Source organism: Arachis hypogaea, chromosome 7 (assembly GCF_003086295.3).
Source record: "Arachis hypogaea cultivar Tifrunner chromosome 7, arahy.Tifrunner.gnm2.J5K5, whole genome shotgun sequence".
Classification (NCBI taxonomy): Eukaryota; Viridiplantae; Streptophyta; class Magnoliopsida; order Fabales; family Fabaceae; genus Arachis; species Arachis hypogaea.
Window position 1 is genome coordinate 19,483,477 of NC_092042.1, and position 72,089 is coordinate 19,555,565.

A 72,089-nucleotide genomic window follows, 5' to 3' on the forward strand; every position below is an offset into this window, starting at 1 on the left:
CCATTCCCACCATCATACTCAAACGCTTACATTCTGGTGGCAGTGGATTATGTATCTAAGTGGGTAGAAGCAATTGCTACACCCACTAATGATACCAAGACCGTACTGAAATTCCTCCAGAAAAATATTTTCAGCAGGTTTGGAGTGCCCAGAGTGCTAATCAGTGATGGGGGCACTCATTTCTGCAATAAACAGCTACACCTTGCTATGGTTAGGTATGGAATTAGCCACAAGGTGGCAACTCCGTATCATCCACAGACAAATGGGCAAGCTGAGGTCTCTAACAGAGAGCTAAAGAGAATCCTGGAACGGACTGTGATGGCCCGAAGAAAGGATTGGGCAAAGAGCTTGGATGATGCTCTGTGGGCATACAGAACAGCATTCAAGACTCCTATAGGAACCTCTCCATACCAATTGGTGTATGGGAAGGCCTGTCACTTGCCTGTGGAACTGGAACATAAAGCCTACTGGGCAACCAGATTCCTAAACATGGATGCACAGTTAGCTGGTGAAAAAAGACTGCTTCAGCTAAATGAGCTAGAGGAGTTCAGACTCAATGCCTTTGAAAATGCAAAAATCTATAAGGAAAAGGCAAAGAAATGGCATGACAAGAAGTTGTCAACCAGAGTCTTTGAGCCAGGACAAAAAGTTCTGCTCTTCAACTCTAGGCTCAGACTGTTTCCAGGAAAACTCAAATCCCGTTGGAGGGGTCCGTATGTGATTACAGAAGTGTCACCATATGGATATGTTGAGCTTCAGGATATTGATTCTGACAAGAAGTTCATTGTTAATGGACAGAGAATCAAGCATTATCTTGAAGGAAACTTTGAGCAGGAATGCTCAAAACTGAGACTTGAGTGATTCTCAGTGAAAGTCCAGCTAAAGACAGTAAAGAAGCGCTTGCTGGGAGGCAACCCAGTCATTAGTAGGTTGTATGATTGGTTCTTACAGAGGCAAATATCAAAAATGAAGGAATTCACAGAGTTACAGAAGGATTCAGCTCAAAAAGCAGAGAAAATGAGCTTACTGGCGAAAAAAACGCCAGTAAGGTGCATTTTGGGCGTTAAACGCCAGAATGGATACCATTCTGGGCGTTTAACGCCAGGAATGGTGCCATTTTGGGCGTTAAACGCCAGAATGGGCACCATTCTTGGCGTTTAACGCCAGGTGTGCAGCATCCTGGGCGTTTTGAAAAACGCCCAGTGATAAAGGCTTTCTGGCGTTTAACGCCAGCCAGGGCACCTGGCTGGGCGTTAAACGCCCAAAAGGGGTAGCCATTGGGCGTTAAACGCCAGAATGGGTGCCATTCTGGGCGTTTAACGCCAGAAAGGTGGGGGGACCACACTTTTGTTTTCAACTCAATTTTTTTCAAACTTTCCTCTTTTTACCCATACTCTTCTACATAAATGCACTTCAACCTTTCATCATTCACTTTCAAATCTTCACAAATCAAAACCATTCTTCAAATCTATTTCAAATTAATCCCAAATCTTCTTCAAAAACTCACCCTTTTCTCAATTTCTTTCCATATCCTTTCAAATTTCCTTTCAAATCTCTTTTTTGTTTTCGAAATTCTCCTCCCCCCACTCTATAAATGAACGTTTGGAACCCCCTTTACCCACACCATTCAAATTTTCTCTTCCTCTCTCTCTCTTCTTTCTTTTCTTTTGCTTGAGGACAAGCAAACCTCTAAGTTTGGTGTGCTTTTCCGTGATCACTAAGCCAAGATTCATCAATATCATGGCTCCTAAGGGAAAACAAACCAATTTAAGAGGCAAGAAAGAGAATAATCCAAAGAATCTTTGGAATCAAGAGAAGTTCTTAACCAAAGAACATGAAGACCATTATCACAAAATAATGGGTCTGAGGTCAGTGATCCCGGAAGTTAAATTTGATCTGAAAGAAGATGAATATCCGGAGATCCAAGAGCAAATTCGAAACAGAGGATGGGAAGTTCTGACCAATCCTGAAATAAAGGTTGGAAGGAACATGGTTCAGGAGTTCTACTCTAATCTGTGGCTAACAGATAAGCAGAGAATGACTGGAACTGCTTACCATACCTACAGAACCATGGTCAGAGGGAAAGTTATGTACTTCCATCTGGACAAAATAAGAGAAATCTTCAAACTACCTCAACTGCAAGATGATCCTGACTCCTTCAATAGGAGGATGGTGAGAGTAGATAAAGGGTTGGATCAAGTTCTAGAGGACATATGCCTCCCTGGGACTAAGTGGATAACCAATTCAAAGGGTGTCCCAAACCAACTCAAGAGGGGAGACCTCAAACCAATTGCAAGAGGTTGGCTAGACTTTATTGGGCGTTCCATATTGCCCACTAGCAACCGTTCTGAGGTCACCATCAAGAGGGCAGTGATGATTCATTGCATTATGCTTGGAAAAGAAGTGGAGGTTCATCATGTGATTGCTTGTGAGATCTACACAATTGCAAATAAGAATTTCACTGAAGCCAAACTGGCTTACCCAAGCCTAATCTCCTTGCTCTGTAAAGAGGCTGGGGTGAAGATGGAAGCAGATGAATTCATACCCATTGAACGGCCAATCACCAAGAAGTCAATGGAAGGAGCAAGAGAAGCAGGGGCGTGAACTCCAAGAGTTGAAACGCCAAAAGTTCTCCTCTCAAGCTGAGGGAGCATCCACTTCTCAAAATCAAGGTTGTTGAGTCCCAACTCTGTGAAAACCTCTATCATTAGGAGCCTCTGTTTTTCGTTTTTTTTATTTTCTTGAGTTTTGTTTTATTTTTCGTTTTTCTAGTCTCATTTTATATCTATTTTTGAGTCTTGTTTTAATTCATAATTAATAAAATTGAAATTTTATGCCTTAAAGATATGAATGTCCTATGAATCCATCACCTCTCTTAAATGAAAAATGCTTTAATCACAAAAGAACAAGAAGTACAGGATTTCAAAATTTATCATTGAAACTAGTTGAATTAGTTTGAATGTGGTGACAATACTTTTTGTTTTCTGAATGAATGCTTGAACAGTGCATATGTCTCTTGAATTTGTTGTTTTGAGAATGTTAAAAATTGTTGGCTCTTGAAAGAGTGAGGAAAAGGAGAACTGTTATTGAGGATCTAAAAATCATTAGACTGATTCTTGAAGCAAGAAAAAGCAGTGGATACAAAAAAAAAATTTCGAAAAAAGAAAAAAAAAAGAAAAGAGAAGAAGAAAAGAAAAAGAAAAAGAAAGAAATAAAGTTGTGATCCAAGGCAACAAGAGTGTGCTTAAGAACCTTGGACACCTCTAATTGGGGACTTTAGCAAAGCTGAGTCACAATCTGAAAAGGTTCACCCAATTATGTGTCTGTGGCATGTATGTATCCGGTGGTAATACTGGAAGACAGAGTGCTTTAGGCCACAGCCAAGACTCATACACTAGCTATGTTCAAGAATCATTATGCTTAACTAAGAGAATCAATAACACTATCTGAGTTCTGAGTTCTTATAGATGCCAATCATTCTGAACTTCAAGGGATAGAGTGAGATGCCAAAACTGTTCGGAGGCAAAACGCTACTAGTCCCGCTCATCTAATTGGAGCTATGTTTCCTTGATATTTTAGAGTCTATAGTATATTCTCTTCTTTTTATCCTATTTTGATTTTCAGTTGCTTGGGGACAAGCAACAATTTAAGTTTGGTGTTGTGATGAGCGGATAATTTGTATGCTTTTTGGCATTGTTTCTAGTATATTTTTAGTATGATCTAGTTAGTTTTTAGTATATTTTTATTAGTTTTTAGCTAAAATTCACTTTTCTGGACTTTACTATGAGTTTGTGTGTTTTTCTGTGATTTCAGGTATTTTCTGGCTGAAATTGAGGGTCCTGAGCAAAAATCTGATTCCGAGACCAAAAAGGACTGCAGATGCTGTTGGATTCTGACCTCCCTGCACTCGAAGCGAATTTTCTGGAGCTACAGAAGCCCAATTGGCGCGCTCGCAACGGCATTGGAAAGTAGACATCCTGGGCTTTCCAGCAATATATGATAGTCCATACTTTGCCCAAGATTTGATGGCCCAAACCGGCGTGGCAAAACAGCCTCAGAAATTCCAGCGTTAAACGCCGGAACTGGCATAAAACTTGGAGTTAAACGCCCAAACTGGCATGAGAACTGGCGTTTAACTCCAGAAAACGTTTCTACACATAAAAGCTTCATTGCTCAGCCTAAGCACACACCAAGTGGACCCAGAAGTGGATTTTTACGTCATTTACTCATTACTGTACACCCTAGGCAACTAGTTTACTATTAATAGGATCTTTTGACATTGTATCAGTACCTTATGACCTCATGACATTTTTACACCTTTCTTTGTATACTTTCCACGGCATGAGTCTCTAAACCCCATGGTTGGGGGTGAGGAGCTCTGCTGTGTCTTGATGGATTAATGCAATTACTACTGTTTCTCATTCAATCATGCTTGCTTCCATTCTAAGATAATTCTTGTTCTTAATCCGGATGAATGTGATGATCCGTGACAATCATCATCATTCTCAACTATGAACGTGTGACTGACAACCACCTCCGTTCTATCTTAGATTAAGTAGTTATCTCTTGGGTTCTTTAACCGGAATCTTCGTGGTATAAGCTAGAACTGATGGCGGCATTCAAGAGAATCCGGAAGGTCTAAACCTTGTCTGTGGTATTCTGAGTAGGATTCAGTGATTGAATGACTGTGACGTGCTTCAATCTCCTGAAGGCGGGGCGTTAGTGACAGACGCAAAAGAATCACTGGATTCTATTCCGGCCTGATTGAGAACCGACAGATGAATTCCGCTATGCTGTGACAGAGCATATGCAATCGCTTTCACTGAGAGGATGGGAGGTAGCCATTGACAACGGTGAAACCCTACATACAGCTTGCCATGGAAGGAGACTTGCGTGACTGAAGAAGAAGACAGTAGGAAAGCAGAGATTCAGAAGATGGAGCATCTCCAAACCTCAACCTATTCTCCATTACTGCAAAACAAGTAACTATTTCATGTTCTTTTGCTTTTCACAATCAATCCTGATAATTTCTGATATCCTGACTAAGATTTACAAGATAACCATAGCTTGCTTCAAGCCGACAATCTCTGTGGGATCGACCCTTGCTCACGCAAGGTATTACTTGGACGACCCAGTACACTTGCTGGTTAGTTGTGCGGGATTGCAAAAGTGTGATTGCAATTTCGTGCACCATCTCTTCAGTGATCAGAATCTGCTTTCCCCTTAGGTGTACTGCATCCAAGAAAGTCAAGAAGTAGTTGCAGTAGAACTCCCTTACCCAAGATGCGTTCACCTCAGCCAAATTTCTCTCCAGAAAGAACCAGCCTCTTTGTTTGATTTGCTCAGTGGTGTATTGCTGGAGTTCTCCTGGGATCTTCAGAGTCCTCTCCAGGTATAGGTTCCTGGAGGTTGCAAACACCGGATACTTTAGCTCACAGTACCGGTTTGCAAATTTCACTGGATCATTGGCAGGGAGCAGCTGGTCAGCTTTCTCTTGTTGGGTAAAGTTCTTCTCCCTCCAGGAGGAGTCATGCATCAGATCGATGATGGACATGGAGGATTCTCCTCTTTTACGCTTGCCAGTAGTAGCCTTGCCTTTTTCTTTCCTCTAGGAGGCAGACATCCTGAAAAATGGAAAACCAGGATATATAAAAATAGGAAAGCAAATAGGCATATAGTCAAAGAAAACACAAAGTGGCAAGGGAGAAATAAAATAAGGAAAATGAGTTTATTAAATGTGCATTAAGGATTGTATAGGAGTGAAAAGTTCAAAAGGAAAAATTCACAATCCAAAATGTAATTGAATTCATGTTAAATAGAAAAATTATCATTATGCCATGGTTAGAAGGTTAAAAGAAAGTGAAAAGATAGAGAAAATGTTGTAAAAGGTTAGTTTGGTTAGTGTTGAAAAAGAGTTCAGGAAATTAGAATTAGTAAGTAAGTAGGATAAAAATTGGGTTAAGGCAAGTGACATAATGAAAAATTCCAAGTAATAAGGATTCACAGGTAGGAACTATAAGTAACTCATAACCAAACAAGGAAAACAGGTTGATGCTGATTCAAGTAGATATAAAGGAAGTAAAAATTGGAATCAAACATCATAGATGCAGTTTATGAACCAGGAAATCAAAAAGGATAATGAAGCTTGCCTTGGCATTCATGAAATGGTTTGGGTAAAGCAGAAGAAAAAAGAGTTCAAAATGCCAAACCAAAACATGAATGAGAACGTTTTACAGAAATTTGGGCAGCATTCTGGCTAAAATTGGATATTCTCGGAAAATAAACAGCAATCAAATAGTTCATATGAATTAAAATTAAAGCTTGCAATTACATATAAGGAATATAATCAGGAAAATTCAGTGTAAAGAGCAGCATGAAATAAGAATTTGTAGCATAGGAACTAACATCAGAGCAGCAGCAGGATTGCAAAAACATAAAGCAATAAACACGAACGGTGCAAGTAAACATACCTATATCCACTAACCACAGCCTAAGCTACCTAACAACCTAAAAATCCAGTACAACATGCATATATATCTATCCTAATGATGAACAGAAACAGAAAAATATGAACGAACTACGAATGGATAGAAGGGGACGTGATGCGGAACCTGGTGGGCGAAGAAGGAGAGTGGGGCAGAGAGGCGGCTGGGGGTTGCGGTGGTGGCGTCCGGCACGGCGGCGAAGGCAGCGGGTTAGGAGGCAGGGTCTTCGGGACAGGTAGGGGTGGGGGGAAGGGGGTTGGGACGGGGGGTGAGGGTGGTGGTGGTTGGAGGTGGCGCGGCTGTTGTGGGCGACGCGGAGGGTGGTAGCGGCAGAGGGTGATCGCGGAGGGGGCAGTGGCGGTGAGGGGAGAAAGGGGAAAGAAGAAGAAAGAGGGGGAAGGAGGAAGGGGGTGGCGCGGTGGCGGGTCTGGGTGGTCGGCGGTGACGATGGTGGCCAGTGGTGGTGGTAGGGTGGTGGTTGGTTAGTGGAGAGGAAGAGAGGGGGGAAAGGGTTTCGGGAGGGGGGGCGCGACTGATACGGTTCGCGTGACAGGGGGGTTATAATTCAAATCCACGTGATCACGTGGGGCACGCGGTCGCGTGGCTGGGGTGAAATGGGGATGACGCGATTGCTTGGGTCGTGCGATCGCGTGGAACGGATAGAAAAGGGGTTGACGCGATCGCCTAAGACATGCGATCGCGTCGCTTGAAATTGTGCTAAATGCAAGATTCCAGTGTCATGTCAGCGCAACTCTCTATCTCCTTTGGGGTGGTGTGCAATCCAGGCGACGCGATCGCGCCGCTCACGCTGTCGCGTGGGATTAGTGTATGTGCATGTGACGCGATCGCGTGGGTCTTTTGTGCGAAAAGCACAATGGCCACACGATTCCCGCCCAAATTTCTGGGCGTTGGATCTTTACGCCGATTTCCAGGTCACGCGACCGCGTGATTGACGCGGACGCGTGGGGGGGGGTGTTCATCACAACTGACGTGATCGCATGAGTGATGCGGTCGCGTCCCATGCCTTTTTTTTATGCAGAAAAAGATGTAAATGCAGATGCCATGAATGTTATACAAAATTCCAAGTTCAATCAAAACTCAAGAACAAACAAAATGGACAAAAGTGAAAACTGAAAAAGGGACGATCATACCATGGTGGGTTATCTCCCACCTAGCACTTTTAGTTAAAGTCCTTAAGTTGGACATTGGATGAGCTTCCTGCTATGGTGGCTTATGTTTGAATTCGTCCAGAAATCTCCACTAGTGCTTGGAATGCCAGCATCCTTCGGGGTCCCAAACAAAATACGTAAAGCCTTGTGTGAGTTCAAACAGGCTTGTAGGCTCCCGGAGTATTGAATGTCAGATATGCATTTTTCCAGCCGTCTTTGTCAGTTCTTCTACACCCGTCTTTGTCTAGATCTACATTTTTCCAGCCGGGTGAAAGGTGATCTGAATTCTCAATGCAGTGACCAAACAACTTCCTAGACCCATTCAGTTAAGCTTTACACCAACCTTTGCGTTTAAACTTAAAGCTTCCAACCATGATGAACCTTGCAGGACAATTCTTACCACTGACCATCTTCCTCTTACTCTTAATGTTACAAAGAGCTCTAAGTTGACCATCCGTCTCCAGTAGCCCATATTCAAGTGGAATTAGAAAGCTAAGGGATATGAATTTTACCCACTTGAATATTGTGAAGGATGATGGCAACTTAGGGGGTAGGGTCTCCAATAACTTTGGCAATGTGATTTCAAGCTCCACTCCCTTGTGCTCTTTGACAACTTCCACCTCTTTGCAAGCTTCTTCAATTTCAACCTCTTCCTCTTGGTAGTTTTCTTCCAATTCAATCTCTTCTTCATTACTTACCAAGGGCATGGGAGGCTGTGTTTCTTCTTCTTTAATCTCCATCTCTTGATCGACCTCTTCCAAGTCCTTAATCATGATATGCCTTGGAGGTTGTACACCCTCCTCAGCATCAAATGCAACCATCTTGGAAGGAGGCTCTATGTCTTGACTTTCCCATGGAGGTTCAGCATCTCCTAAGTCTTCAACCACTTCTTCCTCTGCAACTATTATGGCTTCCTCCACTTGTTCCAATACAACGCCATGTTCCTCATTGTCCACCGAAGTTTCTAGTGTCTTCTTCATGCTTTGCTCTTCTTTTGATTTCCCACATGTAGCCATGGGAGTTCTTTGAGTGCTCAGATATTGGGAAGCTATTATATTTACTAACTCGCCTAAGGGGGCTGCGAAATTTAGCACACTCTTATTCATCCTTTCTTGCCTTTGAAGAATAACACGAAGTCTGTCATCCATTGGAGGTTGGGGTGGATATGAAGATTCATTGGTTGGGAGAGAGGGTTCATAATAGGAAGGTGATTCATCTTGATAATGATATGGAGATGGTGAATATTGAGGTGGTGGTTCATGAGAGTAGTTGTGTTGGAAAGGTGGTGGTTCTGTGTATGGTTCATTTGACTAATAAGGTGGTTGGTATGGTGGATGAGGGATAGGGTCATATGGAGGTGAATGGTGGAAAGGGACTTGTGAGTACGGTGGTCCAAAGTTATATTGAGGAAAGGGTTCATAGGCATATGGTGGTGGTTGTTGATAGTCCATTGGAGGTGGTTGTTGCCATGAGGGTTGATCAAATCCTTGTGGCTCCTCCCATCTTTGATTGTTCCAACCTTGATGCCTGTTCTCATTGTAATTTCCTCTTCCTGCAACATAATTATAACCAGACTCAAAGCCAAAGGGGTGAGAGTTCATGGTACTAGGAGAAAATAAAAATAAAAACTAACAAAAAGAAAATATTTTGAAAAAGAGATGATTTTTGAAAAATTTTTAGACAAAAATTTTAAAATAAAATCTGAAATTTTTTTTTTAGAAAAATATTTACAATAACCAATAATAAGGCACACGTTTGCAATTTCCTGGCAACGGCGCCATTTTGACGAGAAGACTTTTGCGTGGTCTAGAATTCAGAATAAATTTCCGTTGCAAGTATAGCTTCTAAACCAACAAAAATACCTTCGTGCAAACATTTTGGTTGTCACAAGTAACAAACCCCTTTAAAATTGATAACCGAGTATTTAAACCTCGGCTCGTCTTCTCAAGGAATTGCAGGGAGGTATGTTCTTATTATTGATTATGAAAAAGTGTGTTTTGGGGTTTTGGATTAAGGTAAAAGGTTAGTTGAATGACAAGTAAAATAAAATAATAATAACTGTAAAATAAACCTTTTGCAAGGTATAAGAACTGGAAGTCCTATCCTAGTTATCCTTATCAATTGTAATGAGAATTGGATTTTTCTCCCACTTTATTAACCTCTAACTATGAAGGTAAGTTAAGTGGATGAATTAATTTTGATTCCTCAGGTCCTAGTCTTTACTTGGGAAAAGTCAGAGTTATTGGAACTTGAATTAATGAAATGAAGAAATCCAATTTTCAATCAACAATGAGTTTGATAACTCAAGAGTCACCAATTATTTAACCAAAGCCAAAACGGGAAACTATCTAAATTAAATAAAAAGCATTCATAAATAAAACAATCATAAACTGAAATATCTCAAATAACATTAATTAAGAAAATCAATCTAAACATGGAACATTGAAAATAAATAAATACAAAGAACATTGAACCTGAGATCAAGAGTTACTCCTAAAACTAAGAGAAGTCCTAAATCCTAAATCCTAAAGAGAGAGAGGAGAGAACCTCTCTCAAAACTAGATCTAAATCATGAAAAGTGACTAAAAATGCCGAGCTCCTGAATGGATGCATTCCCACACCTCATAACCTCTGGTCTATGCCTTCTGGACTTGGATTTGGGCCAAAAAGGGCTTCAGAATCCGCTTTGAGCATTTTCTGCAATTTCTGGTGCATGGCCTCTGTCACGCGTCCGCATGGGTCACGCGGTCGCGTCGATTGGAGTTTTCTTTGTCGCGCGGTCGCGTCAGTCATGCGGCCGCGTCATAGGTGTTTTTCTTTAAGCGCGCGATCGCGTCAGTCATGCGGCCGCGTCGCTGCTTCTTCGCTCTTGGCACGCGGTCGCGTCGTCCATGCGGTCGCGTGGATGCCAGTTTCTCCAAAAACTCCATTTTATGCTTTCCTTCCATTTTTGTATGTTCTCTTTTTCCATCCTTTAAGTCATTCCTGCCTTAGAATATCTGAAACTACTCAACACACTAATCATGGCATCGAATGGAAATAAAGGTAATTCAAATAATTAATTCTAAAGCATAGGAAACATGTTTTTCACATACATCACATAATAAGGAAGGGAAAGTAAAACCATACAATTAATATTAATAAATGGGTGAAAGATTAAATAAATCACTCAGATTAAGCACAAAATATATCATAAAATATGGATTTATCAGTCCTTATGGAAGGTTAGGAACAGAAGATGATGTATCAACTAATATAGAAGAGATAATAGCGTCAAATTTGAAACTTCAGAATGAGTTTCAACAAATCTCAAATTCTTAATTGATGAGCACTTTGCTTCCTTTTATTTCTCTTATTATATTATTATATGATGTTACCTTATAGTAGAGCGTTGGAAATCTTCCGGTTCTTTTGCTTGTCCTATATATAGACACTTATATGTTTTTTTTATTTTATGAATGGAATTATTTAACTTAAAAAAATTATAATATCAATACTACAAATAAAAATGTCAATAATTCAAATAAAGTGTATGAAATGAAAAAGGGTCAACTGAAACACAAATATGCACTAAACAATAAAACATCAAAGTCCTATGAGTCCACATAGTCCTTAGAATCGTCCTCATGTTGATCGTGATCATCTTGCAGCGTCGGTGGTACCAGTGCTGATGACGACCCCCCGCTTGTGTGGAACAAGGTCTAGCAATGTCCTCCTACATCTTGTAGTTCTCCTCTTGGTCCCTTGGGATATCCTCACCATCCGCTGCAATGACCTGTCTATCCTCCTCGACCAATCGACTCGCGCTAATCAAGGCGAGCTAACAAGTCACGGATGCTATCCTCAGCCAAAGGATCGGATCGAAGTGTGCTGGTGAAGAAGGATCCTTTACATAAATGTGGTTCTTGTATGGCTCTCCAACCGTCTCTTGCCAAAGTGCATTAGGGTCCACCATAATATCATTGCTTGTTCCGTTGCCTTCCTCTACACTCTGTTGGGATTCTTGGGTCTGAGCTTCTAAGATTTGTGTATACTTGTCCTATGCAATAAAAAGATATTTGATTACCTTAATTGAAATTAATATTATATGGAGTAAAGTACTAAATCTGACCACCAAAGATTATAGTGTTGATAAAACTAACCATACATGATAGAAAACTAACTTGTACCTATCAATTATGGCCTCCGCATTGCACATTTTTCACTAACTGCAGTTGGGTTTCGTTGGTTAAGTTGCCAATGTGTAACATTTGGGGTGGTACACTTTTGACTTGGTACATGCTGAACCAAATGCTCATTAGCTCATATATGGAGTTGTATGCACTCATAATGTGTCAATTATGTGCAAAATCTCCAGCTCCTATATTCTGGTAAGCCAATGCAGCACATGCATGTTTGCATGGCAGACTAGTGAGTTTCCAGATTTCGCAAGAACATGTTTTCCTTCCCAAGTGAACACTAACTTTCATAGGCAAACACTTCACCTCATACACCTCTCTGTTGTCATCTCCAGTTGGAATTCGCTGCCAATGATTACTCTCCCCCTTTTCCCTTTTAAGCCTACTTTGTTGTACTGAGTTATCCTAACCATATAACCCACTAAGGCCTTCTTATTCCAGGCAAGAATCCTTAACATATAACATCTTATCTCCTCTACCATAGTAATAACAGGCTTCCCCCTCATCTTAATTCTTCCATTGAAAATCTCAGTTATTGTTGGTTATATTATCCACTTTCGGATACTCACTAAAATGGCTCCTAGTCCACTGGCTAGGCTGGATCCTATCTATAAAGGTACTCCCATGCATGTGCATTCATCCTCCTAATACTTTCCATTCCATCATTGAACTCTTTTTCAATTGTGGTCTTTGCACATTCAAAGAGAGCCACCTTGAACTCCAAATCCTTCCATTACTTCTGAAAGTTTTGCCAAATGTTAAGAGAGCAAAATATGTGATGTGCTTCTAGCATTATTTCTTATAGTTTAAGACAAAATGACATTTATTATTTTAAAATTTGATAATCATAACACCATATAATCAATGAAACTAACGATAGTATACGTCATGTAATCGTGTTTGACAAAACAGGTTTAAAATTATACCTTCTGCAACACTGCTTGTAGGTTGAACAGAGGAACCTTCTGTTGATTGTGCATCATCTTCAACAATCTCTGGGACACTGATGGGATGCTCACTATACACATCTATCTTCCTTCCATTAGCTACAAAAGCTTCATACATCCTCACACTATTTAAATCCACCCCCAGCAATCTCAAATCAGAGTCTATTTTCTTACCAGGTTCAAGCCAATAAAGATCTGAGACCTCATTATACCCAATGTCCTTCAGCAAATCATTGATAAAAAAAAAACTTATTCAACGTATCCACGTTAACCCTTTCAACTTTCGTTACCACACCTCCCTCAAACACCATCTTGCCATCTCGTTCTCTCTGAAACTTCCCTCTATGGTGAATCACTAGCTCGATGTGTATAGTATCCATCTGTGTCAGAAAAGAAAACACATTTCAAAGCTTAACCTAAAAATCAAGACATTCAGAATCAATCAAACTCATCATAACCCCATGCATTTAAACCATCTATCCAATTTATTTACTTAAAATATACAACATTTCTGAAAAAAAAGACTTAATGGAATGATAAAACCCTATAAGAACAGAGGATGGTTTCAAACAATAAAAACACACACTATATAAAATCGTTCCAAAACCAAATAATCCAAATAAAACTCTATTTCTTACTTGCTATTATCAACTCAAACCAAGTCATGAACTTACCGTCTCTGCGTCATCGTTTTGAAGCCACTACGTGAAGCTCCCTTACACCACAGTGAAGACCGACTCAGACATTGTGCCTCTCACAATGATTTTTGGAGTTTTCAAGAACTTCTCTCTTCCTCCAGAGCTAGTAATGGTGATCAAGTTACAGAAAAAACTCTGCTAGAGCAAGCAGTAAAAGTAAAGGAACGCGCAAAATGAAGAGTCACCTGTTTGGGTACCTTAAGTCCAATTTTTTAATTTTTATTAATTTTTTAATTTAAAAATCCATGTCAGCCAATGCCATATCACCCCAAGTGTTACGCACGTTGGCAACTTACCAAAACCCAACGGCAGTTAGTGAAATTAGGGATGGCAGTGGGGCGGGTAGGGGCGTATTTTTGTCCTACCCGACCCCGCCCCATCCTCCTTGTATCCCACTACTACCCGCTCCGCTCCTATTCGCGAGTAGTATACTACTTTATCCTAATCCGTCTCCACGGGTACCCGCCCCGCCTCTATCCGCCCCTATAAAAAGTAAATATTTTAAATTTTACACATTCATATATAAATCAAGATACAAACTTAAAATTTATAACTGAATTAAAATACAAACATAAGATTCATACAATGTCAAATAACTTAAAATTAAAAAAGAGTTCATAGAATGTCAAATAACTAAATTAAAATACAAACATAAAGAAATTACATCATTAAAATATAAAAAAGTTTTCAATCCTTATTCTTGATCACTTTCCGCATCTTCATCATCATTAAAGTTTTGAAGATCAAGATTCAAACCTAAAAATCAAAAGAGATAGCAATTAATATATTAATTATTATGATGTAAAAAATTAACATAAATGAATATTAAGTAATATATCACCTTTATTCCCTAAAGCTACCCACAACCAACTTTGGCCACACATCAAAACTTCAATTATGCTTTCTTTGAGCTTTTCGCGATGAGGAGAGATTACACGACCACTTATACTAAAAGCAGATTCAGAAGCAACAGTGGATACTGGAATGGCATATATATCCTTGGCTATTTTTGCCAAAACTTTAAATTTTATTTGATTATTCTTCCACCATTTCAAAACATTAAAGTTAGGATCATTTGGAGGATGAATTTCCTCCTCAAGATAATTATCAAACTCAACATTTACACATGAACCCCTTGTCATTTTTCTTCTTTTAAGATACACCATATAATCATCACCCCCAAATATGCTTGTATTTTCACTTTCATCAACTTCCTTTGTACCAACATGTGACACTTCAGAATTTATTTTTTGATTGTATTCATTAACCAACTCATTACACAACTGATGAATTATATCAACTTGCTTGGAACATTCTATTGGATCTGCATACATTTTTTCAAATTGAAACTCAACTCCAACCATCTTGTACCTAGGATCTAAAACAGCAGCAACACCCATAATGCCATGAATCTCATCCCAATATTTCTCAAATTTCTTCTTCATGCTAGATGCCATATTAACAATTAAAGAATTACTAGAAAGTTGCCATTCATCCAATAATACTTTTATTTTACAAACCAATGTAAAGTAAAGATTGGCCGTCGAAAATTTAGAACCAGAAAACAGCTGAGTAGCATCATAAAACAACTTCAATCTATCACATATTTCCTTGGCAAGTTCCCACTCCTCATTACTTGGCACAGTTTTATATTGGGGTTCTTTCTGCCTTAACCTAGGAAAGACAGATTTATATAACAATGCAGTTTCTAACATCAAATAAGTTGAGTTCCACCTAGTCGGACAATCAAGAACCAATTTCTTAGTAAATGGAATCGCTGTTTTAGCACACCAACTCACAAAAGTTTCGTTCTTTTTCTGCGTTGCAGTCCAATACAATACACTACTATGAATCTTTTCAATACTTTCCTTCACTATACTCAAACCATCCTTGACAATCGAATTTAATATATGAGCACAACAATGCATATGCAACAATTTACCCCCCAACATCAAGAATGAAGAATCTAGACGCCCCAACAGTTCATCTATCATAGCATCATTAGTGGAACAATTATCCAATGTAATAGTAGACAGTTTTCTATCAACGTTCCATTCTAACAATATTTTCATCAATGTTTGAGTAAGAACTTCACTTGTATGGGGACAAGGAACATAACAAAAGTTGAAAAATAAAACAAACATGCATGCATTTTAGATTGACGAAGCTCAACGTACAAAGACAACACAATGTATAAAAGTTTACGAAATTTTTGAAGTACCTCAATAGGCGTATTTGCAACTTCCACGAACTATCGATATAGTAAGCTGTGACAACCATGTAAACCTTTTCTTGATTGGAAGTCCACATGTCGCTAGTTATCGCAACTCTACTATCATTTTCATCTAGTTGAAGAGTTAGCTTCAGCTTCTCATCCCCAAACATCTTCAAGATGTCTTTCCTAATCGTGTTGCGACTAGGCATTTTAAATGTTGGTTGCATTGATGCAAATGCTCGCCTCAGTCCATGGTGGTCCACACAACTCAAAGGATACTCATGCAGGACAATCATTTCGGCGACACACTTTCTTGTCTTTGAAGGGTCAAACACAAAGCCATCCTCGTTTACTTTTTGCACTTGTGCTTGTTTGCTAGAGATTCAACAATTGATGATTGCCTTGAGGTCGCCACTTTTATTCTCTTACAATATCGGTCCACATGATTTCTCAGTGACTTGGTACCATTCTTCGGATTTGCATTAAGCACACTCTTGCAAAATTTGCATTTTGCCTTCCATTCACCTTCAACTTTCAAACGATCAAAATACTCCCAATAAGCACTCTTAACATTAGCCTTATTGTCACCTTCAACAGGAGTTGATCCTTCTGGATTCGAGGCATTATTATCCATTGCTTGTGGAGTTTCCAAAGTGGGATTAATATTACTCTCAACTTCAATTTCATTATCGGTCGGAGCAACATTATTGCTTTGTGTATCTTCTCTAGGAGTGCTAGCCATAAAATTACCTTAACAAATCTACATTAAAAACACAAAGCATATAAACTAGAGATATATAAGTGTGGAGAATGAATCACAACAATAAAGTGTCACTAACAAATTCTTGTCCACAAATAAATGTCACTAACAAATTCTTGTCCACAAATAAATGTCACTGGGAAAGCATGCTTTATATTATAACAAATCTAATATAGGTAAAATTAGTAATACCACAAGGGTGACAAGCAGAATTTCAATATCTAATTTCAATTCCCATCAATTGCTCAAACACAAGAAAGAAAGAAACACTCAACATAAATTGATATCTAATTCACTCAACATATACTGTATTAATAAATATAATTAAACAAAATCTAGAGAAGCAGAAGAATCTGATGAGTCCAGGTTCAAGTACACAAGTCCAAGAATCAACAGGGGAATATAATTAGAGTACAACAATAGGATAAGAGAGAGCAGCTTTTGAGAGCAAAAGAATGAAATATGGATCCTCCTGGAAAAAACAAATAAAAGGAAATTTGAACAAGAGAAAACAATTAAAAAAACACAAAACAAAATTTAAGAATTGGCAAACTGAATCATGTTCACATCACCTAGTCCAACGCAAGTTTCTCTTTTCCAATAATTCTAACAAGATCTTTTAGTCTTTTGAGATCCATTTGACCATTGTTGAACACATACTATAAAGAGAGAAATCAATTAAACACAGCATGACTAAATTATTTCCATTGAAAAATAACACATAAGTTCCATTCTTGAATAACATAATTGGTTAAGAGAGTTAATACAAATGCTTTCTCAATGGATGAAAGTTAATGGCAATTAAAAGGTGGAAAAACTTAAAGAAGAACTTACGGATGTGACAATGACGTGGCTTGCTCCTTCCTTGAGGTAACTCAAACAATTGTCCGAATTTATTCCCCCTCCAACTTGCAAACCGCCTAAATTTTACCAGTCTTCCACATTTAAGTTCAGCAGAGGAAAAATCTGTGTAAGTTTTAAATATTTCATCAACCATAAAGGACAATGAAAATGTTAACATAACTTGTATATTGCTAAGACTCATGTTTCAACTTTCAACAACATCATTCTCAATAACAATTAAGAACACAACATTTTAGTAAATATGTTCCTTTAGAAAACACAAATGCCACTAATCAGTGGCAGCATTTAGAAAACCATACTGGGATAAGCATGCAATGGTTCAAGTGCAGCAGCTTTGCTCAAAGGATCCGCACCGAGCATGATCGCATGGCCACCGGTAAGCCCATCTTGTTTGTAAACAATAGCATACTCAGCTAAAACATTAAAAATCAAGGATGAATATGTTTGTTATCAAATTGAAAGTTCAATTAATATCAATAATACAAGAATAATATATGGTTGTAATGCAGTGTGAATCAAGGATGAATTCATCAAGGCTGTGTTTGGTAACTAAAATAGGACACAAATATAAAGATTCAGAGATAGAAAAAATGTCTTCCCTTCGTATTCAATTTTTAGTACAGAAAATAAAAGAAGTTTAAGATCTCAATTTTCTCCAAACAGTGTTTATTCTTTTGAACAGTTAATCCTGTGACAAAATCGGCCCCATAAACTAAAATTGTTCCTGCAAATGAACATACATGTGATGCTAGACCTGAACAGAAACATAGTTACATAACCTCACTAAGATATGACAATATTAATGCACTCAAGCTTTAAGATATGGCAGCAGAGAGAGCATGAGATAGAGAAAGGGGCAACTTACCAGTTACTAGAGGAGGAAGACGGCGACAAAGAGGGTAGCACAGAGGTTCGGTAGTGCAGGACGGCAGCGCAATGACACAGCGAGGGATTCACTATTCAGCAGATGAAGACTCGGTGAGGGGCTCAGAGGATGGTAGCGTCGCGGCGGTGAGAGGCTCGGCGGGAGAGGAAGAGGGTTGCAGCTGAAGAGGAAGAGGAAGTGGGCGACGGGCTCGGAGGAAGGTGGCGTCGCGGTGGTGATTGGCTCGGCGGGAGAGGAAGAGGGTTGCGGCTGAAGAGGAAGAGGAAGTGGGCGAGGGGCTCGGAGGAAGGTAGCGTCGTGGCGGTGATTGGCTCGGCGGGAGAGGAAGAGGGTTGCGGCTGAAGAGGAAGAGGTGACGGGTGACCTTTCTCTGTTAGGGTTGGGGGAATGGGGGCACAAAGCCTCAAACCTGAAGGAGACAAAGAGTGAAGCTGTTAGGGTTGCAGCTGTGAGAATTGAGAAAGAGAAACCCTAAAATTGAAATTGTGTATATATACTATGCACTCCGGGGCGGGTAGGGGCGGGTTTACCCTGACCCCGACCCCGGCCCGCCCCGCTCAACCACCCGCCCCGACCAAAACCCGCCCCGCTCCGGGTCGGGTACCCGCGGGTTCGGGTACTCCTGCCACCCCTAAGTGAAATATTAGATTTGCACTGGGAAGGATATTATTGATGGGTACAAGTTAATTTTATATTTTGTGTAATTAATTTTGTTAATGCTATAAATTTTTTGTGGTCATTCAGGTAAAGCGTTTAAAATGTCTTTTTTTAAAGATGTTTTTTAGTAATTAAATTTTAACATATATAATCGATTAAATCATGTTATTTTTGTCAAAATTAGGCTAGACAAATTGATTTAAATAAAAAAAATGGTGAATCAAATCTTGAGCTGGTCTAAATTAATATTATTTTTTTTTAAAAAATGACTACAATATCTTTATTATAGAGAATGATTAAAGTACTCTTATTATATATATTAATTAAAAAATCTTATGAAAAAGTAAAAGTAATTTTATAAGATAAAGTGCTCTGTTAGGGTTTTTTAGTGCTCTGTTAGGGTTTGTAACAGAATTTTTGCTACCGTCAATGTTACACTGTCAACGTCAATTAAATTTCAACACAAATCTCTGACTTCTAGTTTGACAAAGATAATCTACGTAATTTGCATGGCTGAGGTAAGGAAGGATGAAGATCGGACCGAGGAAGACAACCGAAAGGAGGTAGGAATGTGATTCTGCTGGAAGAGGCAGACATATCAGAAGGTATTAATGCTTACTCCAATAGTCTCTATGACAGACTCTTTGCTTCCAAAACCTTCTCAGTTGGAACCATGGGGAATGTTTTAAAGGCTATATGGGAAAATCCGGAGGGATTTAGCGTGAGTGACAAAGGGGACAATTACTTCCAATTTTTTTTAATAAAGAGGTGGATGTCTTACGTTTTGAACTTGGTTCTCCATGGCTATTCAAGGATTACGTGCTCCATGTCAAGAGATGAAAGAAAGATCAGAACGGTGATGAAGAGATTGTTTCCAATTTTTCAGTTTAGGTTCAAGTTTGGGGTTTGCCATAATCGTTTAAAATCCTCGAAGTTGGACGTAAATTGGGAGAGAGGCTGGGCACAATGTTGGAGGTAGGTAAATTTCAGATGAGAGGTAGAGAAACTAGGATTGTAAAGGCCAACATCAATATTGAAGCTACCAAGAAAGTGAGGGATCAATTAATTGTTGCATGACCTAATAAAAAGGAGGTAGAGGTGGCATTGCGCTATGAGAGACTTGGAAAGTTCTGTACCTACTACGCAAAATTGGGGCACGAGGTGAAAAATTGCCATGATCTGCTGAAGGACACAAAGAGTGATAGGGTAAAAGAGGATGACATTGGCAAATGGGTTAAAGCCAGCCAAGTGGGAATATGAATTAACTCTGAAAGAGAAAGAACATTCAACAACTCAGCTCAGAATCAGAATAAGGCTACTCAACGTAAGAAAAAGCCAGTCTTAAACTGCTTATTGGAAGAATTTGCAGGGATGTCAATGCAAGAGGAGGAACAAAGTTTGAAACCACAAAACGCTGACAACAAGACAGCACCTGAGTTACCTCAATCAGCCAACTCTAGAACAGAGTGCATGGAAGTTACCATAGTTAGTCAGTTCAACGCCAAGGAGGATGAAGGCTAACCTATGCAATTCACTGTTGGGCAATGTCTCACACCAGAGGAAGGCAGGAAGTGGAAAAAATTAGCAAGACAAGGTGTTGGAGGGTTGGATACTAAAGCTGGATCCAAAAAAAGGTTGATGATTGGTATAGTTGAAGGATCTACAAAGAAAGAAAGAACAGAGGATGAAAATGCAGTTGAACAGGGAGTGGAGAGTGCCAGCCTACAAATGGCACCCAAGGCACCATGAGAAGTATAGTTTGGAATTGTCGGGGTTTGGGGAGACCCCTGACAATTCACACCCTAAAAGGGATATGTAAATCCCACTCCCCCGAGATTGTGTTCATAAGTGAAACAAAGAACCAATCTCGACAGGTGGAAGCAAAACTCCGGGTATGCAGCTATGGAAATTGGCATATTGTTAACCCGTCAGGAATGGCAGGAGGACTTGCGCTATCTTGGAAGGATAGCATCAATGTTCAAATTATAAACAGCGGGGAATTCTTTGTAGCAGCTGAAGTTAAAGAGTTCGGAAACAATGGGGTATGGACGTTCATTGGTGTCCATTTGAGCTGTTCGGAACAAATTCGAGCCTTACAATTTGAGGAGCTTACAACAATGAGTTAACAACTAGAAGAAAAAGTGGTAATAGCAGGAGATTTTAATGCTATAATAAGTCAAGCGAAAAAGGAGGGTGGAGGCCAAAAATCAGCAACTACCATTGCAACATTCATTAATTTTATTGATAGCAACGAATTAGTGGATATTGGAATGGTGGGGGCGGCCTTTCTCGTGGACAAACCGAAGACAAGGAGAGGATTTGGTGAAGGAGAGGCTTGACCGCTATTTAGTAGGAATGGGATGGAAGCTGAAGTTTCAGAATGCAGTGGTGCACAGGCTCACAGAATTAGGCTCGGATCATGCTCCTATCTTGATAGAAACTGAACCTCAATCCTGGCATAGTAAAAGGCATTTTAAATACCAGGAACGTTGGTGTGGAGAAGATGATGTCAAAAGAATTGTCAGAGAAGTGTGGAAAATGAAAGTAGTAGGCTCGGCTATGTTCTCCTTGGCCCAAAAGTTGAAAGAATGTAGATATAGATTAGTTCAATGGCAGATAACTCACAAAGAAAACTCTCGAAAAGAAATTGATGACTTTCAAGCTAGCCTAGAGGAGCTGCGGAGGGCTGGAATCAATGGGGGAGAGGAGATTACCAGATTGGAAGAGAAGTTGGAGCTAGCATATATGAAAGAAGAGAGCTATTGGAGAGAAAAATCTAGAGTCAAATGGCTAAGAGAAGGATATCAGAACACCAGATTCTTTTACCAGAAATTTCATTCAAGGGTGCAAAGGAACATAATTTGGAGATTAGTTGGGAAGAACAATGAGATTGCATCGAAACCAGAGTATATTGCAAAGGTAGCTGAAGATTACTTCTACGATATTTTTACTTCTTCTTGTTCGGTTGATCCGAATCCATATTTGGAGGATTTGGAGCCTAAGGTTACAGCTTCCATGAACTTTAGGCTCCAAAGGCCGGTGACTATGGACGAGGTCAAAAGAGCTACGTTCAGTGTTCATGCTCAGAGTGCTCCTGGTGATGACGGGTTTACAGCTAAGTTTTTTCACTTTTTCTGGGATATAGTTGGAGGTGATGTTTTTAAGGCTGTGCAAAGTTTTTTTTACAGTGGCAGAATTCTAAAAAGCTTCAACCATACTCAAATTTGTTTGGTTCCAAAGGTGCCAGATGCCAGTGACATGACTCAGGTATGACCGATTAGTTTGTCCTCAGTTATGTATAAAATTATTTCTAAAGTTATGGTGCACCGACTACAAGGTATTATGAATAAAATTATAAGCCCAAATCAGATGCTTTTTTCAAAGGTAGACTCATCTCAGATAATATTCTAATTGCCCACGAATGTATGCACTATTTGAAAAATAAGAGAACTGGAGCAGATCATGAGATGGCTATTAAACTAGATATGAGCAAGGCTTATGATAGGGTTGAATGGCACTTCTTATGGTACATCATGGAAAAGCTGGGCTTTGATGCTAAATGGATTAACTGGACTAAGGAATTGGTAACGACTGTTTCTTACTCTGTTGTTGTGGAAGGGCAACCTTTTGGCTACTTTAGGCTAAATAGGGGCATCCGACAGGGTGACCCCCTATCTCCATATCTATTTCTTTTTTGTGCGGAAGAGCTTTCCTTCTTGCTACACAAGGCAGAGCAAAATAGATTAATTCAAGGAGTTCAAGTTAATCAGAGATGCCAAACAGTTAATCACCTTTTGTTTGCTGATTATTCAATCTTTTTTTGCAAGGGCTCACCTAATACAAGCCAAAGCATTTTCGAATTGGTAGAGATCTACGAGGGCTTCAGTGAGCAAAAAGTCAATTTGAACAAGTCGGCCATCTTTTTCAGTCACAACACACCTCAAAACACAAGACTAGCAATTGCGCAGATACTAAATATTGAACATATCGGAGCCCAAGACAAATACTTGGGACTGCCCTCCATAGTTCAAAAATCAAAGAAAGCAACCTTTGGAGCTATCAAGGATAAAGTTCAGAAGAGGATTATGGGTTGGAAAAGAAGTTTATTGTTCTCAGGAGGCACATGCTATTAAGAGCGGTGGGGGAAGCGATTCCTATTTACCCACTCTCTTGTTTCAAGCTCCTGGACACGCTGTTAACTGAGATTCATAGCGTGCTCTCACAATTTTGGTGGGGTCAAAAAGGCGCAGAACGAAGAATGGTTTGGATTAAATGGGACACAATGACGAGACCGAAGAAAGATGGAGGGTTGGGGATCAAAGATCTAAGGACACAAAATTTGGCCTTATTGGGCAAACAATGTTGGCATCTAATGAAATACCCTAAATGTTCAAAGCTAAATATTTCAGATATATAGATTTCTTACATGCAGAGATAGGAAGCATACCGTCGTGGGGCTGGAGAAGTGTTCTTGAAGGCCGCAATGTGATTGAGAAAGGCTTGTTATGGAAAATAGGCTCTGGTGCTAATGTCCGCATCTTCCATGATCCCTGGCTCCCACCACCATTGCCCTTTAATGTCCCTCAAGCTGCAGTGACAATCCCATCGAATCTGCAAGTGTATTATGTTAGTGCGCTACTGGTGCACGAAATTGTGTGGCCAATATTAATGGACTATTTAACAGTTTCGCACAACTAACCAGCAAGTGTACTGGGTCGTCCAAGTAATACCTTACGTGAGTAAGGGTCGAATCCACAGAGATTATTGGTTTGAAGCAATCAATATTTATTTTATTAATCTTAGTTAGGATATCAATAGGATTATTTGGATTAAAAGTGAAATTACTGGATTTGATAAAAGAGGGAACAATGTTACTTTGATTTGCAGCACTGGGGAATATGTTGGAGTTTTGGAGATGCTTTGTCCTCTGACTTCAACTCTTCCTTGAAATCCTCTTCTCACACGCAGGTTCCTTCCATGGCAAGCTCTATGTAGGGTGTCACCGTTGTCAGTGGCTACTTCCCATCCTCGCAGTGAAAACTATGCTCACGCACTCTGTCACAGTACGGCTAATCACCGGTTGGTTCCCGCTCCTACTGGAATAGAATCACTCTTTTGCGTCTGTCACTAACGCCCAGCAGGTTAAAGTTTGAAGCACGTCACAGTCATTCAATCCCGGAATCCTACTCGGAATACCACAGACAAGGTTTAGACTTTCCGGATTCTCATGAATGCCGCCATCCATCTAGCTTATACCACGAAGATTCTGTTGGGGAATCTAAGAGATATTCATTCAGTCTGATGTAGAACGGAGGTGGTTGTCAGGCACACGTTCATGGATTGAGGAAGGTGATGAGTGTCACGGATCATCACCTTCTCCACAGTTAGGCGCGAATAAACATCTTAGATAAGAACAAGCGTGTTTGAATGGAAAACAAAGGAATTGTATTAAATCATCGAGACGCTGCAGAGCTCCTCACCCCCAACAATGGAGTTTAGAGACTCATGCCGTCACAAAGTATGTAATTTAGATCTGAGAATGTCATCAGGTACCAGAAATGTCTGTAAAAGTTGTTTAAATAGTAAACTAGTACCCTAGGTTTACAGAAAATGAATAAATAAAGATAATTGGTGCAGAAATCCACTTCTGGGGCCCACTTGGTGTGTGCTGGGGCTGAGACTAAAGCTTTCCACGTGTGGAGGCCCTTCTTGGCGTCAAACTTCAGGTTATGACGTGTTTTGGGCGTTCAACTCCGGATAATGACGTTTTTCTGGCGTTTAACTCCAGCAGCAGCATGAACTTGGCGTTTAACGCCAAGTTACGTCGTCTATCCTCGCTCAAAGTATGGACTATTATATATTGCTGGAAAGCTCTGGATGTCTACTTTCCAACACCGTTGAGAGCGCGCCAATTGGACTCCTGTAGCTCCAGAAAATCCATTTCGAGTGCAGGGAGGTCAGGATCCAACAGCATCAGCAGTCCTTTTTCAGCCTAAGTCAGATTTTTGCTCAGCTCCCTCAATTTCAGCCAAAAAATACCTGAAATCACAGAAAAACACACAAACTCATAGTAAAGTCCAGAAATATGATTTTTGCCTAAAAACTAATAATATTCTACTAAAAACTAACTGAAACATGCTAAAATCTACTTGAAATTACCCCCAAAAAGCGTATAAAATATCCGCTCATCACAACACCAAACTTAAACTGTTGCTTGTCCTCAAGCAACTAGATGAATAGAATAGGTTCTAACAGAAATTAAGAAGTAATAATATTTTAGAGTTTTAAATGAAGCTCAGATTCTTATTAGATGAGCGGGGCTTGTAGCTTTTTGTCTCTGAACAGTTTTGGCATCTCCCTGTATCTTTTAAATTCCAGAATGATTGACATCCTTAGGAACTCAGAATTCAGATAGTATTATTGACTCTCCTAGTGTAGTATGTTGATTCTTGAACACAGCTATTTATGAGTCTTGGCCGTGGCCCTAAGCACTTTGTCTTCCAGTATTACCACCGGATACATAAATGCCACAGACACATAACTGGGTGAACCTTTTCAGATTGTGACTCAGCTTTGCTAGAGTCCCCAGTCAGTGGTGTCCAGAGCTCTTAAGCACACTCTTTTGCTTTGGATCACGACTTTAACCACTCAGTCTCAAGTTTTTCACATGGACCTTCATGACACAAGCACATGGTTAGGGACAGCTTGAGTTAGCCGCTTAGGCCTGGATTTCATTTCCTTGGGCCCTCCTATCCATAGATGCTCAAAGCCTTGGATCCTTTTTACTCTTGGCTAGTGCTCATGGCTTGTGAATATATTTTTTTTTTTGACTGCTTTTTCTTGCTTCAAGAATCAATTTCATGATTTTTCAGATCATCAATAATATTTTTCGTGTTCCTCATCCTTTCAGGAGCCAATATTCATTAAATTCAAAGTACAATTTATGCACTGTTCAAGCATTTATTCAGAGAACAACAAGTATTGCCACCACATACAATTAATTATAGTCTTTATTACTAAGAACTCAAAAATATAAATTACTTCTTTATTCTAAAAAAAATCTACTACTTTATTCATGCCTGATGATGATGAGAAGAATAAATTATAGCTTAATTGGAAGTAAAATCAAAATAGATATGCTAAGTACTACTACTCCTATATAATTTCTAAGGTAAAATCCTATAATAATACTATCACAGAGTTAAAGCTGGAATTAGAACTTAACAACCTGTATTTTGGGAAGTGAATGTTCCTTTAGTCTGCGGGGTGCCTTCAAGAATTAATTTCTGATGCTTCAGCTCCCTTAAGTTCACATCCTTGCTCTTCCTGTTCTCTCAGGTGCCATGATCTTAATGAGTTTTAGCTCAGTGATCATGGCAAATCACACCAAACTTAGAGGTTTGCTTGTCCTCAAGCAAAAGAAAGGAAAGGAGAGGAGTAGAAGGAGAGGTATTTTCATAAAAAGATAAGATGAGTTGAAAAAGATATTAAAAATATTTGAAAAAGAATTGGATTGGAAAAAGATTTGTGTTTATAAATTAAGATACATTTGATATTTTTGAAAAAGGGATTTTAGAAATTAGGGTTCTTAGAAAACCAATTTGATTTTGAAGGATGATAATTTGAAACATGTTTATGCAAGAAATCATGGATTGAAACTTAAAAATTTAGAAAAATTGTAAAGAAAAACGAATTTTACCTCCTCCCCACCATCCTGGCGTTAAACGCCCAGGATGCTAGCAAACTGGCGTTAAACGCCCAGAAGGTGCATCTTTCTGGCGTTTAACGCCCAGAAGATGCTCCTTTCTGGCGTTTAACGCCCAGATGGCTACCCTTACTGGCGTTAAACGCCCAGTGGGAGCTTCTTTTGGGCGTTTAACGCCCAAAGTATTTCTTACTGGCTTTTTCATGCCAGTGAGCTTCCAAATTTCCCTGTAACTCTGTGACTTCAACCAATTGCTATTTCACCTTTTGAAGATACTTGGACTCAAACCTGTAAAGAAATAATTAATTAATTAATACGAATAAAATTAAATTTTGTGATTGGCTGGGTTGCCTCCCAGCAAGCGCTTCTTTAATGTCATTAGCTGGACTGAGTTTTAATCAAGTCTCAGTTTTGAGCATTCTTGCTCAAAATTGCCTTCAAGATAATGTTTGACTCTTTGTCCATTAACAATGAACTTTTTGTTAGAGTCATTATCCTGAAGCTCTATGTATCCATATGGTGATACGTTTGTAATGACATATGGATCTCTCCACCGGGATTTTAATTCCCCAGGGAATAATTTGAGCCTAGAATTGAATAGCAGAACTTTTTGCCCCGGCTCAAAGACTCTGGATGACAATTTCTTATCATGCCATCTTTTCGCTTTCTCTTTGTAAATCTTTGCATTTTCGAAAGCATTGAGTCTAAATTCCTCTAGCTCTGATTCGAGACTCTCAGCCATATTGACCTCTCTTACCAGAGAGTCAATTATATCAACACTCATGCAGTCATTTGGGGTGTCTTGATGTTGCATGGCTTTAACAACATTCAGCTTGAACTCTTCCTCATTGACTCTCAAGGTTACTTCCCCTTTTTGGACATCAATGAGGGTTCGGCCAGTTGCTAGGAAAGGTCTTCTTAGAATGAGAGTTGCACTCTTGTGCTCCTCCATTTCCAGCACCACAAAGTTAGTAGGAAAGGCAAATGGCCCAACCTTGACTATCATGTCCTCAATCACGCCTGATGGGTATTTAATGGAGCCATCAGCAAGTTGAAGACATATCCTGGTTGGTTTGATTTCTTCAGTTAAACCAAGCTTTTTGATAGTAGATGCAGGCATTATGTTGATACTTGCTCCAAGATCACATAAAGCTTGCTTGGTGCAAGTGCCCTCTAATGTGCATGGTATCATAAAGCTCCCAGGATCTTTAAGCTTCTCAGGTAAGCTTTTCAGAATGACTGCACTGCATTCTTCAGTGAGGTAAACTTTTTCAGTTTCCCTCCAATCCTTCTTATGACTTAAGATCTCTTTCATGAACTTAGCATAAGAGGGTATTTGCTCAAGTGCTTCTGCAAACGGAATCTTTATTTCAAGAGTCCTGAGGTAGTCTGCAAAGCGGGCAAATTGCTTATCCTGTTCCGCTTGGCGGAGTTTTTGAGGATAAGGCATTTTGGCTTTGTATTCCTCAACCTTAGTTGCTGCAGGTTTATTACCTACAGAAGTGGGTTGGGAAGCCTTTTTAGAAGGGTTGTTATCAGCACTTGTATGTGACTGATTCCCCACTGGTATTTGAATGCCAGTGGTGGGAGCTGGAGTGGCGTTAGACGCCCCTTCCTTGTTTGTTACTGGCGTTTGAACGCCAGCTTTGTCCCTTTCTGGGCTCGGACTGTCTTCAGGAGGATTTTGAGTATCCACTTGTTCATTTCTTGGTTTCCTGCTGCTTTGAAGTGAGGTATTTAATGTTTTCCCACTTCTTAATTGAACTGCTTGACATTCTTCTGTTATTTGTCTTGACAGTTGTTTTTCTGTCTGCTTTAATTGTACTTCCATGTTCCTGTTAGACATTCTTGTTTCCTGTAATATTTCCTTGAATTCGGCTAGCTGTTGAGTTAGAAAGTCCAATTGCTGATTGAATTCATTAGCCTGATCCACTGGACTGAGTTCTGCAGTTACTGTTTTAGCTTCTTCTTTCATGAAAGATTCATTGCTTAAGTACAGATGTTGATTTCTGGCAACTGTATCAATAAGCTCTTGAGCCTCTTCAATTGTTTTTCTCATATGTATAGATCCACCAGCTGAGTGGTCTAGAGAAATCTGAGCTTTTTCTGTAAGCCCATAGTAGAAGATGTCTAATTGCACCCATTCCGAAAACATTTCAGAGGGGCATTTTCTTAGCAACTCTCTGTATCTCTCCCATGCATCATAAAGGGATTCATTATCTCCTTGTTTGAAGCCTTGGATGCTTAGCCTTAGCTGTGTCATCCGTTTGGGAGGGAAATAGTGATTCAGGAATTTTTCTGACAGCTGTTTCCATGTTTTTATGTTGTTCTTAGGTTGGTTGTTTAACCACCTCTTAGCTTGATCTTTTACAGCAAATGGAAACAGTAGTAATCTGTAGACATCCTGATCCACTTCCTTATCATGTACTGTATCAGCAATTTGCAGAAATTGTGCCAGAAATTCTGTAGGTTCTTCATGTGGAAGACCAGAGTACTGGCAGTTTTGCTGCACCATGATAATGAGCTGAGGATTCAGCTCAAAGCTACTAACTCCAATGGAAGGTATACAGATACTACTCCCATATGAAGCATTAGTGGGGTTAGCATATGACCTCAAAGTCCTCTTGGACTGTTCATTCCTACTTGCTTCCATTATTGAATACAAGTTGAGAATTTATAGTAATGGAATAAATAAAAATGGAATAAATAAAAAGAAGTTAAAAATATTTTTTTTTTCGAAAGAAAAATGAAATTAAAATCTAAAAATTAAAAAAAATTCGAAAAAGTAGTTGGAGAATATAAAATTTTTTTGAATTTTGAATTTTATGATGAAAGAGAAAAACATGCAAAAGACACAAGACTTAAAATTTTTAGATCTAATGCTCCTTATTTTCGAAAATTTTTGGAGGGAAAACACCAAGGAACACCAAACTTAAAAATTTTAAGATCAAGACACAAGAAAAACTCAAGAACACCTTGAAGATTCACAAGAACACCAAGAACAAAAGAAAGAACACCAAACTTAAAATTTTTAGAAAACTTTAAGAAAATTTTCGAAAATTATAAAAATTAATAATAAAACACCAAACTTGGAGTTTGGCACAAGATTAAATCAAGAAAAATTATTTTTGAAAAAGATTTTCAAAAGTACTGGTGCTTCCTCATCAAGAATATAAGCCAATGCTTTAGCCAATTGGGAATAAATATGACACTTGATGCAGATGTTCCAATTAATGCTTTAAAAAGGAACACAAGTAAAACAAGAAAAGACACAAAGCAAGAAAAACTCAAGATCAAACAAGAAAAATAAGCAAGAACAACTTGAAGATCAATGAAGAACAAAAATCACAAGTCGAAAATTTTAAAGAAAAATATTAGACATGCAATTGACACCAAACTTAGAACAAGACTCTAAAACTCACGAAAATTAACACTTAATTAAGAAAAATAATATTTTTGAAAAGAAACTATCCTATCAATATTGATTTAATGACTCTATAACAATAAAAATAAAAATAAATTATTCCTAATCTAAGAAATAAAATAAGCCTTCAATTGTCCAAACGCAATAATCCCCGGCAACGGCGCCAAAAACTTGGTGCACGAAATTGTGTGGCCAATATTAATGGACTATTTAACAGTTTCGCACAACTAACCAGCAAGTGTACTGGGTCGTCCAAGTAATACCTTACGTGAGTAAGGGTCGAATCCACAGAGATTATTGGTTTGAAGCAATCAATATTTATTTTATTAATCTTAGTTAGGATATCAATAGGATTATTTGGATTAAAAGTGAAATTACTGGATTTGATAAAAGAGGGAACAATGTTACTTTGATTTGCAGCACTGGGGAATATGTTGGAGTTTTGGAGATGCTTTGTCCTCTGACTTCAACTCTTCCTTGAAATCCTCTTCTCACACGCAGGTTCCTTCCATGGCAAGCTCTATGTAGGGTGTCACCGTTGTCAGTGGCTACTTCCCATCCTCGCAGTGAAAACTATGCTCACGCACTCTGTCACAGTACGGCTAATCACCGGTTGGTTCCCGCTCCTACTGGAATAGAATCACTCTTTTGCGTCTGTCACTAACGCCCAGCAGGTTAAAGTTTGAAGCACGTCACAGTCATTCAATCCCGGAATCCTACTCGGAATACCACAGACAAGGTTTAGACTTTCCGGATTCTCATGAATGCCGCCATCCATCTAGCTTATACCACGAAGATTCTGTTGGGGAATCTAAGAGATATTCATTCAGTCTGATGTAGAACGGAGGTGGTTGTCAGGCACACGTTCATGGATTGAGGAAGGTGATGAGTGTCACGGATCATCACCTTCTCCACAGTTAGGCGCGAATAAACATCTTAGATAAGAACAAGCGTGTTTGAATGGAAAACAAAGGAATTGTATTAAATCATCGAGACGCTGCAGAGCTCCTCACCCCCAACAATGGAGTTTAGAGACTCATGCCGTCACAAAGTATGTAATTTAGATCTGAGAATGTCATCAGGTACCAGAAATGTCTGTAAAAGTTGTTTAAATAGTAAACTAGTACCCTAGGTTTACAGAAAATGAATAAATAAAGATAATTGGTGCAGAAATCCACTTCTGGGGCCCACTTGGTGTGTGCTGGGGCTGAGACTAAAGCTTTCCACGTGTGGAGGCCCTTCTTGGCGTCAAACTTCAGGTTATGACGTGTTTTGGGCGTTCAACTCCGGATAATGACGTTTTTCTGGCGTTTAACTCCAGACAGCAGCATGAACTTGGCGTTTAACGCCAAGTTACGTCGTCTATCCTCGCTCAAAGTATGGACTATTATATATTGCTGGAAATCCCTGGATGTCTACTTTCCAACGCCGTTGAGAGCGCGCCAATTGGACTCCTGTAGCTCCAGAAAATCCATTTCGAGTGCAGGGAGGTCAGGATCCAACAGCATCAGCAGTCCTTTTTCAGCCTAAGTCAGATTTTTGCTCAGCTCCCTCAATTTCAGCCAGAAAATACCTGAAATCATAGAAAAACACACAAACTCATAGTAAAGTCCAGAAATATGATTTTTGCCTAAAAACTAATAATATTCTACTAAAAACTAACTGAAACATGCTAAAATCTACATGAAATTACCCCCAAAAAGCGTATAAAATATCCGCTCATCAGCTACTAAATCCTGATAGAAGCTAGAATAGAAACCTGATTGAGTCAATTTTTCCAGTTGATATATACAATAAATTTTTTTCCATCAAACCAACAGAGGAGGAGGATAAAGTTAATTGGTGCTAGACAAAATCTGGTATATACAAAGTTGGGTCAGGATACAAAGTTGCTTATAGGTTCTTTCATTCTCCTACTTCATTGATGCCTCAGAACATACAGAACAACAGAGTATGGATTAGCATTTGGGAATTGAAATTACCTCATAAAATTAAGATCTTTTTATGGAATAGTCTTCATGAAAAGCTTTCGGTTTTGCAACAAATTCATAACCGATTTGCATCCACCCCTGCCACTTGCCTAAGATGCATGCTCAAATCGAAGGTAGACAAAAGATCCTCTTCATCGCGGCAGTGTGTTGGAGAACTTGGAAAACGAGGAATAGGTATGTCTTTGAGAAGCTAATAAGGCTAGCGCCGGAGATAGTGCAAGAAGCCAGCAGTCTAGTGCGTAAACTCAATAGCCATACCTGATGAATGCTAACAATTTCTCTTTATTCTTACTTTACTTTTTCTTAAGCTATTTGTTTTCCAATCACATTTGGTGATAATTGGGAATATCCAACTTCTTTTGTACTTCCTTATGAAAACATTATTATTTTATAATAATAAAATAATATCTATCTTTGAGAATATATATATATATATATATATATATATATATATTAATTTTAAAAATTCTAAATCCTAACCTTATGATAGGAAAATAAAGGACTAAAATTTAGGATTCTCAAAATTAATATATATAATAGAAGTATTTTAGTCATTTTCTATAATAGGGTATTGTAGTTATTATCTATAAAAAATAATATTAATTTAGACCAGTTCAAAATTTGATTCACTATTTTTTCCTCAAATCAATTTGTCTAGCATAATTTTGACAAAAATAATATGATTTAATTAATTATATGTGTTAAATTTTAATTATTAAAAAATATATTTATAAAAAGATATTTTTAGTATATTTATCTGAGTGGCTCTCTAAATTTTTATGGTCAAATTGGGTATTTTATTCTATTAAATGAAATGCTTATTAAAAACCAAGGTTGTGAGAACCGGACCGATCAATAAACCGGTAAGGTCACTGGTTCAATAGTTCACTGGTTCGACCGAGGTTCAACCGGATTCAACCGGTTTAATTAAATATTAAATAAAATTATTAAAAAACTTAAAATAATCTTAAGTATATAAATTCAATAATTTCTAACTTAATAAAATTTAATATTTCACATAATAAATTATCCATTACTTAAGGTTAGAGGTTCACAAACAACTTCAAACATCAAAGTTTATAACTAAACAAAAAATAAAACGTACATAATGACAAACCCATAATGTTCTACATTCAAAAGATACAATTACTAGCAAGTTTTCAACTAATCAAAGGTGCAACTCATCAAAAATCATAATTATCATTAAGTGTTCCAACATCTCCATCATAAACATGTAATCCAAAGCCACCATCATCAGAAGTACCACCAAAAGAAGCTGTATTTGAAGAATCAGCAACATTAGGGAAATCCACATCAAGTTCCACATCTCCTCCATCTAATAAAATAAAATAGAAAACCAAGAAAAAAATTAAAGTTACAACTTTAAATCAGATATTGAGAGGAAATGAAACAAGTTTTGCTATTTCAATCACCTTTAGGATATGAAGGCATAGCATTATCCGTATAAATTAAATTTTCAATGCCTTCGATGTCTCCATTAGTAAATTCAGGATCATCTTCATCCGGCATTACCCAAAAATCTACTGTGTCAATGCTTTGAATGTCAATTGGATCATAATTCTTCTTCTTGCGATGCATTCTAGATTGAAGGCGTAGATTATAAGTGACATTAAACAATGTCACTTAGCCTTTGATGCTCTAATCGGTTCCTCCTCTTTGAATGGATTTGTTCAAAGAGGCTCCAGTTCCTCTCGCAGCCGGATGATGAAGATGTTTGATGAAAAAGACGAATTGCCATTTTTTTCAGCTTAGGAGCACTCCCACCGTGTAGCCTCCACCATTCACATACCAGCAGGACAATAAACTAGAAAATTAATTAACGTACGCTGCCTTTGATCAGTCCAGCCATCTGCCATCAGTGTACAACCAGTCCTTTTTCACGAGCTCCTATAACCTTCAACAAGCAACTGACACTCCTTCTTAAGATCGGCCAGCAAATGAACCCTCATTTCGTCATATGACGGTCCCTTGAAACCAGGTCCAATTGCAGCAATGCCGTCCAAGGCAGGTTGAAAGTAAGGTGATTGAATTGCATTGAATGGAATCCGTGCGTCAATGATCCATCTTGCAAGCCCCAACTTAACCTTGTGTTTAACTTGTTTACTGGCCAAGACACTTTTCAAAGCTGGTTGAGAGCCTGGCGTAGTCCTTTCCTTAAAATAACTTCCAATTGGAGTAGCAGCAATCGCTCTTCTCTTTCCTTTGTCTCCCATTGTTGCAGGAGCCGGAGGTTGTACAGGATTAGGTGCTTCACCCTCTTCTTCCGCTTGTGTTTCACTTTCCACATCATAACAATCAGATGTAAATTTTCTTTTTTCTGCCTTATTTTTTTTGTTTTCCTCCAAAAGCCTTTTGAATTGAAGTTCAACATCTTCAGTTACTTTGTTACAAACTTTAATTTGTCCAGGGATTTTTGCAAGATGATATATTCATTCTATATTTCCCCTACCATTGTAAGTATTCAAGTAGAAAATACATGTATATTGAGCCTTGTTATTTTTGTCATACTTCACTATAAAATACTGCCAAGCTGGATCAGATTTACCTCTAGATGAACCAGTTTGAGAATCTTGAACAGCATTATCTTGTGGCTGTGGGTTACTTTATGATTGTTCCATCTATAACAATCAGAAAATCAAAGACAAGAAATCAACTTTAGAAAACCATGAAAATAATGAAGCAGCAAAAAATATCCATCATGATCATGATATTGTTTGTATATGCATGAATATATTGATGACACAGAAGATTATATCAACATACAGGTATATATTCATGAAGCAGCAAACAGAAGCAGCAAACAGAATAGGCAGCATAGAGAATCAAAAACAAAAATCAAGATCATAACATATTCAGAAGCAGCAAACAGAAGCAGCAAATAGAACAGGCAGCATAGAAAATTATATTAACATACAGGTATATATGAGCTTCATTTGGTCATGTATATGAAAGATAAATTTTGCTGCCTAGATAATTGACACTGTTCATAATATATGTAATTTGTTCATGCAGCTTGACAGTCACAGAAATCAACTGATTCAGGTAAAATAAAAATTTCAAACTATTTCCATTCAGAAGCAACAAAAATATTCATGAAGCAGCAAGCAGAACAGGCAGCTTAGAGAATCAAAAACAAAAATCAAGATCAGAACATATTCAGAAGCAGCAAACAGAACAGGCAGCATAGAAAATCAAAAACAAAAATCAAGATCAGAACATATTCAGAAGCAGCAAACAGATTGAAAGGGTAATAAAAGTGTTCGAGACTCAACACGACTTGAAAAACAGATTGAACCTGAAGCATATTTAACTGGATTCATATGTTATTTTTTTAACTCAGATGCCCTGTTATTTTTTTTTCAAACAAAACAGGCGAGCTCAGATTTCAGAAGAAAGCGAGTTCAAAATTAGGAAGAAGACAAGAACAGAGTCTTACCGGCGAATGAGGAGGCGGGCTCGGCGAGCTCGGCGATGTTCGGCGACGAGGAGGCAGGCTCAACGCGGTAGTGGTCGCGACTGCTGTGGATTGGTTTGGGTGGCGAATGAGGAGCGCTGCTGCTGTGGATGGCTATGGGTGGCTCGGTGGTTTCTGGAATCTGGAGCTTGGTGGGCGGTGGCAATGGTGGCCTTGGTGGGTGAGAGGGGAAGAAAGGGGAGATTGGCTGATTGGGGTAATGGGGAAGAAAGTGGATTAGGGTTAGGTTTGGTTAACGGCTTAATGAGTACGCCTTTCTTTTTTTTCTTTTTTTTAAAGCCAAAACGACGTCGTTTGGCATCTGAATTTCCAAACCACTAAACCGCCAAAAAATCAGACGATTTTTCCGGTTCGCCAGTAACCGTCAGTTCAACCGGATTTTCCACCGGTTCTTTGCCATTCGGTTTTTGAGGTTATCCGGACCGGCCAGGTAACCGGTTCCCAGTTTTTTCAGTTGAACCGGCCGGTCCGGTCTGGTTTTTAAAACCATGTTAAAAACATTAAGACTATATGTAGACGCGGGAATCATTCATCGATAATCAACTACCGTACCAAAATAATCAGACATACAGTAGATAAATAATTAAATTTATTTACAGTAATATAATAATTATTTTAAAAAATACTAAATTCATATTTATATATATATGCAATAGCAAACCCAATAGTGATTATATTTTTATGTATATATGTATATGAGATTATAGAATATTTGATAATCAATTTCTATTAAACTCTAATTAGTAGACCCAATAAAATAAAATGTGTATTTTTTCACTAAACCCAAATTCATAAATAATATTGATTTATTCATTTTATCTTTTTTAATACTATATATACGCAAGCTCATATGGGATCTATGTATAGTCTCTCCTTTTAAAAGATAGAAAAATGATTAATATATATTATCATATATACTGTTATGGATATATCTCAATAAGGGACCTTATTCCAAGAATTGGAATTATTTTGTAGTCGCTAAAACCAGCTGAGAATATTAAGTTGGCCCATTCTTCTTTATTTCTCTGCTTTCCTGTTAGGAACACCATCATCAACATGTCAAAGAAGAGTTGTGTTTCAATTGACTCATGATCACTCTTCTCATTCCCCATCACGATGTCTATAACAATAACCTTCCTTCCTTTGCCTTTGCTCATGTGTAGTGCCTCTTTGCAGTTCCTCAGTATTTTCGAACATTCCTCGTCATTCCAGTCATGCAAAATCCACTGTTTTGTTAATCAAAATAATCAATGATCAGTTAAAAAGAATTTGGCATATATTAATTTTTGATCCATTCATTAAGATTATCTTATTTATTTAGTAAAATCAGGGCATAAGTATGATAAGGAGTTAAGCTTTATATAACTCCACAATCACAAAGTATAAATTAAAGTTATAAATATAATTATTTACGTGTCTCTTTTTATATCAGTTCAGTTTATGTTTTTATGAAATTTAATATTACAATATAGTATCAAATTTTCTATAACTATAAAATTTATAATTTGATTTTTTATTGATTAAAAAAATAATATAAAACAAATAAAAAAAACTTATGTTAGCGGTTCTTTTTCGACCCCTCAAAAGCAAGCTCTTTTGGATTGACAGCTCCGCATATATACACGTGTGGTTAACATCTCTTGAAACATTGAAAAAATATCTAAGTATTAGGTCAGTAATTTTTACGATTTGTAACTAGGGATGTGCATGGTTTGGCCTGGTCCAAATATCCGATCCGATCCCAAATACTTTATGAGCTAATTTGGTGAGATTTCATCGGATTTAGAACCAGATAAAGGTCTCAAATATAGATTCGGTCATTATTTTGGGTCGGGTCTGAGCCATAACTCGGATCACTCGAAATTGGCTCGATGGCACGATCATCATACACAATTATATTTTGTATATTAGAGATGGATGATAGCTATTTTTATGTGGAATTTAAGTATTGAAAACTTTAATATTTTGTGTTATTAGTTATTATAAGACTATAAATTAATGTTTTATATTTAAAATGCATAAAATTTTAGATTAATTAATGCATAATATTATATTATTTGTATTAATTTAAATATTTGGTATTATTAGACAATATTAGTATTGATTATGGTTATGCTTTAATTTTAGAGAAGAGTTGGTTCTTGTTATATTTTCCTAAGTGAATTTTACCATGTCAAATAATAGTTGAAGTCTTGAAAATTTGGATATTTTCACATGCTAGCTTATAAGAAGGTATCAAGGTAATGTAATATTAACGGCCCAATTTTCACCCGATTTTTACCCGGTATAATCGTGACCCGAAAATGTATAGGTTTCATCGGATTTAGGGTCGGGTTCGGGTCTAATAAATAGGCCCGGTATATATTTCAGATATGGTCTGGGTCACATCAAATCCGATTTCATCCGACCCATGCATACTCCTATTTGTAACCATCAAGTAGCTATCAGTGATATTTTTAATAGTGTGAGATTTCATCCAATGATTTGAGATTACTCATTTTTTTTTACTGGTTACGTGATGGTCGAAATTTAATAAAGTTATTGGTTCTAAGCTTTTCCTTAAAAAAAATTATTTGATTACGATGAGTAAACCGGTATTTAACTTACAACAACAATATATAAACTAATGAACTACATAGTTATACAAAAATTTAAATAAAAAAGTAAAGAGAAAAGCATATATAATGATGGTATTTATGTTATTAGCATAACCTCTCTTTTAATTTTGGGTAGTTCTCTCTAGCATAAAAATTTGTTAAAAGAGGTAAGTAACTGACGGATCATTATTATTAAAACAAATATTTTAGGATTAGTATGTTTTTTCCTTAAAAATAATAATTAGTAAACATCTTATTATAAATTTTTATTTAATATAAAAATTAAATTATAAATTTTTAAAATATAGAAAACTTAATTAACAAATTAATAAAATTGTAAGAACTATAATTTGACATTTTATTAATTCTACAAGCAACTTATAATATTCTATTACCTTCAATAAAATGGCATTAGAAGGAGGAATGGCCTCAAACATGTTTCCTCCAACATATTTAAGGTTCTCACTTCCTTCCAAATCAGCAACAACATGTGGAAGATCCAAAACAATGCACTCTAACTGTGGGAATGCTTTGCCAATGGCCTTTGCAACAGTTCCGGTGCCTCCACCAACATCAACCAATGATTCCAAACCTTCAAACACTCCCTTACACTTGTCATCAAGTAAAAACTTGCTAACCAATCGTGCATCACTTGCCATGGCATCGTTGAAAAGTTCATTAAATTTAGGAGCTTGCCTAGCATAATCCCAAAACGTTATCCCATATTCCGTTTCAAATGATGTAGGATCATCATTTTTAAACCATGTGGACATCTGATGCCATGGTTTTATAAAATTGGGATCAAGGATCATAAACAAGTGAGGTATCAAACTTAAGGGGTTGTCCTTAAGCAATAGCATAGATGAATCGGTTAGAACATACCCAACTTCAACTTCGAGGTCATTGTTGGTGACATTCTTGGTAGTGAAGAAGTTGGAATGGACCAAGATTCTCATCAATCGATGGACAAAGGAGGTTTTTGATGGATGAATTTGCAATGAACAAATGAGTTGTGAAAGTGGCATAGGTTTGCCATATTTGTGAATAGCATCAGGTATGCCTAACTCAACAACACATTTAAGAGACATAGAGTTTATAAAATTAAGAGTATGATTCCATATGTGACTTTGGGCTTTAAGAAGTTTACCATTATCCCCCTGCTCTCTACTTTGGAATTCCATAGTAATATGTATTTCTGTATAAAATAGATCTCAATAAAAATGAAGATATATATAGAAGAATCAATGAAGTCATTTAAAAGATTTTGGCCAGCCACTAATAGTCAAATAAAATGGAGTCTTCAATAAGTCAATTTATAAGTTGCCGTAAATTAATTAAATAAAATAACGCTAGATGCCTCAATCTGTGGGATAGCCAACCGTAAAATTATCAAAATTTTTATTAATGACAATTACAATTGTCGGTAAAAATAAGTATATAATTGTCATTATAACATGTAATAATAATGACACACGTAAAAAAACATTTGATTTAGTGTCGCACCTTACTGGTGGCTCTACCGGAAATTGAGACAATAAATTCTTCAAGTCAAATTATTAATAGAAGATTTTCATTTTTGAAGGTAAATTCGCTAGTAATAATTGGAGAGAAAAAAAAACCGCCACGGGACATAAGGTTGGATATACTGACAGATAAATCAGCCAGTTAGCCCAATTATTAGCGGAATGTTATATTTTGGTAACGCGCAGTACATTACAAATCTGATGGTAAGCTTGCCCTATATTAAAAACGCACACCCTCCTCCTAACTCTTTGAAATATCTTCACTCAATACAAGAAAAATGTTGAGTACCGTCGGATTTTTTGTCGGAAAAATGAATAAAATCTGACGGTAATTAAGTTACAGTCGAAAGAAATCGGACGATATAAACCTTGCTGATAAATTTTTACCGGCAGATTTTTTCATCCGACGGTAATTACCGTCGGATTCTGTGACAGATTACCTGCTGAAAAAATCATTTTGTTATCAACGATTTTTTCGACGGTAATATTGGTTCTACAATATGTTGTTTCCCACACTATTATCGTTGAATTATTCACTCAGTAAATCTGATGGTAATGTCAATTTAAAAAAAAACTGTGAAATAAATGGTCAATTTTAATTTTTTATTTAAATTTATTTTTCACATAATTAATGGTTAATTTATAAATAATAGAAACATATTATTTAAAATAAATTATCAAATGCTCAAATAAGTTAAAAGTCAAGTAAATCAAATAAATACAATGAAACAATAAAACGAAGCACTAATCACTAAATATCCAAGTAGTCATCGTTGTCATTGTCGTCGTTCCTGTGGCCCTGATGAGGCGGTGTAGAAGGTGGTGATGTCTGTGTGCCACCATCAGGACCACTGCCACAAGCAGGGATTATGCCAGCGACGCGCATCTGAGCCTGGTACACCTCCATCTGAGCCTTCATCCGCTGAAGCTGCTCCATCTGCTCCCTCTACTCCAGCCTAAGGTCATCCGTGTCTATCACGCGTGTGAGGATCTCCTGATACCTCTCCTCTTAATCGTTCAACTCCTAAGTCTGGTGGTGAAGGCTGTGGGTAAGCTCTTGCACCTGCAACCTCAAATCTACGCCTTCCTTGGGCTTGACGGCTCGACTAGTGGCAGAGGAGGACGATGGCCTCAACGTGGAGGTGCGGAGGCTACTAGCAAAGAACGACCCCATCCCGTATACGTGGTTCTTGTACGGTGCTGAGACGGTCTCGTGCCAAACTGCATCGAGATCGATGACTGAAGCAACAGAGCTATCGGTAGAGTCCTCCCCACTTTGTTAAGATTGCTGAGTTGCAACTTTTAGTCTCTGTGTATAGGACTCCTCTGTAACACATATTATTATGATTAGTACGATAGCTATACAGTTAATCTCTAATTCTATATCAGAAGATCATATGTATGTTTACTCACATAATGATCCTGAGACTGTTGATTAGCAAATCTCGCTTTGTTCTCCTTCAACGTGTGGGTGTACTTGAATTTCTCCACCAATGTCGCCTCGCGATTCAACAATTTCAACTACACATGTTGCATTGAAATAATATGATTATGATGCCTAGTAATTATATGTAAAAAAATATAACTAAGTTAATAACAAAATTAAAGAAACTACATACCATCCTAGCTTTAGTGTTCATTAATGTCGTTGAGCCGCCGGTATACTTGGACAACCTGGACAATGCCCTGTTAGTTCTGTTGGTGAGATGCCGATACTTGAACCCCCATCAGTCTCCTAATGAATCAACAGAGCCTTCTTTATTTCTAGTCAGAGCCAGGTCGTTAGGTGGTCTCGCCCCTCACGAACATCCTCCAGCATCTGCTGCAGTCGCCGACCCATTCGATGGTTGTATATCTTCCTAATGAGGGTATCGTGCTCAGTGTCCCATATAAAGTGCAGCTGCACAAAGAAACTTTAAAATTAGTCAATCAAAATAGAAGATATAAACTAGCTAAAAAAGTTTGAAACTAAAAAAAATTATTTACTGCCTATTTCTGAAACCATCGCTCTCTGGTCTCAAAGGGAATCTTCTTATAGCTGGGTCAGGGATGGTTGTACATCAGCTTGATGATGTTAGTCATCTCTTGAGTACATGCATTGTTGTTCGATGTAAACCTATGAACAATCCACAAACAAACCAATATAACAATATAAATTAAAACTTCAGAAGCAAATAACCATAATATATAGAGATTTTTATAGACATTTCAACAGAGTTTCATCTATAACTGGAATGCGCCACAAACTCTATCCATCAACAATTAACTTAAACAGTACCAAATGTCAACAATCAATGAACAATAGGAAATAATCAAGAATCAACATCCATAAATCCACTAAACTAGAATCAATAATCAGACACTTTCAGTAATTCAATAATCAGGAAACACGAAACACTTTCAGTCATTCAAACCTACAACCCTAAATCTACTAAACTAGAATCAATAATCAAAGACTTTCAGCAATTCAATAATCAGAAAATATGACACACTTTCAACCATTCAAACCTACAACCTTAAATCCACTAAACTAGAATTAATAATTAGATACTTTCAACAATTCAATAATCAGGAAATATAGAAGACTTAAAGTGAAACTTACCTCGTGCCATCATCAGGCCAAATCATCAACCGTACAATGGGAGGTGGTAGAGGGGCATCAGCTGCCTCACCATCGTGAGAGGACTCCGTAGCCGCAACTTCCATCATTGGGGGCGGTTTTGCCGTGGCAGCGGGCTATTGAGCGGTTAAAGGCAACGGCGTCGTCGCAGAAAGAGAGACATAATAGGGGTTACTGACCATGATGAATGGCTAGTCCACTAAACCCGCAACCTGTGACGTCACTGGGGTGGTTGGAGTAGAAGGAGAGAATCCATAATTCCCAAGGGTATCAAAGGAACCCTCCCTCTACCACGACCATGCCCTCGTCCACGACCAGTAGCCTAATCCGCAATACTTCTACCTGTCGTCATGTCTGCAAATAGCATACCAATTAACAGAAATTCAGAAAAACAAATCAACAATAAATTAAAATACCAATGTAATTCTTATAACTAATACAACATTAAGTTCAACATTTGATAATCTAAACAACAAGTATCTTAGAATATAACCATTTCAAACATAATGTCACAACAACTAACTAGGAATTCAATTCCCTCAAATTAGCGCGCCTAAGATGTTTTAGAGAGGACTTGGAAGTTAAAGCAACCAAACACGTCAAAAGCACTTAAAAACACATAGGTAATAGGAATTGATGCAATTGTGATGGATTGTGCAAAAGTGGAGTTTTAGAGTGTGTTGTGTTGTGATTGAAGTTCCATTTTTTTTTGGGAGAAACCAACTTGGCATTTACACACAACATACATACTCAAAACTCAATTAGCAAATAATTTCCAACACATTACAATCCTTTATCACAAAGCGATTTAATTAACTATGCCAAGCAAAAATCAAACATCCTAAATCACATGGTAGCTACAACATAAAATTTAAAATGAACAATAGACACAGAGATATATAAACGAACACTTGGCGTGCACATACATCAAACATGAAAAATTAATGCAACTAAGTAACAGTTGACAATTCAAATTCAAGTCAATGCTATTCAACCAAATTTCAGCAATTGTTCAATAAAACAAATAGTCTTTTAACATCAATTCACACACATTTATCATATTCAACACAAAATCAGCAATATTATCCATCAATTCAGTTAATTTCCAACACTTTTAACAATATAACACAAACTAATAATCCTAAAACTAACCTATCTTAACCACCTAAAATCCACTAAAATAAAAAATTAACTCTAACTAAATTAACTAACTAAAATTATACTAATAAAACAACCTAACCAAAATAGAATTTGAAGAAGAAAGAAAATCAAATTTTAAAGAAACCTGGAATGCAAAACAAGGAGAGAACAGAGAAGAGGTGAAGATGCAGTGGCACTATGATGTTGTCGGAGCTAGAGGTGGCAGAAGGGTGGTCGCCGAAGGCAGGGGAACTCGTCAAAAGACTGGGACAGGGGTTTCCTTGTTCTGTTGCATTGAAGGTTGGACTCGCGGCGAAGCAGGGCAGCGGCGATGCGATGATGGTGGTGGTGACGGTGCGTTGACGACGACGGAGAGGGGGCTATGATGGTGGTGGTATCGGCGGCAGTGGAAAATGGTGGTGATCGGAAGAGTAGAAGAATTGAGAGAGAGAGTAAATTTTGAATGAGGGGAAGAGGGTTCGCGCTTTTAATTTACATCCCAGTTATCATCGGATTTTCCATTGAAAAAATCTAACGGTAACCATTGCGGGTCACCAAAACGCATCGTTTCACTAAGTTGGGTTACCGTCAAATTTTTCCGATGCTAAAAGGCGCACCAATATATTTTTGTTCTCCTCCAAATATTACCGACGAAGTTACCATCGAAAACTTAAATCTGTTGGTAAATATATAACCTTACGAATTCGACGCCGTTATCGACAGTAAATCCGCCATTACTCTGTGATGCTAAATCCAACAGTAGTTAACATTTTTCTTGTAGTATCTCTCACCCCCGAACCACCTCCAACAATACCCTCCCCAATGATGGCCACCACCAACAGTCTCCAAAAACTGTGTTGACTCAGTTGGAACTCCTTGTGTTGCATGAATCCTTGTGACGTCGTCGCTTGTGTCCCTATCGCCGCTACTGCCATCGCTGCTACTGTCCTTGCTCCCTGTGTCATTGGAGCTGCCTCCCACCTCCCTCCTCCAAGTAAGTTGTCCTTCTCCCTTTCCTTATTCTATCATATTATTTGTTTGTAATGTTTTTTTTTAGAAAAAACCTAAACACAACCCTGTTGTTTAGCCACCACCACCGCCACTACGCAGTCCGTGTTGCCACCACGCCAAAAAAGTCTTTTTCGCCACCACTATCTACAAGTAACTCACTAATTAGTTTAGAGTTGTTAAATTTAGACTATTTTATCTAATTTGTAGTTCTTACTGTTATGTGACACATTATTTATTTATTTATTTATTTATTGTTCGTTTTGGTACTAAATTAAAAAGTTAAATTGGCACAAAATCACAGTTAACTTTTTCTTTTTTCTCTTACTATTATGACACTCGTGTTATTTTGAAAAATGAATGATGTTTGCTAAATTTTATTATTTTTTTTGCAAGGGATGTTTTATAAATGTGATTATGTTGTTAGAATTTTTTTTAAATTTGATTTTTTTACTTATTTTGTGAATTTAGTTTATTGAGATGATTAGTATTGTGTTTATCAAATGGAGAGACTTGGATTCACTTTGATCGGGTTCATTTTACATTCACGAGTGAGCCTAGAAATCTTAGATTAACTTTGTGCTTTGATGGATTTGCACCGAACTCTAATTTCAGTAACGCATACTCTTGCTAGCCTGTTGTAATAAATCTTTATAACCCAACTCCCGAAATGTGCATGAAGGAGTCATACATTTTCTTAACTTGTATCATACCCACTCCAAGCAACCCAAAAAGCAAAATTGATGTGTTCTTGCAACCATTGTTGGATGAGTTGAATGAATTTTAGATTAATGGTATAGACGATAACATGCTACCACTAGACGACAACAATGATCAAGAAGAAGAGGGGTGGATAGAGACGAAGAAGAAGAAGATGACGAGTTTGATGATAATAAGGAAGTTACTTCGAAAGAGGGAGATGAACTAAAGGAAGAAGATGATAAATCCGAATAAGGATAACCTTAGTATAGTTTAACTAGGTTGTTATATGTTTAAACTTTAATTAAGATTGGTATCTAATTATAATGCACGCTAGCCTTAGTTCTATCTTATGTGTTTTTATTAAACTTTAATTAGATTCTGATTTAATTATATTGCACGCTAGCCACATAACTATTTTCATTCTTGTTTCAGGTAGACACGACGACAAGCAGAGGTGCGTGAGTCTGCCTCATAGTTAGGGTAAAGGGAGGGTGACTACTGGCACCCATAGGACTTTTCATTCATCGTTCTCTACCTCGGCTACCCCTAGGATGTCACAGGCACTAGATGCATATGATCAGTGTAACACCCTTACTACCCAAATGTCATGCTTCTAGTTACACCAATACGATGACTTCCATATACTTAATAATAAAATAGGAGCCATTAATGCGAAATACCGTATCGTTGTTTTGTTTGAAAAACCAGAAATACTTATTATTTGTACAAACATACATAGATACAATTCACAACACTTACATATAGATGTATACATACAAGATCTCTTATACAAGTAACTTACAAACATTACATGTCATTACAATCACGACTCATATCCCTCTTTACAAAGATATACTAATAATAGCGAGGAAAAAATGATAATTAAGCTCATACAACAATATCGCATATATAAAAATGTAGTAATATTTTTGTAAGATTCCTCGTTCATTTCCTGAAAAGAGAAGTCTATAGGAGGTGAGAACTATTCCGAGAAAATATTTCGAGAGAGAGTGTACTACCATCTTCTCCACTTTCAGCATATACAATTAAAAGAGGATGTGGAAAAAATATTCAGAGGGAGAGTACCGTACCACCTTTCACACTCCCAACCAACAATCAAAAGAGGGTGTGGGAGAAAACATTCCATGGGAAAGTGCCCTACCACCTTTCCCACTCCCAACAAACAATCAACAAAGGATGTGGAAAAAATATTCCAAAGGAGAGTGCTCTACCACCTTTTCCACTCCCAACCAACAATCAAAAGAAGATGTGGGAGAAAACATTCCAAGAAACAGTGTTCTACCATCTTCCCTACTTTCGATAAACAATCAACAGAGAATGTGGGAGAAAAAATTTTGAAGAAGAGTGCCCTACCACCTTCCCCACTTTTGTACCGCAATAAGAGAAGGAATCTTTCATCCTTAACTTGCCTATCCGTGAGCAGGACAAAGTCATTTACCTCACCTTGGGTGGGACAAAACCACCATCCCCACAATATCAATTATAATTATTAATAAATTTCCAATTAGAATAATCATAATCGTAATCTAAAATCAGGTTCAGTCATAACCACAATCTTAATTAATTTCATAATTCATCATAACCCCATTCACACACAGATATATGTATAACCAGAGGAAATCCTCAACCTCCCCAATTCATTATTAATTTATCAAGCATAGGTTCGCTATTCCTAATCTTTTATCAATTATCAATTCCATTATCTCATGAGTGAGATAACACAATCGTCCTCACCGTGGGCGGGATAAAACCATCATCCCTACAATAAGATCATTCGGTTAACCAAGCATTTATTTGGAAATTAATTAATTCAATTCATTGGACTTAGCCACGATCTATCCAGAGCTTAAAAATGGGTTATCAGACCTTAGACGGGGGTTTATAAGCTTTCTGGGAAAGTCAAACAGTCAAAAATAGAGAACTTTTAAGAAAATAGGACCTGTGCGTACACATCACTGTTGTGCGTACGCACAAATCAGAAATTCTTCCCAGCTTGTGCGTACGCATCACCTTGTGCGTATGCACAACTTGAAAACTCCCCTTGGTGTGCATATGCACAAGTTGACTCATGAGAAAAGCACCGCACAAGTGACCACTTTTCGCGCGCGCGACCCCCCAAAATTCTGGTTTTTTTGCATGAGTCTCAATTTTCAGTTTTTAATGCCAGTTTTCAATCATTCATAACTTTCTCTACGAAATTTTATTTTCCCTCATTCTTAAACCGTTTTAAAGCTCTCATCCTTATCTTTAATTTATGAGAAATTTCATCAAATCCTGAACTCCGAGCACCAAGTTATTTTCCGTCGAATACCAAGATCTACATAATGTCATTTTTCACAAAACCTCCAATTTGCTTCATTCCAAACCATCACAAAACCATTTCTAGACACCATCAATACCCATTTATCAATATTCAATCACCTTCTAACTATTCAATCCTAATCAACTCAATTTCAACTCATATAGCCTAAATCATCAAAATATACAATCACATCAACAACCACGACTCATCAATTATCTATCCACTTATCATTTCAACCATAACTCACAATATGACACTTACCATAACTTACCAAATAGGGTATATCTTACTCTATCACGGCTTTAGGCCCAAACTCTTATATCAATAATCATAATAGGCAATTAAACCACACATTGTAATGACCTAGTTTTTTGCGAAACAGATTTTCCGAAAGATTAGTAAAGGAAGCACCTCTACTATATTATCAAGCACCTCAATATTCATAATCATCATGTTATCACTAAGCAAGAACTTCTTTTGAGATAAGCTCCATGACAGAGTCTCAAAGAACCTAGTTTTTGAGCCATTTTGGTTAGGAGTTTTAGACTCTGGTTTTCGTAGCTAGTCTCTATTTGACAAGCCAAACTCGATTCATGAGAGAAGAGAAATAGTAATATAATATCATTATCATATTAATATCAGAGCTGCTTGAATAATATTATAATATTATCTGATCTGTTTTAGTTAAAAATAGGAGATCGACTTAACCGGGTTCACAGTCTTCTGGTGCAGGTTAACACCAGCACTCTTTGATGACTTTAGCAATGTTAATGGCTCATCATATACCTTATATTATCATATTAATCATGTTACTAGCGTCATTTATACTAGTAGCTCAGATATTAATCTCTAGAAGTGTTGTTAAGTGTGTGTTCTAATACATCAAGTTTTAGTAATTATACACCTGAGATATTTTAATATTATTTTAATCACCTCCCAAGCCAACCAATCACAACCCTCCCTACACCTTCAAGACCTCCAAGGCTACTTAATTTCTTCATTGTGGCCGAAAATCTTCAAGAGAGAAAAGAGAGAAAAATTATTGGTTCCTAATCTTCAAAGCTTGATTTCTTCTGAATTGAAACTCAAATCAAAATTCTAATTCAACCAAAATGATCATCTCTTTTTTCTCTTTATAACCATGTAGCATATTAAGGCTGAAAATAAGGTGAGATGGTTGTTCTCTTTTCCTTTGAATTCAGTTCAAGAACACATGCATAAATATGTGTTTTCTTGATGTTCTAGGTATCATGCTTAACTTGACTTAAAGGTGAAGGAACTTCAAATTCCAGCAAGATTAAGTGAGGAATCTCATCCTAACTAGAGAGTGAAGGTTTAGTTAGTTAGGGTTTTGAGAATTTAAAGTTGTTCTTGATGTGATTAGGTAGAAAAAGTGCTCTAGGAACACTTGAAGTATAACCAAAAATAGGAGAAGCAAATTAAGGTAGGGTTTGGTGAAATTAATATTGATTAATTGTGTTTGAGTTGTGTGATTGTGATATGGTTTGGTTATGCTTGAAATTGATTGGGAATAATTCCGTTTATTAATCCAAATATTTTCTAAAGAAAAAAATTTACCCCGCAAAATAACAACGTTTTAACGACGAATCAGGCTCATATAATAAATAATATTTAAAGTTAAGGAAAGCAAATAGGTAGCGCTCGACTTCTAGTATGATCATGACATACCAAAAATTGGATCGTTACAGTTATAATTAGGCACACACACACACACACACACACACACACACACACACACACACACACACACACACACACACACACACACACACACACACACGCACACACACACACATCATAATTCAAGCTACCATCCAATCAATTAATGACTACAACAATCAAACATACCAATTTATGAGACTCACATGATCACTAAAAATATAGTTTCCATATCGATATCAATTTATAACAATTCCTGGTAATAAAATGGTTTAAGAAAAAATCCTACTTTATTGACGGCGATTTCCCAACACTTGGATTCTTATCTTGATCACACCCAAGCCTCAATCAACGGCATCAAACCTTCACCAAGAGCTCCGCAATCAACCCAAGCACCAAAATTCACACTAAGATCAACCAAGCACCCAAGCTATCCTATACAACCTTTTTACATCAATTATCTCAACATTTCAAGTTAGGGTTTGCAAAAAAAAGGAGAATCAAAGGGAAAAGAGTTCCCTAACCTTAAGCCACATGTTCATGGGTTAAAATTGTTCATGCATTGGTTCGAGATATAAAGGACCGGGTTGGCCGACCTTTTAGAAGGTTGGCCCATGGCCAACCTCTTAGAAGGTTGGCCCATGGCCGACCTCTTAGAAGGTTGGCCCATGGCCGACCGCTTGGAAGCTTGGCCCATTACCGACCTCTTCGCAAAGAGCTCGGCCAAATTGCCATAAGAGGCCCAAGCAGGCCCAAACGAAGGGACATAACCCAAATCTAAAGGTGGCAAAGCCTAAAGAAAGATAAGGCGGTTCCCCTTAAAGATAAGATGACTTCACTCAAAGATAAGATAAGATAACTATCTTATCTCCCGAAAGGTCACTCCACACCATTATAAATATACTGGAGCACCCAGGTGTAACTCATACTCTAATTCTACTAAAAACCTGCCTAAAGCACTGCTAACTTAAGCATTGGAGTCTCCTACAGGTACCACCATCCTCCGGTGGCGAAAGATCAGCAACACTGCCAAGTCCAACAGGTCGGACACGATAGCTCCGGCCACCAGATCCAACAAGTCAGACACAACAGCTCCGACCGCCAGATCCAACAAATTGGACGCGACAGCTCCAACAAGTCGGACATGATAGCTCTGACCACAACAGAAGATCTCATTCGAGATCGACCTACAGTTTCAGGTAACCCTCGGAACCTTGGCGCTGTTGTCGGGAAACCTGGAAGTCATCCTATCATCATGGCAGACAACCTTGACAATGACCATGACTCAGATCTAGAAAATAGGACGCCGCATAAGAACGCGGACACTACACCAAACAATACTTCTCAACCAAACAAAGACAAGAATTCGTCAAGTACAAAAATCATGGAGGCGCTTCAAGCTCAACAAGATCGTCTCAAACAGCTCGAAAAAAAAGGTCGAACATCAACGTGAAGCCGAAAGGGACCTCCGAAGGGAAACAAGACGACACCGAGAGCTACAGGACAAGCTCCTAAAGCTTGAGACCAATCTCAAGTCCAAGACCACTCAATTCAGTCATAAAGATAGCCCCTACAAAGATCAAGATCCATTCACCAAAGAGATCATGAAAGCTAAAGAGTCCCAAAGGACTTCAAAGCTCCCGACATGACTCCGTACGATGACACATCGGATCCAAGCCATCACCTCACCAATTTCAGAAGCAGAATGTATCTCACTGATGCCTCGGACGCCATTCGATGCAAAGCCTTCCCGACTACCCTAACGAAGAGAGCAATAAAGTGGTTCGACAGTTTGCCTCCAAGATCCATCACAAGTTTTGATGACCTTGCTAAAAAGTTCCTCGCTAGGTTTTCTATCCAGAAGGACAAAGCCAAACATGCCCCAAGCCTATTAGGGATCAAGAAAGGAGATCGGAAGAGTCTTCATAGCTACATGGAAAGATTCAACAAAGCATGTCTGGACATACAAAGTCTTCCAACAGAAGCGACCATCATGGGACTCATCAATGGCCTAAGAGAAGGACCTTTCAGCCAATCAATATCCAAGAAGTACCCAACATCTCTAAATAAAGTTCAAGAAAGGGTGGAAAAATATATCAACATGGAAGAAAATTCTCGACCAGGAGAGACCTCAAAAGCTGGATTTTCCTACTCCTCCCGGGATAAGGATAAGGAATCCAAGAAAAAAAGAAGATTAACACGGAGAGAAGCCTAAAGAATACAACAACTACACCCCCCTTTGGGTGTCTCTTGTGGATACCATACCAAGAAGATCCCACTACCTCGCCCACTCAAAAGCAAGAAAAGAGGGGGAAATTGGACAGAATATTGTGAGTACCACAGAATCTACGGACATCCTACCAACAAGTGCTTCGACCTAAAGAATGTCATAGAGAAATCGGCAAGAGAAGGGCGATTAGATCGGTACTTAGCCAATAAAGTGGATGAACCAAGAAAAAGAAGAAGGGACAAAGAGGTCGGGCGAGTTGAACGTCCACTGATGCGGTATTTTACAACCCACAAACTAACCGGCAAGTGCACCGGGTCGTACCAAGTAATACCTTACGTGAGTAAGGGTCGATCCCACGAGGATTGATGGATCAAGCAACAATTATTGAGTGATAGGCTTAGTCAGGCAAACAGAAAATAGTGTTTGGAAGTTCAAAAGCATTAACAGTAAATTTAGAATATTAAAGACAGGCAGATAAATAAGTTGGGAATAAAATATTGAGAAAACAGTTAAGGTTTCAGAGTTATCTATTTTTCTGGATTAACTTTTCTTGCTAACTAATTTAATCATACAAGATTTATTTTATGGCAAACTATATGTGACTAGACCCTAATTCCTTAGACCTTCCTAGTCTCTTCTAAAATTCATTAACTGCCAATTCCTTGGTCAATTAATTCCAATTAGAAGGTGATGATCAAATTCCAGTTTATATGCCACAAGAATCCGAATTATCCAAAAATAAGGGGATTATATGTCACGTATCATGTTAAATACAAACAATTAGAAATTCAGGATAATATGTTTTCAAGCTATTGTTCAAGTAAAGAGCTTTTCCAAGTTTTACAAGAACTCAATTAGAATATGGGTCATACTTCCATTCCACCCAAATTCATTAAATAAAGAGTGAAAACAATTATTGAAATATAAATCAAAACATGGATTAAATTAGAAAGATCAAACGAATTAATCCATACAAATAGACAGAACTCCTAACCTTAACAATGAAGGATTAGTTGCTCATAGTTCAGAGAAGAAAATAAGGATTCTGGTAAAAATGTACTGAGTTTTTTCTCTGATGGCATCTAAATTCCTATTTATAACTAATCCTAACAAATTTAAAATCTAATTCTAAAATTAAGATAATATCTTTTCCTAAAAATAAGATTTGAATTTAAATTCGAATTAATTAACAAGTCTTCAGCTGATGGGTGGGGACCACTTGATTTGTCCATTATGCAGCTTCTAATCTGTGTTTTTTGGGCTGGAAACTGGGTCAAAACAGCCCAGAAATTGCCCCCAGTATTTTTCTGCATTTTTCTGCACGTGGCGCATGTCACGGGTACGCGTCAGTCATGCGTACGCGTCGATGGTCTTTTCTGTGAGTCACGTAGACATGTCGGTCACGCGCACGCGTCGCTGAGCAAATCTTCAATTCACGTGTACGCGTCAATCATGCGCACGCGTCGCCATGGATTCCTCCAAATCACACGCACACGTCAGGCACGCGTGCGCGTTGCTCCTCGTAGCCATCTCCTTTGATTCTTGTGCTGCAGAAACTTCATCAAATCCAGCCGAATGCTACCTAAAATAAATAGTATTGCACAAAACTCAAAATAGCATCCATAGTGGCTAAAATATAATTAATTCTTGATTAAACTCAACAAATTAGATGCAAATTCACTAGGAAAAGATAGAAAAGATGCTCACGCATCATAACACCAAACTTGAACTGTTGCTTGTCCTCAAGCAACCAAAACTAACGTAGACTTAGGATGTGAATTTGCATGAGAATGAGAGTTCGATTCAGCTCATGTCTCTTTTTATAGTGGGATTTGTAACTATAATCCTGGATAGGTTTGGCATCTCACTCTCCTTTGAATCAGGAGGATGTCATTGTCATTCAAAATTAGAATCCGGATAATATTATAAATTCTTTGATCTTTTCATTTCAGTTTAATCCTTGAACACAGCAAAATTTACTTTAATTTATTTTTCTTTGGTGCTTTGCACCTTGAGCCTAGTCGTGACTTTAAATGTTTTGTCTCAAGGATTACTTGACACAGAAACACCACAAGTACTTAACTGGGGGACTATCTTTGAGTCCTGATTTTTCTTTCAGTTACTCCTAGACAGTGGTGCTCAAAGCCTTTGGCATACTTTGTAAAACGCACTTGGTCTCGACTCTAAGTGTTCTGTCTCAAGGATTACTTGACACAATCACACCACAAGCATATGACTAGGGAAACAACTCTTTGAGCTTTTAATTATGTCTGACCTCCCTAGTCATTGATGCTCAGAGCCTTGGACCTTGCTTTTATTATTATTTATTTACTTAATTTTTTTCTTTTGCTGTTTCTTTTGCTTCAAGGATTAAATTTTTGTTTATTTTAGAGAAGTTATAATAATTTTCTAAATTCCTGTTCCTTATGCATCAACATCCCTTGATTCAAATTCAAATATGCACTGTTCATATCATGCATTCAAAAATTACAGAAAATACCACCACCTTTAAGTAAATAAGACTATTCTTAAAATTAAACTCAATTTCTCATGCAATACATCATTAAAAAATTATTTTTGATTTCAAGTGGGTAATACATGAGACATCTTTTAGAATTAAAGCACTTAACAGAAAACTGAACTAGAACCTATGAATCTACTAATAAAGGATCATGCAACAAACAAAAAAATAGCAGAAAACTGGAACATAACATAATAAAATCCGGGGGAGAATAAAAAATGAAAGGAACTCAACCACCTTTGTTATCCGAGCGGTCGTTTTATTCTTCAGGTTGTGCTCCTTTGTGAAGATGATTCGCTTCCCTTTTGTGCCAGAAAACCCATAAGCGCAGCGTCAACACCAAACTTAACGGTTTGCTTGTCCTCAAACAAAGAAGAACTGAAAATAAAAACAAATAGTGAGAGGAAAGAAAAATATAAGGATAAAAGAATAAGAGAGAATTAGGAGTGGGAGAGAGAGAAAGAAAAGTGAAAACTGTGCGGCGAACAAGTGTAGTTGTGCGGCGAAGGCAACGGGTATGTGTAAAGCATGCGTACGCGTGGGTCGCGAATTTTCTAAATGACGCGTTAGTGTCAGGCACGCGTCCGCGTGCCATGGATTTTGTGCGATTTACGAGAAGCCAGCCGCGCGCATGCACAACTCTCTGTTCACGTGGCTTGGGAACCAATAATTTCATACGACGCGTTCGCGTCATGCACGCACAAGCGTGGAGAACCATTTTTGTAAATGATGCGCACGCGTCAGGGACGCGTACGCATGAGTAAATTTGTGCCTCTAGCACGCTTCCTGCCCCAAAGCAGCATAACTCTCTGTCCAAATACTCCTTTACGTCGATTTTATAGGTCACGCGTACGCGTCAATGACGCACACACGTGGATGGCGATAAATGCAAACGACACGCGTGGTCATGTTTGTGTGCCAAGCATGGGTCCAATGCCACTCTCGCGCAACTCTTTGTCAAATATTATTTTTCACGCACACATGATTGACGCGTTCGCGTCAGCGACTCTTACGCGTCGTGTGCTCTTTTTTTATTTGAGGTGTTGGGTTCCTGGAATAACATAGTTGCATGATCAGAAAATTAGTAAGAACTCAATAAAAATAAAATAAATAAGAAAACTACTACTACGAAAAATAAAAATAACTAAGGATACGAAATTATCGGGTTGCCTCCCGACAAGCGCTTCTTTATCATCACTAGCTTGACGATCAGCTCCTCTAAGGAGGAGGATCATAGGGGCTCAGCTCTTCACCCCTTACTTTGAACTTCTTTCCTGTGTCTCCATAATGTAGCTCAATATGCTTCAGAGAGAGGATTCTGATTACTGTATAAACCCATGCTGGATTGCTGGTCAACACCACCTTCATTCTTGGGGAGAAACTTTCAGTGGGGATCTTTTTGTTTCTCCATCCTCTAGGTACTTTCTTCTTTTCGGAAACCTCTTCCTTGGTAGATGATGCATTCCCAACACCAAACTTAGGTTTGATGTCAGGAGGAATTTTATTGATTGTTACCAAGGGAGGTTTGAGCTGCAGATTCTGCTGTGTATCATCAGGAGATTTTTGAAGGGTTGGATCAATAAGCTCAGTCTGCATGCACCTCTCTTCTTCATCTGTTGAATGTACATCTTTGAAAATATGGAAGACTAGTTGCTTATCATGCACTCTAAGCACTAATTCGCCCACTTCTACATCAATCAGAGCTCTTCCAGTGGCTAGGAATGGTCTTCCTAGAATTATAGAGGCATTCTCATCCTCCCCTGTGTCAAGAATCACAAAGTCTGCTGAGAGGAAGAACTTACCCACTTTGACCAAGATATTCTCCACTAATCCGTCTGCAGGCTTCATAGATTTGTCTGACATCTGTAATGCTATCTTTGTAGGTTGTTCCTCTTGGATTTGCAGCTTCTTCATCACAGATAAGGGCATTAGATTTATGCTTGCTCTCAAATCACATAGGGCTTTCTCAAAGGTTGTGCTCCCAATGGTGCATGGAATTTGAAAGCTCCCTGGATCTGGCATCTTCCTTGTCAAGTTATTATGAATTACAGCACTACATTCCTTAGTCAGGACTACTGTCTCATCTCATTTTAAACGCTTTTTCTTTGACAACATCTCCTTCATGAACTTGACATAGATAGGCATTTGCTCCAAGTCCTCAGCAAAAGGAATATTGATTTGTAACTTATTCTGAAGACTTCCAAGAACTTTGAAAACTGCTTGTCCTTGGTCTCCTTTTGAAGTCTTTGAGGATACGACATCTTAGGCTTGTACTCAGGAGCCTTTGGCAGTGTAGGATAAGTGTCAAGAGAGTCTGGGAATGGGTTGTTTGCACACTTTGGAGGGGCGTGCTCTACTTCTTCCTTCTTCTCCTCTGGAGCTTCTTTTTCAACTAACTCTTCATTGACCTTGGTCTCAGAGCCAGCTACTTTACCACTTTTCAATTGAATAACCTTGCAATCTTCTCCTGGGTTCACCACTGTATCACCTTGAAATGTACTTGCAGACTTCTCAAGTATTTGCTTGCTCAGTTGGCCCACTAGCACCTCTAAATTTCTAATGGAGGCTCGTGTTTCTTGCATAACTTGTGCTTCCGTACTTGCCACTTGTCTACTTATCAAGGTGATAGCCTTGCATTCCTCTCTTGGATTTGGAATTGTGTTACCAGGAAGGCTATTAGTGGTCCTCTGATCAATTTCATTAACTCTGATGGCTATTTGACCCATTTGAATCTCCAGGTTCTTGATGAATGCTCTGGTTTCCTGTCTAAAACCTGTCAATATTGCTTCCAAATCATTGTTCTGTTGGAAACCGCCTTGAGAATTATTGTTGAAGTTCTGAGGTCTCTGAAGTTGATCCCTCCATCCAAAATTTGGGTGATTCATCCATCCCTGATTGTATGTCTTAGAATATGGATCATTGTTGGGATTTCTAGGACCACTCCCCATGTAATCACCTGTTCAAAAGAGGGTTAAGCATAATCATAATTATCATTTTGCATAAAGTTACCTGCCATGTCATAGGAGACTTCCTGTGGTGGATTTTGGGTGTTGATAGCTGAGACTTGCATGCCACCCATCTGTTGAGTAAGTAGATTTATTTGCTGAGACATCAGCTTGTTCTGAGTAAGAAGAGCATTAACAGCTTTTACTTCCAACACGCCTCTCTTCTGAGGGGTTTCAGAGTTCACAGGATTCCTGTTAGATGAGTATAAATATTGGTTGCTTGCAACCAATTCAATCAGCTCAATAGTCTCCTCTGGTGTCTTCTTCTTGTGCAGTGAACCTCCTACAGAATTGTCTAAGCACATCTTGGACATTTCACCCAAACCTTCATAAAAGATATCTAGTTAAGTCCATTTGGAGAAGATGTCCGGAGGGCATTGCCTAGTGGTAGCTTCTATCTCTCCCAAGCTTCAAACAAAGTCTCACCATCCTTCTGTCTGAAGGTCTGAACCTCCACCCTAAGCTTAGTCAGCTTCTTTGGTGGGAAAAATTTAGTGAGAAACTCAGTAACCACCTTGTTCTAAGTATCCAAACTCTCTTTGGGTTAGGAATCTAGCCATAGCTTTGCTCCATCCCTCAGAGCAAATGGGAAGAGAATGAGTTTGTACACATCTAGATTTACTCCATTTATCTTCACAGTATCACAAATTTGCAAAAAACTAGAAATAAATTGATTTGGGTCTTCGTGGGAAAGACCGTGATACTGGCAGTTTTGTTGCACCAGGGTGACCAGTTAAGGCTTCAACTCAAAGTTGTTCGCAGCTATAGGAGGCACCACAATGCTTTTTTCATATAGATCTACTGTAGGAGCAGAGAAAGAGCCAAGTACTCTCCTTTGTTGTTCATTCCCATTTGGGTTTGCCACATTGGCATTATCAGCATCATTCGGATCCATAGTGGATTCTGCAGCCTTGTAAAGTCTTGCTTGTTGTAAACGCCGCCTGAAAGTCCTTTCAGGTTCAGGATCAAAGTTTAAGAGATGTTCTTTGTCTCTGTTCCTACGCATAAACAAACAAAAGACAAGAAAGAATGGGAATCTCTACGTCAGAGTGCAGAGAATTCCAAGTGAGGTAACCTGTATACAGAAATAAAAAATAGAAAATAGAATAAATAAATAAATAGAAAAAATTAAATTAAAATAACTAGGTAACACCAAACTTAATTTCAGAAATTAAGAAAAATATTAGTGCTATTTAGTTATTTAAAATATTTTTTCAAAATTTTTTTATTTTTTATTTTTTTAAAAATAGATTTTAATAAAATTAAAAATAAAACGCCTAATCTAAGCAATCAAACAACTGATAGTTGTTAATCATAGTCAAATCCCCGGCAACGGCACCAAAAACTTGGTGCGGTATTTTACAACCCACAAACTAACCGGCATGTGCACCGGGTCGTACCAAGTAATACCTTACGTGAGTAAGGGTCGATCCCACGAGGATTGATGGATCAAGCAACAATTATTGAGTGATAGGCTTAGTCAGGCAAACAGAAAATAGTGTTTGGAAGTTCAAAAGCATTAACAGTAAATTCAGAATATTAAAGACAGGTAGATAAATAAGTTGGGAATAAAATATTGAGAAAACAGTTGAGGTTTCAGAGTTATCTATTTTTCCGGATTAACTTTTCTTGCTAACTAATTTAATCATGCAAGATTTATTTCATGGCAAACTATATGTGACTATACCCTAATTCCTTAGACCTTCATAGTCTCTTCTAAAATTCATTAACTGCCAATTTCTTGGTCAATTAATTCCAATTAGAAGGTGATGATCAAATTCCAATTTATATGCCACAAGAATCCTAATTATCCAAAAATAAGGGGATTATATGTCATGTATCCCGTTAAATACAAACAATTAGAAATTCAGGATAATATGTTTTCAAGCTGTTGTTCAAGTAAAGAGCTTTTCCAAGTTTCACAAGAACTCAATTAGAACATGGGTCATACTTCTGTTCCACCCAAATTCATAAAATAAAGAATAAAAACAATTATTGAAATATAAATCAAAACATGGATTAAATTAGAAAGATCAAACGAATTAATCCATACAAATAGACAAAGCTCCTAACCTTAACAATGAAGGATTAGTTGCTCATGGTTCAGAGAAGAAAATAAGGATTCTAGTAAAAATGTACTGAGTTTTTTCTCTGATGGCATCTAAATTCCTATTTATAACTAATCCTAATAAATTTAAAATTTAATTCTAAAATTAAGATAATATCTTTTCTGAAAAATAAGATTTGAATTTAAATTCGAATTAATTAACAAGTCTTCAGCTGATGGGTGGGGACCACTTGATTTTTCCATTCTGCAGCTTCTAATCTATTTTTTCTGGGCTGGAAACTGGGTTAAAACAGCCCAGAAATTGCCCCAGCATTTTTCTGCATTTTTCTGCACGTGGCGCATGTCACGCGTACGCGTCGATGGTCTTTTCTGCGAGTCACACGGACGCGTCAGTCACGCGCACGCGTCGCTGAGAAAATCTTCAATTCAAGCGTACGCGTCAGTCATGCACACGCGTCACCATGGATACCTCCAAATCACGCGCACGCGTTAGACACGCGTGCGCGTCGCTCCTCATAGCCATCTCCTTTGATTCTTGTGCTGCAGAAACTCCATCAAATCCGGCCGAATGCTACCTAAAATAAGCAGTATTGCATAAAACTCAAAATAGCATCCATAGTGGCTAAAATATAATTAATTCTTGATTAAACTCAACAAATTAGATGCAAATTCACTAGGAAAAGATGGAAAAGATGCTAACGCATCATCCACCTCACACCGAATATGTTGGGCAATTTGAATGTCCACCTCACACCGAAGAGGTCGGACGAGTTGAACGTCCACCTCACACCGAAGGGGTCGGGCGAGTTGAAAGTCCACCTCACACCGAAGAGGTCGGACAAGTTGAAAGTCCACCTCACACCCATGAGAGACATGTTCATATGATAAACGGAGGATTCGCAGGAGGAGGGATCTCTAAATCATCTTGCAAAAAACACCTCAAAGAGGTATATTAAGGAAGGGATAGAGGTTTGAAAAAGGACAACGGAGTGCGAACAAGCCTTCCGAGATTTCAAAAATTCTTGGGGCAACCACCCATTCTTACCAGACCACGGGAAAGTGAAGAACTCATATTATACCTCGCAGTGAAAAGTCGGCAATAGCCTCAGCACTAGTCAGAGAAGACGAAAGGGGGCAACAACCCATCTACTTCATCAGTAAGGCTCTACAAGGGGCCGAACTAAACTATCAAAAGATAGAAAAGTTTGCCTATGCCCTCATATTCACTTCTCGATGACTCCGCCCATACTATCAAGGTTCGGACCAACCATCCCATAAAAGACATCCTAAAAAAAAGTAGATTTAGCTGGAAGAATCCTACAGTGGGCAATCGAGTTATCCGAATTCGATCTTCGATATGAAGCTCAGACAGCCATCAAATCACAGTATCTGGCCGACTTCATTGCAGACTACACTGACACCCCGAGAACTTCCACAAAATGGAATCTCTACATGGACGACTCCTCAAACAAAATCGGAAGTGGCGCAGGTGTAATTATAGAAAGCGATCAGGGAATCCAAATCGAGCTAAATAACCAAACTGAATACGAGGCACTACTGGCTGGTTTAAGGCTAGCTAAGAAGGTAGGAGTTCAAAAGCTTACCGTATCCAGTGATTCACAAGTAGTCAACTCACAAATAGAAGGGAGCTACCAAGCTAAGGATCCCACCATGAAAAAATACCTGGACAAAACCAGAGAATAACTCGAATAATTCGGGGGACCCTGGACAAAACCAGAAAATAGCTCAAACAGTTCGAGGGATATGAGGTCCGACATATACCTCGGGAACAGAATGCCCGAGCTGATGCACATTCAAAACTATCCAGCACCAAACCAGGGGGCAATAATAGAAGCCTCATCCAGGGTACATGATGAGCGGATAATTTGTACGCTTTTTGGCATTGTTTTTAGTATGTTTCTAGTGTGTTTTAGTTAGTTTTTAGTATATTTTTATTAGTTTTTAGTTAAAATTCACTTTTCTGGACTTTACTATGAGCTTGTGTGTTTTTCTGTGATTTCAGGTATTTTCTGGCTGAAATTGAGGGACTTGAGCAAAAATCTGATTCAGAGACTAAAAAGGACTGCAGATGCTGTTGGATTCTGACCTCCCTGCACTCGAAGTGGATTTTCTGGAGCTACAGAAGCCCAATTGGCGCGCTCTCAACGGCGTTGGAAAGTAGACATCTTGGGCTTTCCAGCAATATATGATATTCTATACTTTGCTCAAGATTTGATGGCCCAAACCGGCGTTCAAAGTCACCATCAGAATTCCCAGCGTTAAACGCCGGAACTGGCACAAGAATGGGAGTTAAACGCCCAAACTGGCATAAAAGCTGTCGTGTAACTCCAAGAAGAGTCTCTACACGAAAATGCTTCAATGCCTTTGAAAATGCAAAAATTTATAAGGAAAAGGCAAAGAAATGGCATGACAAGAAGTTGTCAACCAGAGTCTTTGAGCCAGGACAAAAAGTTCTGCTCTTCAACTCTAGGCTCAGACTGTTTCCAGGAAAACTCAAATCCCGGTGGAGGGGTCCGTATGTGATTACAGGAGTGTCACCATACGGATATGTTGAGCTTCAGGATACTGATTCCGACAAAAGGTTCATTGTTAATGGACAGAGAATCAAGCATTATCTTGAAGGAAACTTTGAGCAGGAATGCTCAAAACTGAGACTTGAGTGATTCTCAGTGAAGGTCCAGCTAAAGACAGTAAAGAAGCGCTTGCTGGGAGGCAACCCAGTCATTAGTAGGTTGTATGATTTGTTCTTACAGAGGCAAGTATCAAAAATGAAGGAATTCATAGAGTTACAGAAGGATTCAGCTCAAAAAGCAGAGAAAAAGAGCTTACTGGCGAAAAAATGCCAGTAAGGAGCATTTTGGGCGTTAAACGCCAGAATGGGTACCATTCTGGTCGTTTAACGCCAGGAATGGTGCCATTTTGGGCGTTAAACGCCAGAATGGGCACCATTCTGGGCGTTTAACGCCAGGTGTGCAGCATCCTGGGCGTTCAGAAAAACGCCCAGTGCTAAAGGATTTCTGGCGTTTAACGCCAGCCAGGGCACCTGGCTGGGCGTTAAACGCCCAAAAGGGGTGCCAATTGGGCGTTAAACGCCAGAATGAGTGCCATTCTGGGCGTTTAATGCCAGAAAGGTGGGGGACCACAATTTTGTTTTCAAATAAGATTTTTTCAAACTTTCCTTTTCTCACCCATTTTTTTCACAAAAATACATTTCAATCTCTCATCATTCACTTTCAAATTTTCAAAAATTTAAAATCATTCTTCAAATCATTCCCAAATTTTGTTCAAAAACTCACCCTTCTTTCAATTTCTTTTCATTTCTCCTCAAATCTCCTTTCAAATTTTTCTTTTTTTCGAAAATCTCTCCCCCCACTCTATAAATAAACGTTTGCCACCCCCCATTCCCCACACCATTCGAATTTCCTCTTTCTCTCTCTCTCTCTTCTCTTCTTTCTTTTCTTTTTGCTTGAGGACAAGCAAACCTCTAAGTTTGGTGTGCTTTTCCGTGATCACTAAGCCAAGATTCATCAAGATCATGGCTCCTAAAGGAAAACAAACCAATTTAAGAGGAAAGAAAGAGAATAATCCAAAGAATCTTTGGAATCAAGAGAAGTTCTTAACCAAAGAACATGAAGACCATTATCACAAAATAATGGGCCTGAGGTCAGTGATCCCGGAAGTTAAATTTGATCTGAAAGAAGATGAATATCCGGGGATCCAAGAGCAAATTCGAAACAGAGGATGGGAAGTTCTGACCAATCCTGAAATAAAGGTTGGAAGGAACATGGTTCAGGAATTCTACTCTAATCTGTGGCTAACAGATAAGCAAAGAATGACTGGAACTGCTTACCATACCTACAGAACCATGGTCAGAGGGAAAGTTATGTACTTCCATCTGGACAAAATAAGAGAAATCTTCAAACTACCTCAACTGCAAGATGATCCTGATTCCTTCAATAGGAGGATGGTGAGAGTAGATAAAGGGTTGGATCAAGTTCTAGAGGACATATGCCTCCCTGGGACTAAGTGGATAACCAATTCAAAGGGTGTCCCAAACCAACTCAAGAGGGGAGACCCCAAACCAATTGCAAGAGGTTGGCTAGACTTTATTGGGCGTTCCATATTGCCCACTAGCAACCGTTCTGAGGTTACCATCAAGAGAGCAGTGATGATTCATTACATTATGCTTGGAAAAGAAGTGGAGGTCCATCATGTGATTGCTTGTGAGATCTACACAATTGCAAATAAGAATTCCACTGAAGCCAAATTGGCTTACCCAAGCTTGATTTCCTTGCTCTGTAAAGAGGCTGGGGTGAAGATGGGAGTAGATGAGTTCATACCCATTGAACACCCAATCACCAAGAAGTCAATGGAAGGCCAAATGCAAGACAACTCTATCAAGAGGAGGGCGCAGGAATTCCTCCCTGAATTCCCAAGAATTGACTACTGGACCAGCCTAGAAGCATCTATCACCAAGTTGCAAGAGACTATGGAGCAACTGAAGGAAGAACAGCAGAATCAGAACTGCATGCTCTGCAAATTGCTGAAGGAACAAGAGAAGCAGGGGCGTAAACTCCAAGAGTTGAAACGCCAAAAGCTCTCCTCTCAAGCTGAGGGAGCATCCACTTCTCAAAATCAAGGTTGTTGAGTCCTAACTCTGTGAAAACCTCTATCATTAGGAGCCTATGTTTTTGCGTTTTTTTTTCTCTTTTGTTTTGTTTTCTATTTTTATTTTTCTAGTCTCATCTTATATCTATCTTTGAGTCTTGTTCTTAATTCATAATTAATAAAATTGAAATTTTATGCTTTAAAGCTATGAATGTCCTATGAATCCATCACCTCTCTTAAATGAAAAATGCTTTAATCACAAAAGAACAAGAAGTACAGGATTTTGAAATTTATCCTTGAAACTAGTTGAATTAGTTTGATGTGGTGACAATACTTTTTGTTTTCTGAATGAATGCATGAACAGTGCATATGTCTTTTGAATTTGTTGTTTTGAGAATGTTAAAATTGTTGGCTCTTGAAAGAATGAGGAAAAAGAGAACTGTTATTGAGGATCTAAAAAATTATTAGATTGATTCTTGAAGCAAGAAAAAGCAATGGATACAAAAAAAAATTTCGAAAAAAAAGAGAGAAAGAAAGAAAAAGAAAAAGAAAGAAATAAAGTTGTGATCCAAGGCAAGAAGATTGTGCTTAAGAACCCTGGACACCTCTAATTGGGGACTCTAGCAAAGCTGGGTCATAATCTGAAAAGGTTCACCCAATTATGTGTCTGTGGCATGTATGTATCCGGTGGTAATACTGGAAGACAGAGTGCTTTGGGCCACAGCCAAGACTCATACACTAGCTATGTTCAAGAATCATTATGCTTAACTAGGAGAATCAATAACACTATCTGAGTTCTGAGTTCTTATAGATGCCAATCATTCTGAACTTCAAAGGATAGAGTGAGATGCCAAAACTGTTCGGAGGCAAAAAGCTACTAGTCCCGCTCATCTAATTGGAGCTATGTTTCCTTGATATTTTGGAGTCTATAGTATATTCTCTTCTTTTTATCCTACTTTGATTTTCAGTTGCTTGGGGACAAGCAACAATTTAAGTTTGGTGTTGTGATGAGCGGATAATTTATACGCTTTTTGGCATTGTTTTTAGTATGTTTTTAGTATAATCTAGTTAGTTTTTAGTATATTTTTATTAGTTTTTAGCTAAAATTCACTTTTCTGGACTTTACTATGAGTTTGTGTGTTTTTCTGTGATTTCAGGTATTTTCTGGCTGAAATTGAGGGTTCTGAGCAAAAATCTGATTCAGAGACTGAAAAAGACTGCAGATGCTGTTGGATTCTGACCTCCCTACATTCGAAGTGGATTTTCTGGAGCTACAGAAGCTCAATTGGCGCGCTCTCAACGGCGTTGGAACGTAGACATCCTGGGCTTTCCAGCAATATATGATAGTCCATACTTTGCCCAAGATTTGATGGCCCAAACCGGCGTGGCAAATCAGCCTCAGAAATTCCAGCGTTTAACGCTGGAACTGGCATAAAACTTGGAGTTAAACGCCCAAACTGGCATAAAAGCTGGCGTTTAACTCCAGAAAAGGTCTCTACACGAAAATGCTTCATTGCTCAGCCCAAGCACACACCAAGTGGACCCAGAAGTGGATTTTTATGTCATTTACTCATTTCTGTATACCCTAGGTTACTAGTTTACTATTAATAGGATCTTTTGACATTGTATCAGTACCTCATGACACTTTACACGTTTTCTTTGTGTACTTTCCACGGCATGAGTCTCTAAACCCCATGGTTGGGGGTGAGGAGCTCTGCTGTGTCTTGATGGATTAATGCAACTACTACTGTTTCTCATTCAATCATGCTTGCTTCCATTCCAAGATAATACTTGTTCTTAACCCGGATGAATGTGATGATCCGTGACAATCATCATCATTCTCAACTATGAACGCGTGCTTGACAACCACCTCCGTTTTACCTTAGATTAAGTAGTTATCTCTTGGGTTCTTTAACCGGAATCTTCGTGGTATAAGCTAGAATTGATGGCGGCATTCAAGAGAATCCGGAAGGTCTAAATCTTGTCTGTGGTATTCTGAGTAGGATTCAATGATTGAATGACTGTGACGTGCTTCAAACTCCTAGCAGGCGGGGCGTTAGTGACAGACGCAAAAGAATCACTGGATTCTATTCCGGCCTGATCGAGAACCGACAGATGAATTCCGTGTGCTGTGACAGAGCATATGCAATCGTTTTCACTGAGAGGATGGGAGGTAGCCATTGACAACGGTGAAACCCTACATACAGCTTGCCATGGAAGGAGACTTGCGTGTTTGAAGAAGAAGACAGTAGGAAAGCAGAGATTCAGAAGATGGAGCATCTCCAAACCTCAACCTATTCTCCATTACTGCAAAACAAGTAATCATTTCATGTTCTTTAGCTTTTCACAATCAATCCTGATAGTTTCTGATATCCTGACTAAGATTTACAAGATAACCATAGCTTGCTCCAAGCCGACAATCTCCGTGGGATCGACCCTTGCTCACGCAAGGTATTACTTGGACGACCCAGTGCACTTGCTGGTTAGTTGTGCGGGATTGCAAAAGTGTGATTGCAATTTCGTGCACCAAGTTTTTGGCGCCGTTGCCGGGGATTGTTGAGTTTGGACAACTGACGGCTTATCTTGTTGCTTAGATTAGGACTGTTTTATTTTTGTTGGTTTAGGGTCTTTTAGTTGAGTCTAGTTTCATATTCTAAGTTTGGTGTCAATTGCATGCTTTTGTTTTTTTTCTTTTAATTTTCGATTTTTGCATGTTCTTAGTCCCTTTTTGATTTATAAAAATTCTAAGTTTGGTGTCCTCTTTGTGTTTTTCCCTTAAAAATATTCGAAAACTGTGTGTTTGATTTTCTAAAAATTTTAAGTTTGGTGTCTTTTTGTGTTTTTCTCTTTCCTCTTTTCAAAATCAAATCTTTTTCATAAAAAATTTTCAATCATATCTTTTTAATTGCTGTTTTCAAAATCTTTTTGATTAACTCATTGATTCAGTTTTCAATTTGCTTTGATCTTATTTTCTTTTTGATTTTCGAATTTTTATTTTAATTTTATTTTGTTTTATTCTATTTTTTTTCGTAAATTCAAAAAAAAAAAACAAAATTTATCCCCTTGCAATCATTATCATTTCCCTTTTGTCCATTATGGACCTAAGTGGGATTAATCAGTCCAAAAGGACTCTGGGGTCATATGCTAACCCCATTACAGCTGCATATGGGAGTAGCATCTGTACACCTCCCATCAAAGCAAGCAGCTTTGAACTAAATCCTCAACTCATTATCATAGTGCAGCAAAACTGCCAGTATTCCGGTCTTCCACAGGAAGAACCTACTGAGTTTCTGGCACAGTTTTTACAAATTGCTGACACAGTACATGATAAAGAGGTAGATCAGGATGTCTACAGACTATTACTGTTTCCATTTTCTGTAAAAGATCAAGCTAAAAGGTGGTTGAATAACCAACCTACAGCAAGCATAAAGACATGGAAACAGTTGTCAGACAAATTCCTGAATCATTTTTACCCTCCAAAAAGGATGACACAGTTAAGACTGGACATCCAAGGCTTTAAACAAGAGGATAATGAATCCCTTTATAATGCCTGGGAGAGGTATAGAGGTATGCTAAGGAAATGTCCCTCTGAAATGTTTTCAGAGTGGGTACAGTTAGACATTTTCTACTATGGGCTTACAGAAAAAGCTCAGATGTCTCTAGACCACTCAGCTGGTGGATCTATACACATGAGGAAGACAATTGAAGAAGCTCAAGAGCTTATAGACACTGTTGCTAGAAACCAATATTTGTACTCTAGCAATGAGTTCTCTCCAAAAGAGGAAGCCATGGCAGTAGTCACTGACCCTAGTCCTCAAGAACAGATAATTGAGCTTAATCAACAATTGCTCCTGATGACAGAACAGTTAGCAGACTTTAAAGAGATGCTCCATGAAACTAAAGTTGCTAACAAGAGCATAGAACTGCAGTTGAATCAAGCAAAACAGCAAATATCTAAACAGATAACAGAGGAATGTCAAGCAGTTCAATTGAGGAGTGGGAAGACCCTGCATAACACTGCTCAAAAGAGTAGAAAGCCAAACAAGGAACAATTGACAGAGGACAACCAAACCACTGTTCAAAATCCCTCTGAGGATAGTAAGAGCCCAGAGAGGAATGTTATTGGCGTTCAAACGCCAGAAAGGGAAGGAAAGCTGGCGTTAAACGCCCATTCCTTGCCCAGTTCTGGCGTTCAAACGCCAGAAAAGGGGGAAAAGTTGGCGTTAAACGCCCAATTTCCACCCAATCCTGGCGTTCAGACGCTTAGGGAGAATCAGACACCTGAGAGTGCTGACAGTAATCCCTCTAATAAGGCTTCTTCAACCACTTCTGTAAGGAATAAACCTGCAGCATCTAAGGGTGAAGAATATAAAGCCAAAATGCCTTATCCTCAAAAACTCCGCCAAGCGGAGCAGGATAAGCAATTTGCCCGCTTTGCAGACTACCTAAGGACTCTTGAAATAAAGATTCCGTTTGCAGAGGCACTTGAGCAAATACCTTCTTATGCTAAGTTCATGAAAGAGATCTTAAGCCATAAGAAGGATTGGAGAGAAACTGAAAAAGTGTTTCTCACTGAAGAATGCAGTGCAGTCATATTAAAGAGCTTACCAGAAAAGCTTCAAGATCCAGGGAGCTTTATGATACCATGCACATTAGAAGGTGCTTGCACCAAGACAACTCTATGTGATCTTGGAGCAAGCATCAATCTAATACCTGCATCCACTATCAGAAAGCTTGGGTTGACTGGAGAAGTCAAACCAACCCGGATATGCCTCCAACTTGCTGATGGCTCCATTAAATACCCATCAGGCATAATTGAGGACATGATTGTCAAGGTTGGGCCATTCGCCTTTCCCACTGACTTTGTAGTGCTGGAAATGGAGGAGCACAAGAGTGCAACCCTCATTCTAGGAAGACCTTTCCTAGCAACTGGACGAACTCTCATTGATGTACAAAAAGGGGAAGTAACCTTGAGAGTCAATGAGGATGAGTTCAAGTTGAATGCTGTAAAAGCTATGCAGCATCCAGACACACCAAATGACTGCATGGGCGCTGACATTATTGACTCTCTGGTAGAAGAGATCAATATGGCTGAAAGCCTAGAATCAGAGCTTGAGGACATCTTCAAAGATGCTCAACCTGATCAAGAAGAACTAGAGGAGGCAAAGGAATTTTCAAAAATTCCTCAGGAGGAGGATAAGCCTCCCAAGCCTGAACTCAAACCACTACCACCATCCCTGAAATATGCATTTCTGGGAGAGGGTGACACTTTTCCAGTGATTATAAGCTCTGCTTTAAATTCACAGGAAGAGGAAGCACTGATTCAAGTGCTAAGGACACACAAGACAGCTCTTGGGTGGTCCATAAGTGATCTTAAGGGTATTAGCCCAGCTAGATGCATGCACAAGATCCTATTGGAGGATAATGCCAAACCAGTGGTCCAACCACAGAGGAGGCTAAATCCTGCCATGAAGGAGGTGGTGCAGAAAGAAGTCACTAAATTACTAGAGGCTGGGATTATTTATCCTATTTCTGATAGCCCCTGGGTGAGCCCTGTCCAAGTTGTTCCCAAAAAGGGAGGCATGACAGTGGTTCATAATGAAAAAAATGAACTGGTTCCTACTAGGACAGTCACAGGGTGGCGCATGTGTATTGATTACAGAAGGCTCAATACAGCCACCAGAAAGGATCATTTCCCTTTACCATTCATAGACCAAATGCTAGAAAGACTAGCTGGCCATGATTATTACTACTTTTTGGATGGCTATTCAGGCTACAACCAAATTGCAGTAGATCCTCAGGACCAAGAGAAAACAGCATTCACTTGCCCTTCTGGCGTGTTTGCCTACAGGAGGATGCCTTTTGGTCTGTGCAATGCACCTGCAACCTTTCAGAGGTGCATGCTCTCTATCTTCTCAGATATGGTAGAGAAATTTCTGGAAGTTTTCATGGATGACTTCTCAGTATATGGAGACTCATTCAGCTCCTGTCTTAATCACCTAGCCCTTGTCCTGAAAAGGTGCCAAGAGACTAACCTGGTTTTAAACTGGGAGAAATGTCACTTTATGGTGACTGAAGGAATTGTCCTTGGGCACAAAATTTCAAGCAGAGGAATAGAGGTGGATAAGGCAAAGGTAGAGGTAATTGAAAAATTACCACCACCTGCCAATGTTAAGGCAATCAGAAGTTTTCTGGGGCATGCAGGATTCTACAGAAGGTTTATAAAGGATTTTTCGAAAATTGCAAAATCTCTGAGTAACCTGTTAGCTGCAGACACACCATTTGTGTTTGACACACAGTGTCTGCAAGCATTTGAGACCCTGAAAGCTAAGCTGGTCACAGCACCAGTCATCTCTGCACCAGATTGGACATTACCATTTGAACTAATGTGTGATGCCAGTGACCATGCCATTGGTGCAGTGTTGGGACAGAGGCATAACAAGCTTTTGCACGTCATTTACTATGCCAGCCGTGTTCTAAATGACGCACAGAAGAACTACACAACCACAGAAAAAGAGTTACTTGCAGTGGTCTATGCCATTGACAAGTTTAGATCCTATCTAGTGGGGTCCAAAGTGGTTGTGTACACTGATCATGCTGCTCTTAAATACTTACTCACAAAGCAGGATTCAAAACCCAGGCTTATAAGATGGGTATTGCTTCTGCAAGAGTTTGATATAGAAATAAGAGACAGAAAAGGGACAGAGAACCAAGTAGCTGATCATCTGTCCCGAATAGAACCAGTAGCTGGGGCGTCCCTCCCTTCTACTGAGATTTCTGAGACTTTCCCAGATGAGCAACTCTTTGCCATTCAGGAAGCTCCATGGTTTGCAGATATTGCAAATTATAAAGCTGTGAGGTTCATACCCAAAGAGTACAGCTACGTGCAGAGAAAGAAATTAATTTCAGATGCCAAGTACTACCTCTGGGATGAACCATATCTCTTTAAGAGATGTGCTGACGGAGTGATCCGTAGATGTGTACCCAGAGAAGAAGCACAAAGGATCCTATGGCACTGCCATGGATCACAATATGGAGGACATTTTGGAAGTGAGCGAACAGCCACTAAAGTCCTCCAATGTGGCTTCTACTGGCCTACGCTCTATAAAGATTCCCGAGAGTTTGTGCGTAACTGTGACAGTTGCCAAAGAGCTGGTAACCTGCCTCATGGATATGCCATGCCTCAACAAGGGATATTAGAGATAGAATTGTTTGATGTATGGGGAATTGACTTCATGGGGCCATTCCCACCATCATACTCAAACACTTACATTCTGGTGGCAGTGGACTATGTATCTAAGTGGGTAGAAGCAATTGCTACACCCACAAATGATACCAAAACTATGCTGAAATTCCTCCAGAAACACATCTTCAGCAGATTTGGTGTTCCCAGAGTGCTAATCAGTGACGGGGGTACTCATTTCTGCAACAAACAGCTATACTCTGCTATGGTTAGATATGGAATTAGCCACAAAGTGGCAACTCCGTACCATCCACAGACAAATGGGCAAGCTGAAGTCTCTAACAGAGAACTAAAGAGAATCCTGGAACGGACTGTGATAGCCCGAAGAAAGGATTGGGCAAAGAGCTTGGATGATGCTCTGTGGGCATACAGAACAGCATTCAAGACTCCTATAGGAACCTCTCCATACCAACTGGTGTATGGGAAGGCCTGTCATTTGCCTGTGGAACTGGAACATAAGGCCTACTGGGCAACCAGATTCCTAAACATGGATGCACAGTTAGCTGGTGAAAAAAGATTGCTCCAGCTAAATGAGCTAGAGGAGTTCAGACTCAATGCCTTTGAAAATGCAAAAATTTATAAGGAAAAGGCAAAGAAATGGCATGACAAGAAGTTGTCAACCAGAGTCTTTGAGCCAGGACAAAAAGTTCTGCTCTTCAACTCTAGGCTCAGACTGTTTCCAGGAAAACTCAAATCCCGGTGGAAGGGTCCGTATGTGATTACAGGAGTGTCACCATACGAATATGTTGAGCTTCAGGATACTGATTCCGACAAAAGGTTCATTGTTAATGGACAGAGAATCAAGCATTATCTTGAAGGAAACTTTGAGCAGGAATGCTCAAAACTGAGACTTGAGTGATTCTCAGTGAAGGTCCAGCTAAAGACAGTAAAGAAGCGCTTGCTGGGAGGCAACCCAGTCATTAGTAGGTTGTATGATTTGTTCTTACAGAGGCAAGTATCAAAAATGAAGGAATTCATAGAGTTACAGAAGGATTCAGCTCAAAAAGCAGAGAAAAAGAGCTTACTGGCGAAAAAACGCCAGTAAGGAGCATTTTGGGCGTTAAACGCCAGAATGGGTACCATTCTGGTCGTTTAACGCCAGGAATGGTGCCATTTTGGGCGTTAAACGACAGAATGGGCACCATTCTGGGCGTTTAACGCCAGGTGTGCAGCATCCTGGGCGTTCAGAAAAACGCCCAGTGCTAAAGGATTTCTGGCGTTTAACGCCAGCCAGGGCACCTGGCTGGGCGTTAAACGCCCAAAAGGGGTGCCAATTGGGCGTTAAACGCCAGAATGAGTGCCATTCTGGGCGTTTAACGCCAGAA

The 72,089-nt window shown here is 38.7% G+C and overlaps 3 protein-coding genes across 3 annotated transcripts; 1 reads left to right on the forward strand and 2 right to left on the reverse strand.

The window, feature by feature from the left end:
- Positions 1-20,793: 20,793 nt before the first annotated feature.
- On the forward strand, positions 20,794-22,992 carry LOC140174313 (uncharacterized). Its single transcript, XM_072198747.1, has 3 exons — positions 20,794-20,901; positions 21,119-22,126; positions 22,687-22,992. Exons 1-3 carry the CDS (start codon positions 20,794-20,796, stop codon positions 22,990-22,992), a joined length of 1,422 nt encoding a protein of 473 aa, XP_072054848.1.
- Positions 22,993-33,037: 10,045 nt separating this feature from the next.
- Positions 33,038-33,598, reverse strand: LOC140174208 (uncharacterized). Its single transcript, XM_072198623.1, has 2 exons — positions 33,413-33,598; positions 33,038-33,315 (listed from the first exon to the last, which is right to left on the reverse strand). The coding sequence occupies exons 1-2, from the start codon at positions 33,576-33,578 to the stop codon at positions 33,164-33,166; spliced, it is 318 nt and encodes a 105-aa protein (XP_072054724.1). The 5' UTR covers positions 33,579-33,598; the 3' UTR covers positions 33,038-33,163.
- A 2,735-nt stretch (positions 33,599-36,333) lies between these two features.
- On the reverse strand, positions 36,334-39,334 carry LOC112704015 (trans-resveratrol di-O-methyltransferase). Its single transcript, XM_025755604.3, has 2 exons — positions 38,468-39,334; positions 36,334-36,701 (listed from the first exon to the last, which is right to left on the reverse strand). The coding sequence occupies exons 1-2, from the start codon at positions 39,251-39,253 to the stop codon at positions 36,396-36,398; spliced, it is 1,092 nt and encodes a 363-aa protein (XP_025611389.1). The 5' UTR covers positions 39,254-39,334; the 3' UTR covers positions 36,334-36,395.
- Between the last annotated feature and the right edge of the window lie 32,755 nt (positions 39,335-72,089).

Excerpts from the sequence above, each read along its gene's own strand:
- LOC140174313 (XM_072198747.1), top strand. The coding sequence starts at position 20,794 with ATGGCAGGAGGACTTGCGCTATCTTGGAAGGATAGCATCAATGTTCAA. Across the intron at positions 20,902-21,118 it reads AAGAGTTCGGAAACAATGGG|TGGATATTGGAATGGTGGGG; the intron begins GTATGGACGTTC and ends GCAACGAATTAG. Across the intron at positions 22,127-22,686 it reads ATGCCAGTGACATGACTCAG|GGCTCACCTAATACAAGCCA; the intron begins GTATGACCGATT and ends TTTTTTTGCAAG.
- LOC140174208 (XM_072198623.1), bottom strand. The coding sequence starts at position 33,578 with ATGCATCGCAAGAAGAAGAATTATGATCCAATTGACATTCAAAGCATT. Across the intron at positions 33,316-33,412 it reads TATGCCTTCATATCCTAAAG|ATGGAGGAGATGTGGAACTT; the intron begins GTGATTGAAATA and ends TTATTTTATTAG.
- LOC112704015 (XM_025755604.3), bottom strand. The coding sequence starts at position 39,253 with ATGGAATTCCAAAGTAGAGAGCAGGGGGATAATGGTAAACTTCTTAAA. Across the intron at positions 36,702-38,467 it reads CTAATGCCATTTTATTGAAG|TGGATTTTGCATGACTGGAA; the intron begins GTAATAGAATAT and ends TTAACAAAACAG.